At 43.7% G+C, this 72,089-nt stretch overlaps 1 protein-coding gene across 1 annotated transcript; it reads left to right on the forward strand.

Moving 5' to 3' along the window:
* The first annotated feature begins 1,220 nt into the window (after positions 1–1,220).
* LOC124043263 (polypeptide N-acetylgalactosaminyltransferase 12-like) lies at positions 1,221–33,326 on the forward strand. The gene is made up of 10 exons (XM_046361649.1): positions 1,221–2,036; positions 18,915–19,084; positions 19,763–19,952; positions 22,089–22,274; positions 22,477–22,594; positions 23,765–23,941; positions 27,372–27,503; positions 27,784–27,897; positions 30,234–30,392; positions 31,963–33,326. The coding sequence occupies exons 1-10, from the start codon at positions 1,681–1,683 to the stop codon at positions 32,101–32,103; spliced, it is 1,743 nt and encodes a 580-aa protein (XP_046217605.1). The 5' UTR covers positions 1,221–1,680; the 3' UTR covers positions 32,104–33,326.
* Positions 33,327–72,089: the final 38,763 nt, after the last annotated feature.

A 72,089-nucleotide genomic window follows, 5' to 3' on the forward strand; every position in this document is an offset into this window, starting at 1 on the left:
CTTCTGCATGGCAAGTGGTACCGGTGCATTAAGTCTGATACCAACAGGCCCCTGAACAGCTTCTATCCCCAAGCCATAAGATCTCCAAATAGCTAACAGAATCTGAGTTGACCCTTGTAATTCTTATTATTTTTGCACTGTTTCTATGCACACTCACAGGACTCTACACACTCACAGGACTCTACACACTCACAGGACTCTACACACTCACAGGACTCTACACACCCACAGGACTCTACACACTCACAGGACTCTACACACTCACAGGACTCTACACACTCACAGGACTCTACACACTCACACACACTGACTCTCCAACACAAAAATAACACGCACACATACTGACTCTACACACACAAATATAAAATGTTAATTTATGCTGCTGCTACTCTGTTTATCATATATCCTGATGCCTAGTCACTTTACACCTCAACATATACTTTACTACCTCCATCACTCCAGTATCCCTACACATTGTAAATATTGTATTGGAACTGACCCTGTATATAGCGTCTTACTTTCTCATGTTCTTACTTCTTATTTTTGTTCTACCTTATGTTGTTTTTAGTACTACATATTGATTACTTCATTGTTGGGTTTACTGTGCACATAACATTAAAACTTAAAACAAATGTTTATTTTATTTGTATAATTATGTAAGGGGAATCGAAACGAAACTGCTGTAAGAACTGCTGTTTATTTTGCAGTTCTGTACAACTCATGACACTTGAGAAAGATTACAGTGACTATATCGACTTGAATAATTGTGTGCAGCTTGATCGGAAACACAGTTGTCAGTGGAGGCTGGTGGGATGAGCTATAGGAGTACGGGATCATTGTAATGGTTGGAATGGAATAAATGCAACAGTATCAAACCCATCAAACATATGGAAACCACACGTTTCGACTCTGTTCCTTTTAATTCCATTCCAGCCATTACAATGAGCCCACCCTCTTATGGCCACCAGCCTCCACTGGTGTGTGTGGATGTTGCAGGTAAAGCTATAACAATGTGATAACATTGTGTCTAATGCGACTGGTGCGAATAGAGGAGGGAGCGCGAAGTGGATTTGGAATAGTAGGCTGCTGGCGCCGAAGCGCTGGATAAGGCTCTTTGATTTTACCTGGATAATTTTCCCTGGGTGCTACTGCTAATACATCAAAATAGCTCATCTAATCGGGCAAATCCTTCTTTAACATCAGGTAGGTTAATGGAGAAGAGTTGTTTCAATAAACTTTGACCAAGGAAGCCAAGTGCTGGATCTCTGGATAACGGAAAAGCGCGTTGGGAAATGTGACACTTGTTTGATTATTCAAATTCGGTCAACACAGTTGCCTAGCGTGTTTGATATAAAAAGTTGATTCAATCAAAATAGGAGGAGGACTCTTACAATGAGCAAAGTTATCAGCACCACATTTTCTGTGTTTTTTTGTTGTTTTTGTTTCGTTGATCTGTGGCATATTCATTAAGACGATTGTGTTGCAAAACGTTCTCAAACGGAAGCAAAATGAATATAAAGGGGCGGGACAAACATGAATTTGTCCAATAGAAACTATCGATTTCGTTGCTAAACCCAATTTTTTGGACTAATATTTTACACGCCTGGTTTGGTCATGCACTTGCATTGTGCTGTTGTAGCCCACGGGGCATGAAAACTTCGCGTGAGGAAGGGAGACACGATGGCACGTTGCATGGGAAGGAATCGGTCAGAGTTGATCGTTTGCCTGTTCGGGGCTTCTATAGTGGGATATTATATTTTTAACAGGCATAATAATCCAGGTGACATAGGTGGAACAAGTCTAAGAGAAGTTCCCATTGAGCAAGATATTGAAAATGAATTGCTTAAAAAGCCTGTTTATGACAAACCGCCGTTGGATTTAAATGCCTTAGGAGAACTGGGCAGAGCTGTCAAATTGAACCTCGTTGGAGAGGAGAAGAAAAAAGAAGAGGAAAGTATTAAGAAGCACCAGATTAATACCTATGTGAGTGATATGATATCTCTCCACCGCAGCCTACCTGAAAGATGGAATCCTCTGTAAGTTGACAGTGAGTTTCAGTGTGTTGTTTATGATATTTTTCCAGCATTCGTCTTGTGATGTAAGAGTGTTATAAAGCTTTTCAAAAATATGACTGACTAAATAAGTGTTGTACATGTAACAGTATAACTTTAGACCGTCCCCTCGCCCATACTCGGGCGCGAAACGCTATTTAGCGCGCACTACCGCTAACTAAGCTAGCCGTTTCACATCCGTTACACTCACCCCCCTTTTGACCTTCCTCCTTTTCCGCAGCAACCAGTGATCCGGTTCACGGCACCAATGTAACAGTATAACTTTAGACCGTCCCTCCGCCCATACCCGGGCGCGAACCAGGGACCCTCTGTACACATCAACAACAGTCACCCTCGAAGCATCGTTACCCATCGCTCCACAAAAGTCACGGCCCTTGCAGAGCAAAGGGAACTACTACTTCAAGGTCTCAGAGCGATGGGTAACCGCTAACTAAGCTAGCCGTTTCACATCCGTTACATACAGGCCTACCCTCAGGGGCAACATGCACTCCAAAAATCTGAGGGGAAAAATCTGAGGGGGGCGGTCTCGAGAGAAGCTAGAATTTTCATTTATCAAACATCCGAAACAGATTTTTTTCAGCAATCTAGACATAATCATTGTCGTTAAATCTGTGAAACATATCCAAGCATACCTGTGCATTCATGGATGCCAAGGGAAGCCACCCACCCCCCCCCACACACCAAAAAACATATACAATTATTTATCTTTTGTCTTTTCATAATTTTCCTTCAATTCATAGCATTGAATGCAGGGGAAGCCAGCAAACATTTGGCCTCCCATGTTAAAAAAAGTATAAAATAATAGCTAATCAGTGTTGAGCTAAACTGAGTGAGCTCATCTGTGAATGGTCCTGGCACACCAAAAAAAAGTGTAAAGGGAAGCCAGTTTGGATTTGGCTTCACTCCTATCGCATCGCATCGAGATAAATACATCATTGACAGAAAAAACCTGAATTATTGCAACTCATTGTGTTGTTGTCCACCCTTGGCTAGTTAGTTAGCTAAAATCGTCCTTTTCCTAAATTAGCCATGGATGGAGTTAGGGATTTGGACTTTTACTTAGTTCTCCGTACTGGCCAATGACAATAACAGCGATTCTGATCCAAACATAAATTCATACATTGTTGTGCCCCTGGACTGAGAGGATGGAAGTTCAATATCTAGCTAGATGTAGAAGGCTAATGTTAACCAGCTAAAGTTGCCCATGAAAGGAAGTTAGGCTAGCAAGCCAGCATTTTAGCCAGATAGCCAAGGACAAAAAAAATAAAAGCGTGTACTGTATGACAGTCATAGACCGTTTCGTCAACATGAAAGAGGATGATGTCATTGGCATTTCTCTACTACTATGGTGAGTCAACATGTTTTTTCTACCTGTTGCACACACACGCATAAATTAGAACCATGGACAGCCACATCATATTTAGCTTACATTGATTGGACTAAATAGTTTTTTATACCTTTTTGTTGTCATTGTATTAGACTAAGTATAGGTGATTTGTTGAGATGTTGAAATGGGGCTGGAAGAGTGGAGGCAGCTCCTGTTTTCTTTGTGACTTGCGGTAACTCTCCATGGTTCTAAATCAATAGTTGTTTAGTAGTCAAAAATGTTGGAAACTATAACTTGCTTGACCATGCTGCAGGTAATGTAACCGTTCCGGTGCTCGACGTCGCCGGTCTACTAATCACCGCCCCCCGACAACCATCATTATGCACACCTGCTCCCCATCGTTATGCACACCTGCTCCCCATCGTTATGCACACCTGCTCCCCATCGTTATGCACACCTGCTCCCCATCGTTATGCACACCTGCTCCCCATTGTTATGCACACCTGCTCCCCATCGTTACGCACACCTGTTCCCCATCGTTACGCACAACTGCTCCCCATCGTTACGCACACCTGCTCCCCATCGTTACGCACACCTGCTCCCCATCGTTACGCACACCTGCTCCCCATTGTTACGCACACCTGCTCCCCATCGTTATGCACACCTGCTCCCCATTGTTATGCACACCTGCTCCCCATCACTATGCACACCTGCTCCCCATCGTTATGCACACCTGCTCCCCATCGTTATGCACACCTGCTTCCCATCGTTATGCACACCTGCTCCCCATCGTTACGCACACCTGCTCCCCATCGTTGTGCACACCTGCTCCCCATCGTTGTGCACACCTGCTCCCCATCGTTATGCACACCTGCTCCCCATCGTTATGCACACCTGCTCCCCATCGTTATGCACACCTGCTCCCCATCGTTATGCACACCTGCTCCCCATCGTTATGCACACCTGCTCCCCATCGTTACGCACAACTGGACCTCATCATAGAATAGAATAAAATAGAATAGAATAAAACTTTATTGTCCATCCAGGATGGAAATGTTTCTTTGGCATCACGTTCCATTAAAAGGATCACAAACACATACATTCTCACATCAGACACATTTAAACCAGTCAGTCCATCATGTTGCATCCACTACCAACATAGAGGACATTAATACATTCACTCACAACTGATCACTGTGCCAACTGCACTAGATAGATCAGTACATATACCGATACAATTTACTTTGCATTTAGTAGTCCAACAGCACAAGGAACGAATGAATGTTTGAACACGTTCTGCTTGACCGTGGGCCTTCTGAAGCGCCGGCCAGAGGGAAGCCTCTTGAACTGAGGGTGGGAGGGGTCGCCAACGACAGCCCGTGCCTTCTTTTTGGTTGCCTTGTGGAACAGAATGCTCAAATGTGCCTATGGTCGACCAATTACTTTTCTGGCTGTGTTTGCTATTCTGGTCAGTTTGCTTTTGCTCATCACACTCAGATTACCATACCAGACTGTTACATTGAACGTGAGGATGCTCTCCACCAGCTCAGATTACCATACCAGACTGTCACATTGAACGTGAGGATGCTCTCCACCAGCTCAGATTACCATACCAGACTGTCACATTGAACGTGAGGATGCTCTCCACCAGCTCAGATTACCATACCAGACTGTCACATTGAACGTGAGGATGCTCTCCACCAGCTCACATTACCATACCAGACTGTCATATTGAACGTGAGGATGCTCTCTACCAGCTCAGATTACCATACCAGACTGTCACATTGAACGCGAGGATGCTCTCCAGCAGCTCAGATTACCATACCAGACCGTCACATTGAACGTGAGGATGCTCTCCACCAGCTCAGATTACCATACCAGACTGTCCCCATCTGACGTAGCATCTTTTTTTAAATAGTCCTACCAGATCCATGTCATCCGCGTACTTGAAAAGGCTCACATTGTTTCCTTGGGTCTTCATTTCATTAGTGTAGATAGAGAACAACAACGGTGAAAGTACACACCCCTGGGGCGCCCCTGTGTTCAGGGTCAGTTCATCAGAGAGGGCCCCATTCATGAAGTCCTTGATCCAACCTGCAAGGCCTCCGTTGACATTCAGGTCCAGTAGTCGTTTCAGCAGTGTGTGTATTTGCATGGTCTTTAAAGCTGAACTAAAATAAGTAAATAAAATGTGTGCATATGATTTTGCATGTTGAAGGTGACTTGCCACCATTTTCACTAAGGTCAGTGTAGCATCTTCAGTCCCCCTCTATGCCTTAGAGGCAAATTGTAATGGGTCCAGTTGATCTGCTATGGACAGGGTAAGGTGCTTACTAACAACCCTTTCCATGCATTGGGCCAGAAGGGGTGTGAGGGCCATAGGTTAAAAGTAATTTGGTGATTTGGCTCCTGACTTCTTAGGCACCGGTACAATGGTCGACACCTTCCAGGAGTTTGGCACTGTTCATGTGCTCAGCAGGAGTTGAAACAGCCGTGTGAAAACTCCCTTCAGTTGGTCGGCGCAGACCTTCAGTACTTTGCCCCGTAGTCCTCCTGGGCCCGGTGCTTTGTGTGGCTTAATATTTGACAAGCAAGAGGCCCCCTCGTTCTTTGTTATCTGGACAGGAGAGGATTTGGGGATGCCGTCACATATTTGTTTACATTCGTCTTTAATGCTTGTTTTGGATTGCCTGTACAGAACCTCTGCTCCACTTTATCCTTGACGTCCTTTTTTGGTTTCCACATTTTTGCCCTGAATTCATTTTCTTTCTCCTTTACAGCATCAGTATCCCTTTTCAGGAATGCAAACTTCCTTTCACTGAGGCACATTTTCAAGTCCTTAGACACCCAGGGCTTGTTGTTGGAAAATACTCTGACAGTTTTTGTGTTAATGACAGTATCCTCACAGAACTGGATGTATGATGTAATACAATACTGTATGTCAACTCATGGGGATCCCTGCACGAGTCAAAGAACACAATCCTTGATCTCCTCCCTACTCTCCTCTGTCCATACATGAATGGATTTCTTATCAGGTTTTTCGCATTTCATCTGCTGCCTGTATCTCGGTAGAAGATGGATAACGTTATGGTCTGATTTCCCGATGGGTACTGTGCACACTGCATTGTATGCGTTCTCTACGTTGCCATAACACTGGTCCAGGATGAGAGTTGAGCAAGTTGGTCAGGTGACATACTGTTGCAGAGTGGGGAGATGTGCAGAAAAGGGAGAGTGTGTAGTAAAATCCCCAAGCACAAATACTGGCTGGTCAGTTGATCGTGAAAGCACAGCACAGCACTGAAACAGTGTGTTATCCTGTCAGCAGCTTCCTTATTGTTAGGTCCACATAGACCAGAATAATGGTAATTTGTCCAAACTCGTGTGGTAGATAGAATGGCCTGAATGATACAACGAGAATCTCATAGTCTCTTGTAAACACTTGTTCAATCACATTACACTGCGTGGCCCAAGTATTATCTACAAAGATACATAGCCCCCCGCCTATTGATACATAGCCCCCCGCCTATTGATACATAGCCCCCGCCTATTGATACATAGCCCCCGCCTATTGATACATAGCCCCCGCCTATTGATACATAGCCCCCGCCTATTGATACATAGCCCCCGCCTATTGATATATAGCCCCCGCCTATTGATACATAGCCCCCTGCCTATTGATACATAGCCCCCGCCTATTGATACATAGCCCCCGCCTATTGATACATAGCCCCCGCCTATTGATACATAGCCCCCGCCTATTGATATATAGCCCCCGCCTATTGATACATAGCCTCCTGCCTATTGATACATAGCCCCCGCCTATTGATACATAGCCCCCGCCTATTGATATATAGCCCCCTGCCTATTGATACATAGCCCCTGCCTATTGATACATAGCCCCCGCCTATTGATACATAGCCCCCTGCCTATTGATACATAGCCCCCGCCTATTGATATATAGCCCCCTGCCTATTGATACATAGCCCCCGCCTATTGATATATAGCCCCTGCCTATTGATACATAGCCCCCTGCCTATTGATATATAGCCCCCTGCCTATTGATATATAGCCCCCTGCCTATTGATACATAGCCCCCTGCCTATTGATATATAGCCCCCTGCCTATTGATACATAGCCCCCTGCCTATTGATACATAGCCCCCTGCCTATTGATACATAGCCCCCTGCCTATTGATACATAGCCCCCGCCTATTGATACATAGCCCCCGCCTATTGATATATAGCCCCCTGCCTATTGATACATAGCCCCCTGCCTATTGATACATAGCCCCCTGCCTATTGATACATAGCCCCCTGCCTATTGATACATAGCCCCCGCCTATTGATATATAGCCCCCTGCCTATTGATACATAGCCCCCTGCCTATTGATACATAGCCCCCTGCCTATTGATACATAGCCCCCTGCCTATTGATACATAGCCCCCTGCCTATTGATACATAGCCCCCGCCTATTGATATATAGCCCCCTGCCTATTGATACATAGCCCCCTGCCTATTGATACATAGCCCCCTGCCTATTGATACATAGCCCCCGCCTATTGATACATAGCCCCCTGCCTATTGATATATAGCCCCCTGCCTATTGATACATAGCCCCCTGCCTATTGATACATAGCCCCCTGCCTATTGATACATAGCCCCCGCCTATTGATACATAGCCCCCGCCTATTGATATATAGCCCCCTGCCTATTGATACATAGCCCCCTGCCTATTGATACATAGCCCCCTGCCTATTGATATATAGCCCCCTGCCTATTGATATATAGCCCCCTGCCTATTGATATATAGCCCCCTGCCTATTGATATATAGCCCCTGCCTATTGATATATAGCCCCTGCCTATTGATACATAGCCCCCTGCCTATTGATATATAGCCCCCTGCCTATTGATATATAGCCCCCTGCCTATTGATACATAGCCCCCTGCCTATTGATACATAGCCCCCTGCCTATTGATACATAGCCCCCGCCTATTGATACATAGCCCCCTGCCTATTGATACATAGCCCCCTGCCTATTGATATATAGCCCCCTGCCTATTGATATATAGCCCCCTGCCTATTGATATATAGCCCCCTGCCTATTGATATATAGCCCCCTGCCTATTGATACATAGCCCCCGCCTATTGATACATAGCCCCCCTGCCTATTGATACATAGCCCCCTGCCTATTGATATATAGCCCCCTGCCTATTGATATATAGCCCCCCTGCCTATTGATACATAGCCCCCTGCCTATTGATATATAGCCCCCTGCCTATTGATATATAGCCCCCTGCCTATTGATACATAGCCCCCCTGCCTATTGATACATAGCCCCCTGCCTATTGATATATAGCCCCCTGCCTATTGATATATAGTCCCCCGCCTATTGATACATAGCCTCCCCCCTTTTGATTTATGTGACGCTGTTTTGTCTCCATCTGCTCTAATAACAGTGTATCCATTAACGTTCACATAAACATTGTCCTGCTTGAGCCACATTTCTGTAAAGCAGATTAAATGACTTCTCCTAAAGTCCTCTTCAAATGTAGCCCTTGCCGTTAACTCTCCCGGTTTGTTATTTAATGACCGCACATTTGACAGGGTGGTCACCGGGAGCAGGTGATGGCTTCCGTAGTCTGTTCCTGACGCCACCTTTTGAACCTCGCTTCTTCTTAGTTTTCCTTTTGAACCTCGCTTCTTCTTAGTTTTCCTTTTGAACCTCGCTTCTTCTTAGTTTTCCTTTTGAACCTCGCTTCTTCTTAGTTTTCCTTTTGAACCTCGCTTCTTCTTAGTTTTCCTTTTGAACCTCGCTTCTTCTTAGTTTTCCTTTTGAACCTCGCTTCTTCTTAGTTTTCCTTTTGAACCTCGCTTCTTCTTAGTTTTCCTTTTGAACCTCGCTTCTTCTTAGTTTTCCTTTTGAACCTCGCTTCTTCTTAGTTTTCCTTTTGAACCTCGCTTCTTCTTAGTTTTCCTTTTGAACCTCGCTTCTTCTTAGTTTTCCTTTTGAACCTCGCTTCTTCTTAGTTTTCCTTTTGAACCTCGCTTCTTCTTAGTTTTCCTTTTGAACCTCGCTTCTTCTTAGTTTTCCTTTTGAACCTCGCTTCTTCTTAGTTTTCCTTTTGAACCTCGCTTCTTCTTAGTTTTCCTTTTGAACCTCGCTTCTTCTTAGTTTTCCTTTTGAACCTCGCTTCTTCTTAGTTTTCCCTTTGAACCTCGCTTCTTCTTAGTTTTCCTTTTGAACCTCACTTCTTCTTAGTTTTCCTTTTGAACCTCGCTTCTTCTTAGTTTTCCTTTTGAACCTCGCTTCTTCTTAGTTTTCCTTTTGAACCTCGCTTCTTCTTAGTTTTCCTTTTGAACCTCGCTTCTTCTTAGTTTTCCTTTTGAACCTCGCTTCTTCTTAGTTTTCCTTTTGAACCTCGCTTCTTCTTAGTTTTCCCTTTGAACTTTGCAGAACAACCATCAGGCAAGGCAATGCTGTTTTGGATAGTGTGATCTTTATCTGGGAAAGAGAGCAGAAACTCACGGGAGTAGGTGATGGTGGTTGATTTACTCACTGAATCCATTCAACCTCCGGTAGTGATTGTAAAGTTTTCCGCATATTACAGCGATTAGGATTAAGATCGTTACACATGGTACATACAATCCACTTTCAAACTTGCGACGTACTTGGATTTAGACTAAACAAAACGATATTGAACGATATAACTAGAAACAAAAAAACAATGAATTCAGGTGAGCTCAGGGTCTGGCAGCAGTACCGCAACCCTTTCATCGCCTTGATTACTCGCCCTTTATTTAGTCCTCTGTCATCAGGATGGTTTGTGGTCATGTTCAGTACGCTTCTCCTGTTTTGATTATCTGCCTTGTTATTTTATTAAACTCACCTGCCTCCCTGTATCCATTAAATCAAATCAAATTTTATTTACATTTACATTACATCATTTACATTTAAGTCATTTAGCAGACGCTCTTATTTGTCACATACACATGGTTAGCAGATGTTAATGCGAGTGTAGCGAAATGCTTGTGCTTCTAGTTCCGACAATGCAGTGATAACCAACAAGTAATCTAACTAACAATTCCAAAACTACTGTCTTATACACACAAGTGTAAGGGGAAAAAGAATATGTACATAAAGATATATGAATGAGTGATGGTACAGAGCGGCATAGGCAAGATGCAGTAGATGGTATCGAGTACAGTATATACATATGAGATGAGTATGTAAACAAAGTGGCATAGTTAAAGTGGCTAGTGATACATGTATTACATAAAGATGCAGTAGATGATATAGAGTACAGAATATACGTATACATATGAGATGAATAATGTAGGGTATGTAAACATTATATTAGGTAGCATTGTTTAAAGTGGCTAGTGATATATTTTACATCAATTCCCATTATTAAAGTGGCTGGAGTTGAGTCAGTGTGTTGGCAGCAACCACTCAATGTTAGTGGTGGCTGTTTAACTGTCTGATGGCCTTGAGATAGAAGCTGTTTTTCAGTCTCTCGGTCCCAGCTTTGATGCACCTGTACTGACCATTACAGATTTATAGCCTGAAATGGCTTCCTTGTAGCTAGTTAGGGAAAATATCTTGGAAAGCTAAAGCCCCCCCCCCCCCATAAAATAAATGTAACTGGACAAACCTGAGGGGGCATGTGCCCCCTGTGACCCCTATGGGCATGACGCCTCTGTCTACACTCCAATAACCCATAGTGGCTAACGCTTCACTCCTCAGCTCAAGATGATTTGTTGATTTTATGCCACATTGAAACAGCTCAAGATGATTTTATGCCCCCTTGCCCAGTTCTAAATGCCGAAATCGGACAAGATAAAGCTATATTTTGTCATGTTCGATAAAGTCACTGACAAAGCTCGTACAGCTGTTCCTTTTGAGTTTCCTATAGGGCAAGAAATTAAGTCTCAAATGACTTAGTGCCATTTTAGCCATGCACAAACAATAAAGTCTTGCCGCCATATCTGACACAGCCAAGCACAATGGTAACCAACAACAGTAACCAACAACAGTAACCAACAACAGTAACCAACAACAAATAACTGATTTCCTTTCTTCTTCTCCAGTTGTAAGGACCTGGGCCTACAGTGTATTCAGACCCCTTGACTTGTTCCACATTTTGTTACGTTACAGCCTTATTCTAAAATGGATTTTTAAAAATGTCCCCTCATCAATTTACACACAATACCCCATAATGACAAAGCGGAAACAGGTTTTTAGATATTTTGCAAATGCATTAAAAATACAAAAACCGAAATACCTTATTTACATTTTAAATATTCAGACCCTTTACTATGAGACTCGACATTGAGCTCAGTTGCGTCCTGTTTCCCATTGATCACCCTTGAGAAGTTTCTACAACATCATTGGAGTCCACCTGTGGTAAATTAAATTGATTGGACATGATTTGGAAGTCATACACCTGTCTATATAAGGTCCCACAGTTGACAGTGCCTGTCAGAGCAAAAACCAAGTCATGAGGTCGAAGGAATTGTCCGGAGAGCTCAGAGAAAGGATTGTGTCGAGGGGCAGATCTGGGGATCGGTACCAACAAATATCTGCAGCATTGAAGGTCCCCAAGAACACAGTGGCCTCCATCATTCTTAAATGGAAGAAGTTTGGAACCAGCAAAACTCTTCCTAGAGCTGGTCGCCCGGCCAAACTCCGCAATTGGGGGAGAAGGGACTTAGTCAGGGAGGTGACCAAGAACCCGATAGTCACTGACAGAGATCCAGAGTTCTTCTGTGGAGATGGGAGAAACTTCCAGAAGGACAACGACCTCTGCAGCACTCCACCAATCAGGCCATTATGGTAGAGTGGCCAGACTGAAGCCACTCCTCAGTAAAAGGCATATGACAGCCCGATTGGAGTTGCCAAAAGGCAAATCAAATCAAATCAAATTTTATTTGTCACATACACATGGTTAGCAGATGTTAATGCGAGTGTAGCGAAATGCTTGTGCTTCTAGTTCCGACAATGCAGTGATAACCAACAAGTAATCTAACTAACAATTCCAAAACTACTGTCTTATACACAGTGTAAGGGGATAAGGAACATGTACATAAGGATATATGAATGAGTGATGGTACAGAGCAGCATACAGTAGATGGTATTGAGTACAGTATATACATATGAGATGAGTGTGTAGACAAAGTAAACAAAGTGGCATAGTTAAAGTGGCTAGTGATACATGTGTTACATAAGGATGCAGTCGATGATGTAGAGTACAGTATATACATATGCATATGAGATTAATAATGTAGGGTAAGTAACATTATATAAGGTAGCATTGTTTAAAGTGGCTAGTGATATATTTACATCATTTCCCATCAATTCCCATTATTAAAATGGCTGGAGTTGGGTCAGTGTCAATGACAGTGTGTTGGCAGCAGCCACTCAGTGTTAGTGGTGGCTGTTTAACAATCAAATGTAGACCTAAAGACTCTCAGACCAGAAACAAGATTCTCTGGTCTGATGAATCCAAATATTCTTAAACTCTTTGGCCTGAATGCCAAGCGTCACGTCTGGAGGAAAGCTGGCACCATCCCTACGGTGAAGCAGGGTGGTGGCAGCATCATGCTGTGGGGATATTTTTCATTGGCAGGGACTGTGAGACTAGTCAGGATCGAGGGAGAGATAAACGGAGCAAAGTACAGAGAGATCCTTGATGAAAACCTGCTCCAGAGCTCTCAGAACCTCAGACTGGAGTGAAGGTTCACCTTCCAATAGGACAACGACCCTAAGCACACTGCCAAGACAATGCAGGAGTGGCTTCGGGACAAGTTTGAATGTCCTTGAGTGGCCGAACTTGAACCCAATTAAACATCTCTGCGGAGACCCGGAAATAGCTGTGCAGCGACGCTCCTCATCCAACCTGACTGAGCTTAAGAGTATTTGCAGAGAAGAATGGGAGAAACTCCCCAAATACAGGTGTTTTTTAAATGTATTTTACCTAGGAGGCTGATGTCTCCTGAGGGGAAAAGGTGTTGTTGTGACCTTTTCGCAACTGTCTTGGAGTTTTTGGACCATGATAGTTTGTTGGTGATGTGGATACCAAGGAACTTGAATCCCTCGACCTGCTTCACTACAGCATCGTTGATGTGATTGGCGGCCTGTTCAGCCCTCCAAATTCTAATTTTCAGTGACGGCCTAGGAACAGTGGGTTAACTGCCTGTTCAGAGGCAGAACAACAGATTTGTACCTTGTCAGCTCAGGGGTTTGAACTTGCAACCTTCCGGTTACTAGTCCAACTCTCTAACCACTAGGCTACCCTGCCTCCCCGCCAAGCTTGTAGCATCATACCCAAGAAATCGCTGCCTAAGGTGCTTTAACAAAGTACTGAGTAAATGGTCTGAATAATTATGTAAATGTGATATTTCAGTTTAAAGAAATTTTGGTCTTTTGACCAATAAGATCAGCTCTGAAAACGATCTGATGTGAAAAGATCAGAATTGAGTTGTCTGTCTAATTTCAGCTTTAAACACTTTGAATACTGGCCCAGATCTATTATCTTTGGTACCAGCCCTGTTTGTGCTCTAATTCCACTCCTTGTCATGCCAATGACAATCAAATTAAATTGTATTTGTCACATGCGCCGAATACAATAGGTGTAGACCTTACTGTGAAATGCTTACTTACGAGCCCTTAACCAACAATGCAGTTCAAGAAAGAGTTAAGAGAATATTTACTAAATAAACTAAAGTTAAAAAATTAATAAAAAGTAACACAATAAAATAACAATAACGAGGCTGTATACAGCGAGTACCGGTACAGAGTCAATGTGCAGGGGTACAGGTTAGTCTAGGTAATTTGTACATCTAGGTAGGGGTAAAGTGACTATGCATAGATAATAAACAGCGAGACGCAGCAGTGTAGAACAAAGGGGGAGGTGTCAATGTAAATAGTCCGGGTGGCCATTTGATTAATTAATTGTTCAGCAGTCTTATGGCTTGGGGGTAGAAGCTGTTAATGAGCCTTTTGGACCTAGACTTGGCACTCCAGGACCGCTTGCCGTGCGGTAGCAGAGAGAACAGTCTATGACTAGGGTGACTGGAGTCTTTGACAATTCTTTGGGCCTTACTCTGCCACTGCCTAGTATAGAGGTCCTGCATGGCAGGAAGCTTGGCCCCAGTGTTGTACTGAGCCGTACGCACTAACCTCTATAGCGCCTTACGGTCGGATGCCTAGCAGTTGCCGCAGTTGCCATACCAGACGGTGATGCAACCGGTCAGTATGCCCTCAGGGGTTCAGCTGTATAACGTTTTGAGGATCTGGGGACCCATGCCAAATCTTTTCAGTCTCCTGACAGGAAAAGGTGTTGTCGTGACCTCTTTGCGACTGCCTTGGAGTGTTTGGACCATGATAGTTTGTTGGTGATGTGGATACCAAGGAACTTGAATCTCTCGACCTGCTCCACTACAGCCTTGTCGATGTGAATGGGGGCGTGTTCAGCCCTCCTTTTCTTGTAGTCCACGATCAGCTCATTTGACTTGCTCACGTTGAGGTAAAGGTTGTTGTCATGGCACCACACTGCCAGGTCTCTGAACTTTTCCCTATATGTTGTCTCATCGTTGTCGGTGATCAAGCCTACCACTTTTGTGTCGTCAGCAAACTTAATGATGGTGTTGGAGTTGTGCTTGGCCAAGCAGTCATGGGTGAACAGGGTAAACTGGAGGGACTAAGCACGCACCCCTGAGGGGCCCCCATGTTGAGGATCAGTGTGGCAGATGTGTTGTTGCCTACCCTTACTGCCTGGGGTGGCCCGTCAGGAAGTCTAGGATCCAGTTGCAGGGGGAGGTGTTTAGTCCCAGGGTCCTTAGCGTAGTGATGAGCTTTGTTGGCACTATGGTGTTGAACACTGTGCTGTAGTCAATGAACAGCATTCTCACATAGGTGTTCCTTTTGTCCAGTTGGGAAAGGGCAGTGTGGAGTGCGAGTGAGATTGCGTCGTCTGTGGATCTGTTGGTGCGGTATGCGAATTGGAGTGGGTCTAGGGTTTCCAGCATAATGGTGTTGATGTGAGCCATGACCAGCCTTTCAAAGCACTTCATGGCTACTGATGTGAGTGCTACGGGGTGGTAGTTATTTAGGCAGGTTACTCACTTTCTTGAGTGCAGGGACTATGGTGGTATGCTTGAAACATGTAGGTATTTCAGACTTGGTCAGGGAGAGGTTGAAGACTCTTCCCAGTTGGTCCGCGCATGCTATGAGTACATGTCCTGGTAATCTGTATTCTATATGATTCAATTTTAGTCCTGTATTGAAGCTTTACCTGTTTGATGGTTCGTCTGAGGGCATAGCGGGATTTCTTGTAAGCGTCCGGATTAGTGTCCGACCCCTTGAAAGCGGCAGCTCTAGCCTTTAGCTCGGTGCGGATGTTGCCTGTAATCCATGGCTTCTGGTTGAGATACAGTGCCTTGCGAAAGTATTCGGCCCCCTTGAACTTTGCGACCTTTTGCCACCTTTTGCCATTTCAGGCTTCAAACATAAAGATATAAAACTGTATTTTTTGTGAAGAATCAACAAGTAGGACACAATCATGAAGTGGAACGACATTTATTGGATATTTCAAACTTTTTTAACAAATCAAAAACTGAAAAATTGGGCGTGCAAAATTATTCAGCCCCTTTACTTTCAGTGCAGCAAACTCTCTCCAGAAGTTCAGTGAGGATCTCTGAATGATCAAATGTTGACCTAAATGACTAATGATGATAAATACAATCCACCTGTGTGTAATCAAGTCTCCGTATAAATGCACCTGCACTGTGATAGTCTCAGAGGTCCGTTAAAAGCGCAGAGAGCATCATGAAGAACAAGGAACACACCAGGCAGGTCCGAGATACTATTGTGAAGAAGTTTAAAGCCGGATTTGGATACAAAAAGATTTCCCAAGCTTTAAACATCCCAAGGAGCACTGTGCAAGCGATAATATTGAAATGGAAGGAGTATCAGACCACTGCAAATCTACCAAGACCTGGCCGTCCCTCTAAACTTTCAGCTCATACAAGGAGAAGACTGATCAGAGATGCAGCCAAGAGGCCCATGATCACTCTGGATGAACTGCAGAGATCTACAGCTGAGGTGGGACACTCTGTCCATAGGACAACAATCAGTCGTATATTGCACAAATCTGGCCTTTATTGAAGTGGCAAGAAGAAAGCCATTTCTTAAAGATATCCATAAAAAGTGTTGTTTAAAGTTTGCTACAAGCCACCCGGGAGACACACCAAACATGTGGAAGAAGGTGCTCTGGTCAGATGAAACCAAAATTGAACTTTTTGGCAACAATGCAAAACGTTATGTTTGGCGTAAAAGCAACACAGCGCATCACCCTGCACACACCATCCCCACTGTCAAACATGGTGGTGGCAGCATCATGGTTCGGGCCTGCTTTTCTTCAGCAGGGACAGGGAAGATGGTTAGAATTGATGGGAAGATGGATGGAGCCAAATACAGGACCATTCTGGAAGAAACCCTGATGGAGTCTGCAAAAGACCTGAGACTGGGACGGAGATTTGTCTTCCAACAAGACAATGATCCAAAACATAAAGCAAAATCTACAATGGAATGGTTCAAAAATAAACATATCCAGGTGTTAGAATGGCCAAGTCAAAGTCCAGACCTGAATCCAATCGAGAATCTGTGGAAAGAACTGAAAACTGCTGTTCACAAATGCTCTCCATCCAACCTCACTGAGCTCGAGCTGTTTCGCAAGGAGGAATGGGAAAAAAATTCAGTCTCTCGGTGTGCAAAACTGATAGAGACATACCCCAAGCGACATACAGCTGTAATCGCAGAAAAAGGTGGCGCTACAAAGTATTAACTTAAGGGGGCTGAATAATTTTGTACGCCCAATTTTTCAGTTTTTGATTTGTTAAAAAAGTTTGAAATATCCAATAAATGTCGTTCCACTTCAGGATTGTGTCCCACTTGTTGTTGATTCTTCACAAAAAAATACAGTTTTATATCTTTGTTTGAAGCCTGAAATGTGGCAAAAGGTCGCAAAGTTCAAGGGGGCCGAATACTTTCGCAAGGCACTGTATGTATATACTGTCACGCCTTTGTCTTAGTATTTTGTGTTTTCTTTAATTATTTGTTCAGGCCAGGGTGTGACATGGGGTTATTGTATTGTCGTATTGGTTTTTTTGTAGGCATTGGGATTGTGGTTGATTAAGGGTGTGTCTAGTATAGGCTTGGCTGCCTGAGGCGGTTCTCAATCAGTCAGGTGATTCTTGTTGTCTCTGATGGGGAACCGTATTTAGGTAGCCTGGGTTTCACTTTGTATTTCGTGGGTGATTGTTCCTGTCTCTGTGTAGTGTTCACCAGATAGGCTGTATTAGGTTTTTCGTTCCGTTTGTTGTTTTTGTATTTACTTAGTTATTTCATGTATCGTCATTCTCTTCATTAAAGAACATGAGTAACAACCACGCTGCATTTCGGTCCGACTCTCTTTCGACAAACGAAGAACGCCTTTACATATAAGGTCCATGTGGGACGACATCATCGATGAAACTTATTGATGAAGCCGGTGACTGAGGTGGTATACTCCTCAATGCCATTGGAACATATTGCAGTCTGTGCTAGCAAAACAGTCCTGTAGCGTAGCATCTGCGTCTTCTGACCACTTCCGTATTGAGCGAGTCACTGGTACTTCCTGCTTTAGTAGTTTTTTTCCACTTGTAAGCAGGAATCAGGAGGATAGAATTATGGTCAGATTTGCTAAATGGAGGGCGAGGGAGAGCTTTTTATGTGTCTCTGTGTGTGGAGTAAAGGTGGTCTAGAGTTTTTTCCTTTTGGTTGCGCACGTGGCATGCTGGTAGAAATGAGGTAAAACTGATTTAAGTTTGCCTGTATTAAAGTCCCCGGCCACTAGGCACGCCACTTCTGGATGTTTGCTTATGGCCTCATACAACTTGTTGAGTGCGGTCTTAGTGCCAGCATTGGTTTATGATGGTAAATAGACGGTTACTAAAAATATAAATGAAAACCCTCTTTGTAGATAGTGTGGTCTACAGCTTATCATGAGGTACTCTACCTCAGGCGAGCAATACCTCGAGACTTCCTTACTATTAGACTCCGTGCACCAGCTATTATTGACAAAGAAACACACCCCACGCCTCATCTTACCAGACGTAGATGTTCTGTCGGGCCGATTAACGGAAAACCCAGCCAACTGTACATTATCCATGTTGTCGTTCAGCCGCAATTTGGTGAAACATAAGATATTACAGTTTTTAATGCCCCGTTGGCAGGATATTCTCGAACGAAGATCATCCAGTTTATTTTCCAGTGATTTCAAGTTAGCCAGTAGAAATGGATGTTAGAGGTGGGTTACTACCGTAGCACAGTTGGTTGGGAGCCCATAAAACGGCAGCCATCCCCTCCAGTGCCATTCTCAACCATTGAGTGCCAATGAGTGGCATGATGGCACAAACGGGTCTGGGATCAGGCTACAGATCGATAACAAGTGATATGTTTCTCTCTTCTCCAGTTGTAAGGACCTGAAGTATGACTACAGGAGGTTGCCATCTACCTCAGTGGTGATTGCCTTCTACAATGAGGCATGGTCCACGCTGCTACGCACTGTCCACAGTGTCCTGGAGACATCACCTAACTTACTGCTACGAGAGGTGGTGCTGGTGGACGACTATAGTGACAGAGGTACAATCATAGACATACATGGCATGCATGTGCTGATCCCGGATCAGGTCCTCCCTGTCCATGCAATTTGTGTTAATTGTGATTTCAAAAGCCAAAATCTTAGATCAGCACTCCTACTCTGAGACCCTGATGGACAGACAGGCTTGGCTAGAGTAGACATGATATGCCATTCTGCCTGTCAAAGCAAATGAGAGACAATATCTGATGAATATGACATTCAATATGTTAAGGTCACAGGTTTAGTGCACAGTTTTTGCTCTGTACTGAAAGTGCTCTTTCTTGAAAATTTGACTTCTGACAGGCAACGTTTTTTGTAGACTAATGAACAAAATACAAAATACAGTTTTTGAGTGAACTATCCCATTGAATACATTTCAATCATTTTGAATGCCAGTTGGTAAACATGCAGCCTTGCCCATCGGTCACTATTTAACCCTCTCATGACGAAGTATTGGCCAAGTGAGTCACTGGAAATATTTTATAAGATTTCTGTCAAGCAGTTGGTTGTATTATTTAATTAATTACCAATTAACCACAAAGTTCAGGCACACCTATTAGCTGAACCACGCTGTGGTAACATAACACATACCTACATTTCTTTGTCAGTCGAGGAAATGTACAATCTTGCTTTCCATCAATCATGAAATGTAAACAGCAGCCCTTTTTGTTCCACCGCAGCTCATTTGAAGGAGCCGTTGGAAAACTACATCTCCAGCTTGAAGAAGGTGCGTCTGATCCGGGCCAGGAAGAGGGAGGGCCTGGTACGGGCCAGGCTCCTGGGGGCCTCCATTGCCACGGGTGACGTGCTGACCTTCCTGGACTGCCACTGTGAATGTCACGAGGGCTGGCTGGAGCCCCTGCTCCACAGGTGAGAAACCCCATAGCAGGCCAGGTGAGGACTGCTCTTCTTCAGTCTAATTGTGGGACTGTAGTACAGTAGTGCCTCCCTCCATTCATTCTACCTTGCAGTTGTACGCATCATGCTGCTGTGGATATGTATAGCTACATGAACTATTTTCCCCACTAATCCTCTTTTTCACCAATCCCAAACCTGTAATCTTGCCTATTTAAATAAAGGTTAAATATTTTTTTCATTTTTATAATCTTGTTATACTGCAACCCCCTGACGCCTGCCGCCAAGCCTGTTATAACCCTGTTATAACCCTGTTATACTGCAACCCCCTGCAACCTGTCGCCAAGCCTGTTATAACCCTGTTATAACCCTATTATACTGCTGCAACCTGCCGCCAAGCCTGTTATAACCCTGTTATAACCCTGTTATAACCCTGTTATACTGCAACCCCTTGCTACCTGCAGCCAACCCTCTTATAACCCTGTTACACTGCAACCCCCTGCTACCTGCCGCCAACCCTGTTATAACCCTGTTATAACCCTGTTATATTGCAACTCCCTGCTACCTGCCACCAACCCTGTTTAAATCCTGTTATAGGGTGACCCTCTTCTACCTGCCACCCAACCTTGTTATAACCCTGTTACACTGCAACCCCCTGCTACCTGCAGCCAACCCTGTTATAACCCTGTTATAACCCTGTTATACTGCTGCAACTAGCCGCCAAGCCTGTTATAACCCTGTTATAACCCTGTTATACTGCAACCCCCTGCTACCTGTCGACAAGCCTGTTATAACCCTGTTATAACCCTGTTATACTGCTGCAACCTGCCGCCAAGCCTGTTATAACCCTGTTACACTGCAACCCCCTGCTACCTGTCGCCAAGCCTGTTATAACCCTGTTATAACCCTGTTATACTGCTACAACCTACCGCCAAGCCTGTTATAACCCTGTTATAACCCTGTTATACTGCAACCCCTTGCTACCTGCAGCCAACCCTCTTATAACCCTGTTACACTGCAACCCCCTGCTACCTGCCGCCAACCCTGTTATAACCCTGTTATAACCCTGTTATAACCCTGTTATATTGCAACTCCCTGCTACCTGCCACCAACCCTGTTTAAATCCTGTTATAGGGTGACCCTCTTCTACCTGCCACCCAACCTTGTTATAACCCTGTTACACTGCAACCCCCTGCTACCTGTCGCCAACCCTGTTATAACCCTGTTATAACCCTGTTATAACCCTGTTATAGGGTGAACCCCTGCTACCTGCTGCCCAACCCTGTTATTATCCTGTTATAACCCTGTTATAGGGTGAACCCCTGCTACCTGCCGCCAACCCTGTTATAACCCTGTTATAGGGTGAACCCCTAATACCTGCTGCCCAACCCTGTTATTATCCTGTTATAACCCTGTTATACTGCAACCCCTTGCTACCTGCAGCCAACCCTGTTATAACCCTGTTATACTGCAACCCCCTGCTACCTGCAGCCAACCCTGTTATAACCCTGTTATACTGCAACCCCCTGCTACCTGTCACCAACCCTGTTATAACCCTGTTATAGGGTGACCCCCTGCTACCTGTCACCAACCCTGTTATAACCCTGTTATACTGCAACCCCCTGCTACCAGTCACCAACCCTGTTATAACCCTGTTATAGGGTGACCCCCTACCTGTCACCAAACCCTGTTATTATAAACCCTGTTATAACCCTGTTATAGGGTGACCCCCTGCTACCTGTCACCAACCCTGTTATAACCCTGTTATAGGGTGACCCCCTGCTTCCTGTCACCAACCCTGTTATAATCCTGTTATAACCCTTTTATAGGGAGACCCCCTGCTACCTGTCACCAACCCTGTTATAACACTGTTACACTGCAACCCCCTGCTACCAGTCGCCAACCCTGTTATAACCCTGTTATATGGTGAACCCCTGCTACCTGCTGCCCAACCCTGTTATAACCCTGTTATAACCCTGTTATAGGGTGAACCCCTGCTGCCTGCTGCCCAACCCTGTTATAACCCTGTTATAGGGTGAACCCCTGCTACCTGTCACCAACCCTGTTATAACCCTGTTATAACCCTGTTATAACCCTGTTACACTGCAACCTCCCATGTTTACTTCTGCATTCTTCTCCTTTTCCTCCCAGGATAAAGGAGAAGCCATCGGCTGTGGTCTGTCCCGTCATCGATGTCATTGACTGGAACACTTTTCAGTATCTAGGCAACTCTAGGGAACCCCATATCGGAGGATTTGATTGGCGGCTGGTCTTCACCTGGCACCTGGTGCCAGAGTACGAGCAGAAACACAGACGCTCTGCCATCGATGTCATCAGGTCTGTGGTACCCTAAAATCCCCAGTGTATCGGAGTGAGAAATAGTCCAATCCTAAACAAACTATCAAGATGTACTTTAAAATGACATGCATATTATTAGAGATCAACAATTGTTAAAGACACCATATACTGTATAATTGATGATAATTATGGAACACGTTTTGAAGATCTGCTCTGTAAGCTGTGTGTGTTTTGATCTCAGGTCTCCTACGATGGCTGGAGGGCTGTTTGCTGTCAGTAAGAACTATTTCCATTACCTGGGAACGTATGACACAGGCATGGAGGTGTGGGGAGGAGAGAACCTAGAGTTCTCATTCAGGGTGAGTGTGTGTGAGAGAGAGAGAGAGTTTGTGAGCATAGTGTCTGAGCAACAAAGTGTGTGTGTGTGTGTGTGTGTGTGTGTGTGTGTGTGTGTGTGTGTGTGTGTGTGTGTGTGTGTGTGTGTGTGTGTGTGTGTGTGTGTGTGTGTGTGTGTGTGTGTGTGTGTGTGTGTGTGTGTGTAGGTAAGAGTGTGTGTGAGCGACAGTGTGTGTGAGATTGTGTGTACTTTGTGTGATCTGTGTGTACTTTGTGTGATCTTTGTGTGATACGTGTGTACTTTGTGTGATCTGTGTGTACTTTGTGTGATCTGTGTGTACTTTGTGTGATCTGTGTGTACTTTGTGTGATCTGTGTGTACTTTGTGTGATCTGTGTGTACTTTGTGTGATCTGTGTGTACTTTGTGTGATCTGTGTGTACTTTGTGTGATATGTGTGTACTTTGTGTGATCTGTGTGTACTTTGTGTGATATGTGTGTGTTTGCAGGACTCTATGCTGTTTATCCATGGCTTCTTTCTGACATTGCTGTCATAAGTTAAAAACTCACTGGAATCCTGTAACGGATGGTCACCATATCGTTGTGAAATATGTGTGGTGATTCACTATACACTGAGTTTTACAAAACATTAAGAACACCTTCCTAATATTGAGTTGCACAGGGATGCTGGCCCATGCTGACTTCAATGCTTCCCAAAGTTGTGTCAAGTTGGCTGGATGTCCTCTGGGTGGTGGACCATTCTTGATACACACAGGAAACTGTTGAGTGGAAAAAGACATACACACAATCCATATCCCAATTGACTCAAGACTTAAAAATCCTTCTTTAATCTGTTTCCTCCCTTTCATCCACACTGATTGAAGTGAATTTACAAGTGACATCAATCAGGGATCATAGCTTTCACCTGGATTCACCTAATCAAAATCACGTTAAAGAACTCTGGACCAAACTTTCTCACAGTCAATAAAGTTTCCCATTTTGAAGAATTGAAACCAGCATCGAGCTCATGTTTTTCTTGATAATGTTACTTCCTGTGAGATAGAAAACAAAACCGCCACAACAGAACTCCCTCCCATTTTAAAAAGACACAAGGCTGTTCATTGTGCTGCCTGATTGAATCATGGTGTGTAGCTAATAATGTTCTCGTGTTGCTCCTGCTGTTGTTGTTCTTTAGATCTGGCAGTGTGGGGGCAGCCTGGAGATCCACCCCTGCTCCCACGTGGGCCACGTCTTCCCCAAGAAGGCCCCCTACACGCGGAGCAAGGCCCTGGCCAACAGCGTGCGTGCTGCCGAGGTCTGGATGGACGAGTACAAGGAGTTGTACTACCACCGTAACCCCCACGCTCGCCTGGTAGGCCAGCCCTGAACAGGGAATAGAAAAATGTGTGACTGCAGAGTTTGAAAGTTTATGGTGCTGAGATTGTTGGTTAGGATCTGTAGGGGAGGTGGTAATATTGTGCAGGCACAGCTTTAAAAGTATTGATCAAATGCCCTCATGCCTTTCCCTGACTGTAGACTAGAGGCCTATCAGAATGATTGATTAATCACATCTTTTCACCTCTGAGGACACACACCGCTCCCCGCGGGCTGCTCTGTAAATGCTCTCCTGATTGAGTGACACTTGTGATGCATTAGGACGTAAGGGACACCCGAGGGGACACTCCGTAAGGTGTGAGATTACCATCGAGAGGCACAGCTCAGTGAGTCAGAGACGCTCCGTCCTGGGAAAACCCAAGTGCCAGGTTGCCAACAGGTTCAAATAAAAGAACATGTTTCCATATAAGCTCAATCAGGCACAGCTGAGGTGTCACAATGAAACCAACAAAATAGTTGCAAAAGTGCAAAGGCCGCTCATCTGGCACTTGAAGGAGGCTAAAGCAAACCCTAAAAGGGTTTGAACCGAGGCCTGCCAGGGTACCATGTGTCATTAAAGGGAATGGCCTTCTGGACTGAACACAGATCAGATGGCACTCATCTCTCTGAGAGGAGGTGGATGTGCTAACTGCCAAGTGAGAAGTGCAAGGCAGAACACTATCCGCTGCACAAACACCCATTCTCACTCACTCACTCACTCACTCACTCACTCACTCACTCACTCACTCACTCACTCACTCACTCACTCACTCAGTCTCTCTCTCTCTCTCTCTCTCTCTCTCTCACTCACTCACTCACTCACTCACTCACTCACTCACTCACTCACTCACTCACTCACTCACTCACTCTCACTCTCACTCACTCACTCACTCACTCACTCAGTCTCTTGTTTCCTCTGTCTTTTTCTGACCCACTATCACTTTGTCTTTCTCTTCCTCTGCCACATCTCTCTTTCTTACATTTACATACATTTAACTCATTTAGCAGACGCTCTTATCCAGAGCGACTTACAACTTTCTCTAGCTCTTTCGCTCTCTTTCTTTCTCTCTCCTCTCTCTTTCTCTAGCTCTTTCTTTCTCTCCTCTTGTTCTCTTTCACTGTCTCTCTCTCCAATATTCTTCTCTCTTTCTCTCTCTGCTCTGTTTGTTGGAGGTTTACTAACAGAAGTCAAATGTATTAGACTTTGATTTCTGCCTGTTATTCAGAAGGGGAATATGCCATTCTGCCAATTTTCAGTAGTACACAATATGAGACAATTGCTCTCAAGAATCTAGTGACTCGTGTTGATAAAGCTTTTGTCAAGCAATGTGATGTTTTCTAATATCTCTCAGTATGTACTTGTTGTTTCCTGTTCAACTTTTAATTCACACCAGTTGAAACCTGCCTATCACTACTTGTAGCAGAAGTGAGTAGGGTTGCAAAATTTCCCTACATTACCAAAATTCCTTGGTTTTCCAGAAATGTGCTTATTCCCCTCATGCTAATTCCACCCCTCCCCCGTCTCCCCATGACTGATCACTTCCTTCTCTTGGGTCTAAATAAATTGATGAGCAACCAATTAGAGCTGTGTTCAGGCGTGCTGCTCGCATCCATCATCCTGAGGCATTGCTCACCCCCCTCCAACAGGGGCTTGACTCCAAACAGATGTTCCTCTGTGGACCATAGCTCACACCTAACAACCCCTCTGGAGTGGTAAAACACAGTAAACCACCATGCAGAAATTAGAAATGCTAATGATGATATTAGAATTCTGTGGATGGTGCTGTGGACTGTAACATTTATTTGTGTTAACTGCTCTAGGGTAGGGGGCAGCATTTGGAACTTTGTATGAAAAGCATGCCCAAATTAAATGGCCTGCTACTCGGGCAGATTTGGATAGAAAACCATCTCAAGTTTCCAAAACTGTTAAAATAGTGTATGTGAGTATAACATAACTGATTTGGCAGGTGAAAAGTAGTTTTGTAGTTTTCTATTCTATGCCATTTCAGTATCCATTGACTTAGGACTCAAATTGCAGTTCCCATGCCTTCCACTAGATGTCAACAGTCTTTAGAAATTGTTTCAGGCTTGTAATTTGATAAATGAGGGAGTAAGACCAGTCTGAATGAATGGAACCGACCGTGTCACAGAGCTTTTTCATGCACAATCCCAAGAGAGTGCCTTTCTTATTTACCTTTGATATTGACAACATTATTGCTTCTACACCTGCATTGCTTGCTGTTTGGTGTTTTAGGCTGGGTTTCTGTACAGCACTTTGAGATATCAGCTGATGTATTAAGGGCGATATAAATAAATTTGTTTTGATTTGATTTAGGCTATAAAAAAACCTGAGGATTGAATATAAACATCGTTTGACATGTTTCTATGAACTTTACGGATACGATTTGTTTGTTTTTTGACTGCGTTTGAGCCTGTGGATTACTGAAGAAAACATGCGAACAAAACTGAGGTTTTTGGATATAAAGAGACTTTATCGAACAAAAGGAACATTTATTGAGTAAATGAGTGTCTTCTGAGTGCAAACATATGAAGATCATCAACGGTAAAGGATTAATTTTATCTCTATTTCTGACTAATCGTAAGGTATGCTTTCGCCGTAAAGCTTTTTTTGAAATCTGACACCGTGGTTGGGATTCACAAGAAGTTAATCTAAACCTATGTAAATATGTTTTGTTTTCTGAATTTCTATAATGAGTATTTCTGCAATCTCACTTGATGTTGGCCAGGTGGGATGCCAGCGTCCCACATACCCTAGAGAGGTTGCTTAAAGGGATCAATCACACACAAATTGTAGCATTTTGTTTATTAGTCCACTGTTAATACAATCCCCCAAAATGTTGCATGTCAAGTTTTCAAGATACAGAGCAGTAGAGAGCACACACTGATGATTATGCATGTTTTAAGTGAACTCTCCTTTAATAGTGACCAGGATGCAGGATGCAGTGGTTCACAGGCAGGTGGAAGTGATTATGTGTGATTTGGGGTTGTGTGCAACAGAAGAGGAGTGTGAGAGAGAGAGAGATGTAAACATTTTGAAAAACCATATATGGTGCTGTTGTCTGTCATTGCACACAATATACCCAGAGACTCAAACAGACAGGAAGTCGGTTTCACATTTGATTTCTGAACTCATATCAGCATTGGCTCAAAATAAATACCCTTTTATGATGCACAATCCTTCTAATAAGATGTTTACATTTCAGGTAAAGAATAAGTTCTGTCTTAGCCTGAAATCCAGAAGCTGTTTTTCTAACATTCTACTCTGTGTCATGTTTAGCATGGCAAGGAGTGGAATGATAACTGGTACCCAGGCTAGTCCTGTCTATGCTTATAGAAGACTCTAGTTCATAAATTGGAAAGAAATGTGTAACTAAAGGTTCTTGTGCTGTTGTTGTTGTTGTTGTCAGGAGGCCTTTGGGGATGTGACAGACAGGAGGAAGCTCAGGACCCAGTTAGGATGTAAGGACTTCAAGTGGTACCTGGAGAACATCTATCCTGATATCCACGTTCCTGAGGACAGGCCTGGGACGTTTGGAATGGTGAGGAGAATGCTGCCATTTTGTCTCCAGGGACAAATTCATTTGGCAAATGGAAACAGACTGAAACTATCTGAACTTGTCCTGTAAGAAAAGCTTGTTATCGTTTACCTATACTACGGTGTGCCTTAATGAACCTCACATTGGCACCACATGAACCTTTTTTATTAAAGGGATAGTGCACTCAAATGTCAGTTATCATAGACAATGTTGAACTTTCTCTTGACTCCCCATACTCATATCTGTACTATACCAATGGCATCTGCATGTTGTTTCCCTCTAGCTGAAGAACAGAGGCATGTCCAGCTACTGCTTTGACTACAATCCTCCTGACGACCATAACCTGGTGGGCCACCGAATCATCCTCTACCCCTGTCATGGCATGGGACAAAACCAGGTAACTACAGTATAGCTCCATCTTTACTCTCCATGTCCTTCATTTAAAACCAGGTACAGTTGAAGTCGGAAGTTTACATACACCTTAGCCAAATACATTTAAACTCAGTTTTTCACAATTCCTGACATTTAATCCAAGTAAAAATTCCCTGTCTTAGGTCAGTTAGGATCACCACTTTATTTTAAGAATGTGAAATGTCAGAATAACAGTCGAGTGATTTATTTCAGCTTTTATTTCTTTCATCACATTCCCAGTGGGTCAGAATTTGACATACTCTCAATTAGTATTTGGTAGCATTGCTTTTAAATTGTTTAACTGGGGTCAAACGTTTCAGGTAGCCTTCCACAAGCTTCCCACAAGTTGGGTGAATTTTGGCCCATTCCTCCTGACAGAGCTGGTGTAACTGAGCCAGGTTTTTAGGCCTCCTTGCTCGCACACGCTTTTTCAGTTCTGCCCACAAATTTTCTATAGGATTGAGGTCAGGGCTTTGTGATGGCGACTCCAATACCTTGACTTTGTGGTCCTTAAGCCATTTTGCCACAACTTTGGAAGTATGCTTGGGGTCATTGTCCATTTGGAAAACCCATGTGCGTCCAAGCTTTAACTTCCTGACTGATGTCTTGAGATGTTGCGTCAATATGTCCACATAATTTTCTAGCCTCATGATGCCATCTATTTTGTGAAGTGCACCAGTCCTTCCTGCATCAAAGAACCCCCACAACATGATGCTGCCACCCCCGTGCTTCACGGTTAGGATGGTGATCTTCAGATTGCAGGCCTCCCCCTTTTTCCTCCAAACATAACAATGGTCATTATGGCCAAAAAGTTCTATTTTTGTTTCATCAGACCAGAGGACATTTCTCCAAAAATTATGATATTCGTCCCCATGTGCAGTTGCAAACCGTAGTCTGGCTTTTTTATGGCAGTTTTGGAGCAGTGGCTTCTTCCTTGCTGAGCGGCCTTTCAGGTTATGTAATATAAGACTCGTTTTACTGTGGATATAGATACTTTTGTCCCTGTTCCCTCCAGCACAAGGTCCTTTGCTGTTTTTCTGGGATTGATTTGCACTTTTCGCACCAAAGTACATTCATCTCTGAGACAGGACGCGTCTCCTTCCTGAGCGGTATGACGGCTGTGTGGTCCCATGGTGTGTATAATTGCATTTGGAAATTGTTCCCAAGGATAAACCAGACTTGTGGAGGTATACCATTTGTATCTGGGGTCTTGGCTGATTTCTTTTGATTTTCCCATGATGTCAAGCGAAGAGGCACTGGGTTTGAAGGTAGGCCTTCAAATACATCCACAGGTACACCATCAATTGACTCAAATGATGTCAATTAGCTTATCAGAAGCTTCTAAAGCCATGACATAATTTTCTGGAATTTTCCAAGCTGTTTGTAAACTTTGTAAACTTAGCTATAACTTAGCAACTGTAGCTATAACTCCATGTTTACTCTCCTTGTCCTTCATTTAAAACCAGGTTGTTATAACTCCATCTTTACTCTCCATGTCCAACATTAAGTAGTGGTCCATACACTGGTGTGCTAGCTTACAGCTGTCATGGTAAACAATGCTCACAGGGCTTTCATGGCCAATAGCCTTTTCATGGCTTAGTGGTTATTTGGCTTTTGCCTGGGCCTGGCAGACAGCATGTGGATAGTGGAAAGAGTGTTTGTCTCATGGCTTCAGATGATAATGTACGTTGACAAGTTTAAAATTGCTTTGTGAATTTGGACTGAAAGGATAGTGATGAAAGCAGTAACCATCACGCTCAACCTTAAACTTAAATAGTCTTTGTTTGGTACGTTGAACCAATAAAACATCATTTTTGCACCCAAAGAATAAAGAGAGGTATTGTACAAAAGTGATATCCAGTGTGGGCTACATTGAGCCCCTTACAAGTTGGCATTGTTATTTCAGCACCCCTCTGTGTATCCACTGTGGTGCCTTACTTTGTACTGGCAACTGAAATGGACACAACAAAACTCACACTACACTGCCCAGATTGCCCACACTGTGCTGGTCTCACCCTGCGTCTCACCCTGCGTCTCACTCTGCTGGTCTCACTCTGCTGGTCTCACTCTGCTGGTCTCACTCTGCTGGTCTCACTCTGCTGGTCTCACCCTGCGTCTCACCCTACGTCTCACCCTGCGTCTCACTCTGCTGGTCTCACCCTGCGTCTCACCCTACGCCTCACCCTGCATCTCACTCTGCTGGTCTCACTCTGCTGGTCTCACCCTGCGTCTCACCCTGCGTCTCACCCTCTGCTGGTCTCACCCTGCGTCTCACCCTACGTCTCACTCTGCTGGTCTCACCCTACGTCTCTCCTGCTGCAGTTCTTTGAGTACTCCAGTAAGAGAAGTGAGATCCGCTATAACACCAGGGAGCCAGCAGGGTGCGCTGTGGGGGACGCCGTCTCCACCTACCTGACTGTGCACCTGTGCAAGAATCCCCAGCAGCCTGTGCCACAGGACCAGAAATTTGTCCTCAGAGAGGTGAGTGGGAAAGGGACTATGCATCCTAAATGGTAACCTATTCCCTATATATGAGAGCCCTGGTCAAAATGGCACCCTATTTTCTACACTGTTTAGACAATAGGGTATCATTTGGGATGGAGCCAAGAGCTTGTCTTCAAGTGAATGGGTAGGATGGGATGGAGGTGAGGAGGGGAAGTATGGTCATTTTTGAGGGAAATGCAGACTTTAACGACAAGGAACTGGGACAGGAAAACAGGGAGCAGAGGAAGTGGTTTGGGGGAGGGTTGGGAATAGGGGAGGTTTTGGTAACAGAAAGAAGGTGAGGGATAGTGTGGGCCAGAGAGAAAAAGGGTGGCTTAGAAAGGACAGTGGTGGCTCGTAGGCTTTAGATATACGAGGACAGGCTCATTGTAATGGAATTAATGTAAGGGTATCAAACACAAGGAAACCATATGTTTAATACCATTCAGCCATTACAATGAACCAGTCCCCCTATATCTCCGCCCACCACCCTCCTCTGAAGAGGGTGGAGAAAAGAGAGTGGAGTGCGTTGTGGAACACCCAGAGGAACACACATGGACCTATACAGGAAGTGTGTAGCTAAATGTTGGTTTTCACTAATCACTCGTGTTCTGTGTGTGTGACGTTGAGTTTCTTGTCGGAGCGGCCTCGATGCCTTCAGAGCATGCTCACAGGAAATCTTTGACAAACACTGACATTAAGCCCTCAGCTCTCGTCTCTCTCGTTCTCTCTCAGTGATATCTCTCTCTCCTTCACAGTTCTCAAATTTTCACACTGTCAGTGCTCTCTCTCTCTCTCAGCATCCTCATAAAATGTCTCTCCTTCTCACCCACCCACCATTGCCTTAGCCTCCACAGACTCCAACTCCCCTCAGATACAGAATCAACCGGGTGTCACTTTAGTAAATCAAATCCCCATAGTCTTTCTATGGAGTAGTAGAGGTCACATAATCTAATAATGTCTTTCGGATAGCTTTGATGTAGCAGTTCGTACACAATGGATCATAGAACATTGAGGTAGCCTATTGTCTGGGTGTGCATACTTGGTTGTTTATGTGTTCAGTGTAGCCATCTATATAGCTGGAGCTAAAGCATTCTATCTAAATGGAGAGGGCGAGGAAGAGAGGTTGGGAGAGAGAGCAAGCAACAGAAGGCAGGGGGACAATTTCTTGGCCCTCTCTCTCCATATTCAAACATGATTATTTCAATGTACTGTGATATTACTGTTTTCACACTGCACTGCTCCCCTCTCTGTAATGTCTGTAGTCTCTGGTGTTCCTGCATGTAGTCTACACACCAGTGGTTTACAAGTCCACTCCTCCAGGGCTGTATGCAGTCCTACTGCTGTTAATATCCCTTTGGTGCTCATTTATCATTGAGTCCACACACTTGGTTGCTCAGGTAGATATTAGCTGGTTGGAAGGCAAGGATGAAGACCAGCATTAGGTAACAGGCCTGAAGGGCTATTCTATACTAGTGGTCCATTTGGTCTGTTTTGTAAAAGAGATTGTATTTCAATAACCTGTATGAATAAAGGTGACATGTTCTAAATCCCTCTTCTCCAATAGGACGGCACCCTTTACCACATGATGACCCAGAAGTGTGTCCAGGCCGTGGACGGGTCGGACAACGGCAGCCGTGCCCCCGCCCTGCGGCCCTGCTCGGACCACGCCAACCAGAAGTGGTTCTTTGAGGAGAGGGGGGAATAGTGGAGCGAGCCAGACAAAATCTCTTAACACTGGGGTGGAGGGACAACCAAACCCATATCCTGTAGTTGAGGGAGAGGGATGGAGGCCCCAAGACCCATACTCAGGTCCAGTGTCCCTATGCTGTGGAGATAGCCTGGGTCGTTTTCACTAGGAACTAAACAGAAAAAAAACTTGCTGAAACGGGGAGGTGCTAATTGAATTAGTGCAATTGGAATCACTTGTTTTTGTTTTCTGTTGCACACTGTTTTGAATCGTTGTGCCCTAATGAATATTACCCAAGTCAGGTGAAGCAGGAACCGCTATCTTACCTCCTGTATCTATGCACAACCTTGTGCTTGCTCGACAACGCTTGATATTTGATATTAACACATACCACATATCTGCTTCTCCAATCTTTCTATTTTTTTTAACATTGTTTGGGTTTTCAAACACAGTTTTACATCCAGGGATTTAATGACAACTGTTGCAATTGTTCATGCTGTTATTTACATTTACATTTAAGTAATTTTAAGTAATCTTCTTATCCAAAGTGATTTACAGTACACTAAGTTATTTTTTTCTTGTTTTTCAATGGTTAAGGGCTGTGTCCACTCACTTCAATGGGGTAACACCCATAGAGAATGATAGAGGCCCCAAAAGGTCGTATTTACATGGGCAACACCATTGAGAGCTTCCACCAATTTAATGTCGTCAACTGGGTGGGACTTCCAACTTCATTGACTGTTCCCTCCTCGTGACCCTGTTGGATTCATGTCATCAGAAGGGAACAGCAAATAGTTTAGAAGGAAATGTACTACTTCAAAATGGAGATTGCCTTAATGCCTCCCCTCTCTCACTTTCATTGTTTTCCATCTCTCCTTCTCTTGAACCCAGGACCACTTTGCCCCTGGTAGTGGATGTTTTTGGCATTGCAGTGTTCTTGACAGAGTGACAGTATGTACTTGCATTACATTGCAGCTGGATAGCTCAGACTCAACCTCTAGAGGGCGCCAAAGATTCCATCTTGTGTGCTGATCTTTTTCCCCACTCCAACCAATATGCTCTCAGCTCAGTGACGTGTGTGCATGGTTCATTTTTATTAGTGATGCATTTACGTCTGTCCCTCATTGTAAGGTCAACCCTGTTTTGTGAACATAACTCTTGTTTTAATATGGTGAAACCATTACCTTTTTTTTGATCATCTAATTGTCAAATCATAGAGTTAAAAAGCTGGTTCTACTCTTTCTGGCCATTTCTCTAGTGTTTTGTGGTGGAAAACTGAGTGGGTAGATTATAGAACGTCAACCCTGTTGCCCATAGATCTTCATTTTTAATTTTTAAGACTTGCATTCAATTGTCACCCCCTGTTGCACAGAACAAGCTTTCATTCCCCCTGTCACAACAGGATTGATGGTGATTTAAGAAGAAATCGTTAACCTGGTTACTGTCAACCCTGTTACTTTATTTACACTTACTATATTCATTTTTTTATTTAACCTCTTAAGATGGGAAAACGTGTGTTTTATGAAGTTGAACATGTGCTCTTTAGGTGAAATCAAAAGGTGCCGAATTGGTGGAATGACCCAAAACTAAACATATCTATATATATCTATATATATATATATAAATACTGTGTCTGTTCATTTCATTACATTCATGTTTATTTCAAATTAGATATTTACTCAGTTTGTTTCCACTTGACTCTATTTCCTGCAACAATAAATAGGACATCGATTGTTGGCATTGAATAAGAAACATTAATTTAGGCCATCAATTGGGTGATTTTACCCCGAATAACTCCCTTACCTGATGCAAAAATAGATATCAAAAAAGATTTAAAGACAAAATATAGCACTTATTCCCTACAGTTATAGTGCACAAGGTGTCAAAAGATATAGCCTATGTGTATGAAAGATTGATATCTTAGGCAAGGAGGTTATGACCAATTGTGGATGTATTGATCCCTATTTAGCCTAGAAGTGTGGATGTGTGTGGTCACATAGTCATTGCATTTTTGGTGGATGTTGGGTACACAGCGGTGACACACCCACACACAAACAGTATCTTTCTGACAGGTCATAGAATAGGGTGGGGCTTCTCTATCATTGTACATCATAAAGTGGGATGTTCTGCAAGCTGTCCAGATGTTCTCTGTCTGTATGGGACACAGTACTCTGGATGCCTCCCACATGACTCCCTATTCCCTATGTTGTACACTACTTTTGATCAGGGCCCATAGGGGACACAACCTCTGTTAAGTAACTTCTTCCACTTTCACATACTATATATGCACTATGCAATTCTGTTTTGTTTCTCTTCACAGTGTTCTATGACATGTACAGTACCAGTCAAAAGTTTGGCCACACCTACTCATTCAAGTGTTTTTCTTTTATATTTAATATTTTCTACATTGTAGAATAATATGGAAGACATCAAAACTATGAAATAACACATATGGAATCATGTAGTAAGCAAAAAAGTGTTAAACAAATCAAAGTATATTTTATTTTTTTTTTTTTCAACATAGCCACCCTTTGCCTTGATGACAGCTTTGCACACTCTTGGCATTCTCTCAACCAGCTTCATGAGGTAGTCACCTGGAATGTTTTTCCAACTGTCTTGAAGGAGTTCCCACATATGCTGAGCACTTGTTGACGGCTTTTCCTTCACTCTGAGGCCCAACTCATCCCAAACCATCTTAATTGGGTTGAGGTTGGGTGATTGTGGAGGCCAGGTTATCTGATGCAGGACTCCATCACTCTCCTTCTTGGTCAAATAGCCCTTACACAGCCTGCAGGTGTGTTGGGTCATTGTGCTGGTGAAAAATATATAATAATAATAATAATATATGCCATTTAGCAGACGCTTTTATCCAAAGCGACTTACAGTCATGTGTGCATACATTCTACGTATGGGTGGTCCCGGGGATTGAACCCACTACCCTGGCGTTACAAGCGCCATGCTCTACCAACTGAGCTACAGATGTAGCCCCACTGTAGCCCCACTAAGGGCAAACCAGATGGCATGGGGTATCACGGCAGAATGCTGTGGTAGCCATGCTGGTTACGTTTACCTTGAATTCTTAATAAATCTCAGACAGTGTCACCAGCAAAGCAACCCCACAACATCACACCTCCTTTTCCATGCTTCACGTTGGGAACCACACATGCAGAGATCATCCATTCACCCACCTCTGGACAGATTTCCACCAGTCTAATGTCCATTGCTCATGTTTCTTGGCCCAAGAAATTCTCTTCTTCTTATTGGTGGCTTTAGTAGTGATTTATTTACAGGTATTCAACCATGTTGAGATGTGTCTGTTACTTGAACTCTGTGAAGCATTTATTTGAGCTGGAAACTGAGGTGCAGTTAACGCTAATGAACTTATCCAGCAGAGGTAACTCCTTTCCTGTGGCGGTCCACAGGTAAGCAAGTTTTATCATAGGACTTGATGGTTTTTCTGACTGCACTTGAAGATACTTTCACAAAGTTCTTGACATTTTCCGTATTGACTGACCTTCATGTCTTAAAGTAACGATGGACTTGTCGTTTCTCTTTGCTTATTTGATCTGTTCTTGCCATAATATGGACTTGGTATTTTACCAAATAGTGCTATCTTCTGTATACCAGCCCTACCTTGTCACAACACAACTGATTCCGGCGCCGACAGAGATGGCCGCCTCGCTTCGTGTTCCTAGGAAACTATGCAGTTTTTTTTTTTACGTGTTATATCTTACATTATTACCACAGGTCATCTTAGGTTTCTTTACATACAGTCGAGAAGAACTACTGAATATAAGATCAGCGTCAACTCACCATCAGTACGACCAAGAATATGACTTTCACGAAGCGGACCCTGTGTTCTGCCTTTCAACCAGGACAACGGAATGGATGCCATTCGGCGACCCAAAAAAACGACTCCGTAAAAGTTGGAAACGAGGCGGTCTTCTGGTCAGACTCCAGAGACGGGCACGTCGTGCACCACTCCCCAGCATTCTTCTCGCCAATGTCCAGTCTCTTGACAACAAGGTTGATGAAATCCGAGCAAGGGTAGCATTCCAGAGGGACATCAGAGACTGTAACGTTCTTTGCTTCACGGAAACATGACTCACTGGAGAGACGCTATCGGAGGCGGTGCAGCCAGCGGGTTTCTCCACGCATCGCGCTGACAGAAACAAACATCTTTCTGGTAAGAAGAGGGGCGGGGGCGTATGCCTTATGGCTAACGAGACGTGGTGTGATGACAGAAACATACAGGAACTCAAATCCATCTGTTCACCTGATTTAGAATTCCTCACAATCAAATGTAGACCGCATTATCTACCAAGAGAATTATCTTTGATTATAATCACAGCCGTATATATTCCCCCCCAAGCAGACACATCGATGGCTCTGAACTAACTTTATTTGACTCTTTGCAAACTGGAATCCATTTATCCGGAGGCTGCATTCATTGTAGCTGGGGATTTTAACAAGGCTAATCTGAAAACAAGACTCCCTAAATTGTATCAGCATATCGACTGTGCAACCAGGGAGGGAAAAACCTTTGATCATTGTTACTCTAACTTCCGCGACGCATATAAGGCCCTGCCTCGCCCTCCTTTCGGAAAAGCTGACCACGACTCCATTTAGTTGATCCCTGCCTACAAACAGAAGCTAAAACAAGAAGCTCCTACGCTGAGGTCTGTCCAACGCTGGTCCGACCAAGCTGATTCCACACTCCAAGACTGCTTCCATCACGTGGACTGGGATATGTTTCGTATTGCATCAGACAGCAACATTGAAGAATACGCTGATTCGGTGTGCGAGTTCATTAGAACGTGCGTTGAAGATGTCGTTCCCATAGCAACGATTAAAACATTCCCTAACCAGAAACCGTGGATTGATTGCAGCATTCGCGTGAAACTGAAAGCGCGAACCACTGCTTTTAATCAGGGCAAGGTGACTGGTAACATGACTGAATACAAACAGTGCATTTATTCCCTCCGCAAGGCTATCAAACAAGCTAAGCGTCAGTATAGAGACAAAGTAGAATCTCAATTCAACGGCTCAGACACGAGGTATGTGGCAGGGTCTACAGCCAATTACGGACTACAGGAAGAAAACCAGCCCAGTCACGGACCAGGATGTCTGGCTCCCAGGCAGACTAACTTTTTTGCCCGCTTTGAGGACAATACGGTGCCACTGACACGGCCTGCAACGAAAACATGCGGCCTCTCCTTCACTGCAGCCGAGGTGAGTAAAACATTTCAACGTGTTAACCCTAGAAAGGCTGCAGGCCCAGACTGCATCCCCAGCCGCGCCCTCAGAGCATGCGCAGACCAGCTGGCTGGTGTGTTTACAGACATATTCAATCAATCCCTATACCAGTCTGCTGTTCCCACATGCTTCAAGAGGGCCACCATTGTTCCTGTTCCCAAGAAAGCTAAGGTAACTGAGCTAAACGACTACCGCCCCGTAGCACTCACTTCCGTCATCATGAAGTGCTTTGAGAGACTAGTCAAGGACCATATCACCTCCACCCTACCTGACACCCTAGACCCACTCCAATTTGCTTACCGCAAAAAAAGGGCCACAGATGATGCAATCTCAACCACACTGCACACTGCCCTAACCCACCTGGACAAGAGGAATACCTATGTGAGAATGCTGTTCATCGACTACAGCTCGGCATTTAACACCATAGTACCCTCCAAGTTCGTCATCAAGCTCGCGACCCTGGGTCTCGACCCCGCCCTGTGCAACTGGGTACTGGACTTCCTGACGGGCCGCCCCCAGGTGGTGAGGATAGGCAACAACATCTCCACCCCGCTGATCCTCAACACTGGGGCCCCACAAGGGTGCGTTCTGAGCCCTCTCCTGTACTCCCTGTTCACCCACGACTGCGTGGCCACGCACGCCTCCAACTCAATCATCAAGTTTGCAGACGACACAACAGTGGTAGGCTTGATTACCAACAACGACGAGACGGCCTACAGGGAGGAGGTGAGGGCCCTCGGAGTGTGGTGTCAGGAAAATAACCTCACACTCAACGTCAACAAAACTAAGGAGATGATTGTGGACTTCAGGAAACAGCAGAGGGAACACCCCCCTATCCACATCGATGGAACAGTAGTGGAGAGGGTAGTAAGTTTTAAGTTCCTCGGCATACACATCACAGACAAACTGAATTGGTCCACTCACACAGACAGCATCGTGAAGAAGACCTCAGGAGGCTGAAGAAATTCGGCTTGTCACCAAAAGCACTCACAAACTTCTACAGATGCACAATCGAGAGCATCCTGGCGGGCTGTATCACCGCCTGGTACGGCAACTGCTCCGCCCACAACCGTAAGGCTCTCCAGAGGGTAGTGAGGTCTGCACAACGCATCACCGGGGGCAAACTACCTGCCCTCCAGGACACCTACACCACCCGATGTTACAGGAAGGCCATAAAGATCATCAAGGACAACAACCACCCGAGCCACTGCCTGTTCACTCCGCTATCATCCAGAAGGCGAGGTCAGTACAGGTGCATCAAAGCTGGGACACAGAGACTGAAAAACAGCTTCTATCTCAAGGCCATCAGACTGTTAAACAGCAACCACTAACACTGAGTGGCCGCTGCCAACACACTGACTCAACTCCAGCCACTTTAATAATGGGAATTGATGGGAAATGATGTAAAATATATCACTAGCCACTTTAAACAATGCTACCTAATATAATGTTTACATACCCTACATTATTCATCTCATATGAATATGTATATACTGTACTCTATATCATCTAATCTACTGCATCCTTATGTAATACATGTATCACTAGCCACTTTAACTATGCCACTTTGTTTACATACTCATCTCATATGTATATACTGTACTCGATACCATCTACTGTATCTTGCCTATGCTACTCTGTACCTTCACTCATTCATATATCTTTATGTACATATTCTTATCCCCTTACACTGTGCATAAGACAGTAGTTTTGGAATTGTTAGTTAGATTACTTGTTGGTTATTACTGCATTGTCGGAACTAGAAGCACAAGCATTTCGCTACACTCGCATTAACATCTGCTAACCATGTGTATGTGACAAATACATTTGATTTAATTTTGATCTGATTTGATTGGCTCAAATGCATTAGAAGGAAAGAAATTCCACAAATGAACTTTTAACAAGGCACACCTGTTAATTGAAATGCATTCCAGGTGACTACCTCATGAAGCTGGTTGAGAGAATGCAAAGCTGTCATCAAGGCAAAGGGTGGCTACTTTAAAGAATCTCAAATTATATTTTGATTTGTTTAACACATTTTTGTTTACTGCATGATTCCACATGTGTTATCATACTTTTGATGTCTTCACTATTATTTTACAATGTAGAAAATAGTAAAAAATAAAGGAAAACCCTTGAATGAGAAGCTCTGTCCAAGCATTTGACTGGTAGTGTATATTTACTTGATTTTCGCATTTTAAGATTGTTAAGATTTTGTCCCAATCCAAGTTGAAAGAATAATGGGAAATACTTCACTGTAAAGGGATTGGTCAATCAATATGCTGGATCCAATTCCATGTCACATGTCTTTTTTATGCTGTTCATCATTCCAAGTGGCCTTAACCATCATCAGAAAATGACGGATTCATTTATTTATTTATATTTTGTTTGGAACTGTTTAACTGGAGTAGATTTGATGACACTCAGAGTTGGTGTTCATAGTAAGGTACCATTTTCTATTCCTTAACTCAAATGTGTAATGTCTGTATAATAATACAAGGTCCAACTTTTAGGTAATGTATTCTTGGTTGGTATGTCTTCACTTCAAAGCACATACATCAAACACCTGAAGTCTTTCCCCATACCAAACCAGTACAGTATTGTACTCTGCTGTGGGCCGACGCACATGCAGGTATTCTCTAGTACACTACCTTTCAAAAACATCTCCATAAAAAAACACTTAATATTTCATTTTAGTAACTACACATATCATTTATATTTTTCATGTTTGTTCCCTTTGCCATGTATGACTCATGCGCCCCAGTGATAGTAATATAGACTGATGCTGGTGGATCCATTTCTGTCATCCTCTTTCTGAGATGGAGTGAGAATAAGTGAGAGTTCTGTTCGTTCTGTTCAAACCATATCTGATTGGTTTTAACACCAGCTGCTGTGTGAGAAGGCAAAATGTCAAGCTCACGCCAAGTCCCTCTGTTCCCCCTGTGCCTCAGCAATGCCCTGCAGTCTTCCTCAATTACTCATTCATGAAGCTCCGCTGTTTGATATTTCATAGGGTGCCTGCGTGGGCCTCCTTTGTGTGGTGTCATCTGCCTAGGCTGGCTCTCTGGGGCGGTGAGCGGAAAGGAAAGGGTTTAGAACCTTAGAGCTGCGTTCCCTGTCTCTCCTCTCACAGAAACACTGAAGGAAACTACCTACACATATTTAGCAGATGTTATTGCGGGTGTAGTGAAATGCTTGATCTAAAAGTAAAAGAATGCAATTAAGAAATATATAAATATTAGATTGAGCAATGTTGGAGTGGCATTGACTAAAATACAGTATATACATATGAGATGAGTAAAGCGGTATGTAAACATTATAAAAGTTCCTAGTGTTACAATATTGAAGTGGCCAGTGATTCCAAGTCTATGGATATAGGGCAGCAGCCTCTAAGGTGCAGGGTTATGTAACCAGGTGGAAGCCAGCTAGTGATGGCTATTTAACAGTCTGAAGGCCTTGAGATAGAAGCTGTTTTTCAGTCTCTCAGTCTCAGCTTTGATGCACCTGTACTGACCTCACCTTCTGGATGATAGTGGAGTGAACAGGCCGTGACTCGGGTAGTTGATGTCCTTGATGATCTTTTTGTCCTTCCTGTGAAGGTGTCCTGGAGGGCAGGTTGTTTGACCCTGGTGATGCATTGGGCAGACCGCACCACCCTCTGGAGAGCCCTGCAGTTGCAGGCTGTGCAGTTCAAATCAAATCTAATCAAACTTTATTTGTCACATGTGCCGAGTACAACAAGTGTAGACTTTACAGTGAAATGCTTACTTACAAGCCCTTAACTAACAGTGCAGTTCAAGAAGAAAATATTTACCAAGTAGACTAAAATAAAAAGTAATAATAAAAAGTAACACAATAAGAATAACATAACGAGACTATATACAGGGGGCACCGGTACCAAGTCAGTGTGCAGGGGTACAGGTTAGTCGAGGTAATCTGTACATGTAGGTGGGGGCGAAGTGACTATGTATTGGTAACAAACAAACAGCGAGTAGCAGCAGTGTGCAAAAGGGGGGGTGTCAATGTAAATTGACCGGTGGTGATTTTATGAATTGTTCGGCAGTCTTATGGCTTGGGGGTAAGAAGCGGTTAAGGAGCCTTTTGGTCCTAGACTTGGTGCTCCGGTACCACTTGCCGTGCGGTATCAGAGAAAACAGTCTATAACTTGGGTGACTGGAGTCTGACAATTTTATGGGCTTTCCTCTGACATGGCAGGAATCGTGGTCCCAGTGATGTACTGGGCCGTTCGCACTACCCTCTGTAGTGCCTTACAGTCAGATGCCGAGCAGTTGCCATACCAGGCGGTGATGCAACCAGTCAGGATGCTCTCGCTGGTGCAGCTGTAGAACCTTTTGAGAATCTGGGGACCCATGCCAAATCTTTTCAGTCTCCTGAGGGGGAAAAGGTTTTGTCGTGCCCTCTTCACAACTGTCTTGGTGTGTTTGGACCATGATATTGTGTTGGTGATGTGGACACCAAGGAACTTGAAACTCAACCCGCTCCACTACAGCCCAGTCGATGTGAATGGGGGCCTGTTCGGCCCGCCTTTCCCTGTAGTCCACGATCAGCTCCTTTGTCTTGCTCACATTGAGGGAGAGGTTGTTGTCCTGGCACGACACTGCCAGTTCTCTGACCTCCCTATAGGCTGTCTCATTGTTGTCGGTGATCAGGCCTACCACTTTTGTGTCATCAGCAAACTTAATGATGGTGTTGGAGTCATGTTTGGCCACGCAGTTGTGGGTGAACAGGGAATACAGGAGGGGACTAAGTACACAGAGGTTCTACTGTTGAGTTGTCTGCAAACTTGATGATTGAGTTGGAGGCGTGCGTGGCCAGGCAGTAATGGGTAAACAGGGAGTACAACGGGGCTGAGCACGCACCTTTGTGGGGCCCCTTTGTTGAGCATCAGCAAAGTGGAGGTGTTGTTTCCTACCTTCACCAACTAGATGCGGCCCGTCAGGAAGTCCAGGACCCAGTTGCAAAGGGCGGGGTTCAGACCCAGGGCCCGAGCTTATCGATGAGCTTGTAGGGTAAGGAAATTGAAGTAGGTCTAGGGTGTCAGGTAAGGTAGAGGTGATATGATCCTTAACTAGCCTCTCAAAGCACTTCATGATGACTGAAGTGAGTGCTATGGGGCGATGGTCAGTTAGTTCAGTTACCTTTGCTTTCGTGGGTACCGGAACAATTGTGGACATCTTGAAGCAAGTGGGGACAGCAGACTGTGATAGGGAGAGATTGAATATGTCCGTGAAACGGCTGGTCTGTGCATGCTTTGAAGACGTGGATAGGGATACCGTCTGTACTGGCATCCTTGCAAGGGTTGACACATTTAAATGTCTTACTCAAGTTGGCCATGGAGGAGAGCCCACAGTCCTTGGTAGAGGGACGCGTCGGTGGCACTGTGTTATCCTCAAAGCGGGGGAAGAAGGTGTTTAGCTTGCCCGGAAACAAGACATCGGTGTCCGTGATGTGGCTGGTTTTGCCTTTGTTGTCCGTGATTGTCTGTAGACCCTGGCACATACGTCTCAATTCTGAGCCATTGAATTGCGTCTTCACTTTCTCTGTACTGACGTTTTGCCTGTTTGATTGCCTTACGGCGGGAATAACTACACTGTTTGTGTTTGGCCATATTCCCAGTCACCTTGTCACGGTTAAATGCTGTTGTTCGTGCTTTCAGTTTTGTGCGAATGCTGCCATCTATCCACAGTTTCTGGTTTGGGTAGGTTTTAATAATCACAGTGGGTACAACATCTCCTATGCACTTCCTGATGAACTCAGTCACCGTATCCGTGTATTCGTCAATGTTATTCTCAGAGGCTACCCGAAATATATCCTAGCATGATCAAAACAATCTTGAACCATGGATTCCGATTGGTTAGACCAGTGTTGAGTAGACCTTAGCACGGGTACTTCCTGTATGAGTTTCTGCCTATAGGAAGGGATATCATTGAGTTGTGATCAGATTTTCCGAATGGAAGGCGGGGGAGGGTCTTGTAGGCATGTCTAAAAGTTGAGTAGCAGTGGTCCAATGTTTTCCCAGCGCGAGTACTACAGTCAATGTGTTGGTAGAACTTCAGTAGCCTTTTCCTCAGGTTAGTGGGTTTTTGTCATCCCCAGCTACAATAAATGCATCCTCAGTATATGTGGTTTCCAGTTTGCATAAAGTCCAGTGTAGTTCTTTGAGGGCTGTCGTAGTATCGGCTTGAGGGGGAGTATACTTGGCTGTGACTATAACTGAAGAGAATTCTCTTGGGAGGTAATACGGTGGGCATTTCATTATGAGGTATTCTTGGTCGGGTGAACAAAAGGACTTGAGTTTCTGTATGTTATCACACAATGTGTAGTTAATCATGAAACATACACCCCCGCATTTCTTCTTCACAGAGAGTTCTTTATTCCTATCTGCGCGATGTACTGAGATCCCAGCTGGCTGTATGGACAGGGACAGTATATCCCGAGAGAGCCATGTTTCCGTGAAACGGAATATGTTACAATCCCTGATGCCTCTCTGGAAGGAGATCCACGCCCTAAGCTCGTCTACTTTATTACCCAGAGACTGAACATTAGCCAGTAATATACTCAGAAGCGGTGGATGGAGTGCACGCCTCCTGAGTCGGACTAGAAGTCCTCTCCGCATACCTCTTCTCTGCCAGTGGTGTTTTGGAGCAGCCTCTGGAATGGGGTTAAATTACCCTTGGGGGTACAAACAAAGGTTCCAATTTGGGAAAGTCATATTCCTGGTCGTAATGCTGGTGAGTCACCACTGCTCTGATATCCAAAAAGGTATTTCCGGCTGTGTGTAATAACACAACAAATCTGGGCTAATAATGTAAGAGCTGCCATATCTGTCAACGCCATCTTACTACTGTCCAATGGCTGTTTCCTCGTCGCCGCTGCCACTTGCCTCCGCCTCGCTTTTCTTTCATTTAATTTCAGCTCACCAGGTTTGGGTCTGACCAGGAATTAATTTCAAATTCTGCTTCTGATGAGAACTCTAAACTGCAATTCGGGTCTCGTGTGCAGTCCGGCAATGTCAATTATGCGTTTGGTATGAATTTACGGCAACTTTGTGTGAAGTAAATACGCTAGGCTAAAGGCTACTATGGGACCACCAGTTTGTATCATGTGTTATACTTTTTTTTGCCAATCTACTGCTGCGCATGTTGTGTATTTCTTAGAATTGGGTTAAAATGTCATCATTTCCCAGGTCTTTTTATTTAAAAAATGTGGGAAATGTGAATAGTGGTCCCGGGACAGTCCCGGATCCCGGTTACCGATATTAATCCCTAATTTGTATCTCTTCTCTGAATAGAACCCTCTGATCTCATATAATTCTGGTTTCCCCGGGAACAAGGAAACAATGAAACAAAGTATTTGAAGCATGCAACATTTTACTACTTCAAGAACTCTAAACAGAATTGTACACTAAATTATAGACGGGGGAAATCCAATGGACTTTCTTGTGAAGAAGATTCAAGGTACATTTGCAGTCATGAATCTGATAGCTGAGTGGGATGTTTTGTTTATGAAAACATTTATGGGTACAATGAACTCTTGCTGATAAAATCAAATTACTATCGGAGCTAATGTTAGTTTGCTATTTATCTGGCCCTGAATACACAAATTGCTCTCAATTTGCCCTCAATACTCCCCCATCTCTCAATATAAGATTTTAAATAATGTCTCTCTTTATTGTTTGTTTTAATATGTAGCCTTACTTATTTAAATGTAGTACGTGCACTTACATGTATTTTATCATGGCCACTGAGTGTTTCAGTCATGTATTTGCATCCTTCTCTGTCTGACTAGAGTTGGATATCTCCAGGTATCATATGAGGGGACACTATAGGAAACTTGACTCTCCAAAGAATGATACCACAGATGACTTTGCTGATAACACTAGGGCTGCAGAGAGAGGTAAATTATATTGGCATTGTACCCACAACAGATGTAGCCTACATATTGTAGCTACTGTAATTATTGTGATAGATAAATTCCGTCTGGAAAAAAATAATGCTTGTTCTGATACTCAATATTACTCTCATTTTAGCTGGTTTATCAAAAATGTTCATCACAGTGAAATGTTCAGTCAGAGTTCCCTTTGTGACGTCACTGTTCTGGCCTGTGATGATACATGATGGTCACTCAGAGAACAGAGAAAACCACAGGGTGTTATCTGCTCAACGTAGCTGCTGAAACACTGTAGGTATCCACACTGTGGTCATACGCATGGATGCTCTGAGAAGGACTAAGGAAAGAAAGACAAATATTGTAGAAGAAACATCCGGTATGTTAACTTTTTATGCCACTAGTTATGTGACATGATGAAATGTCAACATATAAAAGTGTTTATCAGATGATAGGATGACCTTGATGACATTTATAAAGGGAAGCTGGTGATTGAGCAGAATCAATCTTGGTAAAAGTACAGATCGACTCAAAGGATTTATCCATTAGATGCTGTTGGCTTGATGAAGGCCATCATATCTTAGTGAACTGTAGTGCATCAAACGCATTTCCCACCTCTAGCTGTGGAACAAAGTAGTGACATTTTTCACTCACTTCCACCCCTCAAAACACTCAATTTATTTCCATTTAGACTTTTTAGTGGCCGTGCAGTCATGTTTTTTATTTTCACTGAGTACATCACTGAGTACATTTTAGACCCATAATGAAACCTTGGAATTGAAAACTGCATGCTGTCTGTACAGGTTGTGATAGTCTCACAGACTGCCTGAAGGTACAGTCAAAGACCATAGAGACTACCCCCTTCAGACCTAACCCCAGCATCTCAGACCTCCTGTCCAGGCTGGGCACCACCAGCTCGGGCCACGGCCAGCACCCCGCCAGCAGACCCTCCGACCACCACCTCCACTACGACTCAATGGTCCACAGCTACTCCCTCAACCCAGCCACTCCAACCCCGGTAGGGTCTAACAACTCGACTGGCACCGACCCTCATCCCTTACCGCCGCAGACCATGTACTGCCACCACACCTCCGACTCCCAGAGATCACTGTATGGCGAGCTGGATCCTCTCTTCATCCGCAAGGTCACGGCTGCAGAACTAGTCTGTGGGGAGAGTAAGTACAAGTGCTCAGGCTGCCTGAGGTACTACGATCACCTGGGGACCCTGCTGGGTCATATCGACCAGGGCTGGAGAGAGGGCTTCAGCTGCAGGGTGTTCTACAGGAAGCTGAAGAGCATGCAGGACCGCAGGCCCATGGTCATGATGAGTTGCCAGAGCAGGGAGTCTCTTGCCATGGATAACGACCCTAAGCCCTCCAGCTCCTCCACCACATACCTGGGGTCGGCCTCGCTGGTTCTGGCACCCCATCCCACCGACAGCGTCGGGAGGAAGGGTCTTGAGACAAGCGATAAGAAGGGAGACATGATCCAAAAGTGGCTGCAGAAGACAGAAGTGACAGCATCACTTCACTGAGGCAGTTTTGTATGAGTTGGTTGGAGAATGTGTGTACTGTAGTATTGTTGCTGGGTTGTCTAGAACTGACAGGGTGTTAACTTGTCAAAAATAAATACGAAAAAAATACACAAACATAATGTACTGTAGGTTACTTCTTCTTTAAATGTGTTTTACTCAGAAATGAGGAAATCTGAAATTATCTTAATTTAAGAGATGAAAAGAGGTTTTCATTCACCAAGGTTCAAAATCACCATGCCCATCTTCCATGTCACTGTCTTACATCAGATGCAACAATCCCGTCTGCACTGATGATTGAGGAATGATGCCACCTGTCGGATGACAATGCTTCCATGTAGATGGCACTGCTTGTATGACGTTTATGACGTCACACATGTATTTATTTTGGTGATGGAGAGATGAGAACAGTCCGAACACAGATCACACTTGCTCACCAAACTTTAGAGTCTGCTGATCTTCTTACCTCAAAGCCAATGGACACGACAAAGCCAATCAAATGAAGTATGTTTGATTCCCAAAGCAGATGACAAGTATTGACAAGCCTGTGTCATAGATTTACATTTATTCAAATCTTTTGGCAAAAAATAGGGAGACACTCAAATGTGATTACTTCATTAACATTACATGCAGTGCCTTAGGATTTTATTCATACCTCTGAGAAATGTGTGAGCATACAAGACTAGAATATAAAACCCCCCAAAATATGAACAAGTCCAATGATCCAGTTCCATGTGCTAAACATTTAACATGAAAGGTTGGTGTGTAGAGAAACTGCTGTAGTTTGTGAATTTGGAGTCTCCTCCGACAGAACAACATTGACAACATTATTTTCTTCAGCCAGGTTAGAGCACTTCTTCTGTGTCTTCAAAATGCTAGATGTTTTCAATGGCCTGCTTTCTTGAGTTTAGCCTACCTCTCAAATGCTGCACTGAATAGAAATCTGAAAACTAGAATGGCCAGTCAGCGGCATTGATTTGTGTTCACCTAGCAATGTTTTTATAGATCAAGGTTCTTTATACATACATTCTCCTCAATTCTTGTTTTCTGTCTGACTCCATGAGACAGCCAACCTCCCTCCCAGGTTTTGTGGACAGCAAAGCCACCAGTACGACAGACCACTGTTCACCTTCCTTGCATCCCCCTGAAGCACACCCCACCCAGGCCTCAGGGACAGGGACATCCACCATATCCAACTCATTCTTCAGCCAAGGAGTGGTTCAAGTCAGTAGAACCCAGACACGAGGCTACCAACCTGGACTTCAACTTCCTGGGCTTGGCCTCTACCAGGAAACAGGTGGATGGGGAGCTCCAGTACCAGTGTGCTGGATGCCTGTGGCTCTACCCCAGCCTGACTGTGCTGCAGAACCACATCAACCTCAGCTGGATGGAAGGCTTCAGCTGCTGCGTCTTCTACAGGAAGCTGAGGGAGGTTTGCCTCAGGAACGACACCAGGAAGCTCCACGAGAGGGTGCTAGTGAGTAGTGGTGCCAAGAAACAGCTGAGTACCCCACATGCAGGGCAGACCTGGGCCTTGCTAGAGGGGGTAGTAGTTGAGATGGAATGGGACCAGAAATCAGCTCTGGTTTTTCGGACAAACCAGATTTTCTTTCCCCTTGGGGCCCCCAAACTGTCCCTTTTTCTTATCCCTCGAGGCACACTAGCCCATTATCCAGATAATTATCATTTTTTGCAAAAAACATTAGTTAGGCAGGCCCACTAGAATACAAATGAACCAGCCCATCTTGCATTTGCCCGAAATGCCAGAGGCCAGTCCGCCCCGGGTAGGAGTGGAGGGCAGACAAGTTAGAAGCAGGGGGATCAGGCTCCTGGAGCTGGAGGGAGGAAGGAAGGAGGAAGGGACAACACCCAGCCAGAGGTTGACTCAGGAGTTGGTGCAGACAACAAGAAGGAACAGCTCCTTTCACAAGTGGCTGAATGAGATTGACGGTTACCCCATCCCTGATGTCACCCTGTTGCCAGAGAGAGCTGTGGTCCTTCTGTAGCTCAGTTGGTAGAGCATGGCGCTTGTAACGCCAGGGTAGTGGGCTCGATTCCTGGGACCACCCATACGTAGAATGTATGCACACATGACTGTAAGTCGCTTTGGATAAAAGCGTCTGCTAAATGGCATATTTTTTAAAAGCATCCATCTTTTTGATTCCTCAGTTTCACTGAATGAGAAAGATTATTGGCATTGAATTTGTCGGCGGCAAGGTGTAATTGCTGTCCTGGAGGATTTGCTCTGGGACAGTGGGACTTGTATGTTGTTTTTTTCACAAGAAGATCAGTTGAAGTCTGTGTGAATTCAAATCCCATCACTGCTGACCAGAGCTAAATAGTACAGTTCTGGCCTCGTGAGCATGTACCCTCCTCATACCAGACCCTGGCCAACACTTTATTATTTTCCCCATCTGTTTCACATTCTGCCCAATTGAATGTATGAGTCACTCAATTGAACAACATTAACATATTTGGACTTACAGGATTTGAAAAGTGTTTTAGAAAATAATTTGCCCACTGCGGAATGAATGATTCTAGTCTATTAATCTTATCTACTGTAGAGGAGGCAGAGTGGATAAGGAGCTGTGGAATCAACCAAGCTCAAAGCCCAGGCATCCAAGGAGAGGAGCTTCAGATAATGTTCATTTAAGAGAGCACAACGTTCATTTTCCTCAGATATGAAATGTAGGCCTATCCAGCTGTAGGAAGAGTTTTCATGCATAATTCATCACTGACAAAATTTAATGATTGGTTTATAAAATGACAAACAACTGTTTGTTTAAGCAGCTATGCATTACATTGCTGATGGTGGCAACTTTAGAATATTTTTCCTTTTACTGGGTGTTAAAAGGCAATGTTGCTATCATATTTCATGGGTACATTACACACAATATCCTCTAGCCACTTGGAAAAATATGTTGTACCAAGTCTGCATCTGAGCCTGCAGTGTATTCCTACAACATCCTGTAAAATGGTCAATGTGGCACCACAGAGACACACATCCAATGGGGTTTTAAAAGCACAGTGAGTGGTCACAGACTACAGCCGAGGTACCTGTCACACAGAGAGGGAGAGGGAGAGAGAGAGAGGGGGGGGGGGGGGGAATAACAATATCCTCAGTGCAGTAGGTAGGGGGTGTTGATGAGCATGGGGTTGGGTGGGTGTGGGCAGGGGGTCCCGGTGCCCAGCCAGTAGCCAAGGTATCAACCTTTTCCAAAGGAGGTGATCGATAAGGCTCATCGCTGGGGGACACCGGAACATTCTCAGCTGAGGGGGAGAGGAGGAAGGCAGGAAGCTCACACAAACAGTCAGAGATGAGGAAGTGCTAATTGCCTGTGGATGCTAAGAAGGGATTCCCGCTGGGCCTGTCCTGGTGGTATGACCCAGGGCTTATTGAGTTCTGGGGGGGGTCAGACAGAATGGTTCTGAAGGTGGTATTTATTTACAGGGGCAGAAGATGAAGCTGGCTCAAAGGACATTTACAAGATGCTGACAAACACTAACATAGATAGCAGACTTAGAAGATAACGAACAATAATCTAAATGGCCAATTAATGAAGCCTTTAAACTAGGCAGAGCACCTTTAAACTAGGCAGAGCACCTTTAAACTGGGCAGAGAACCTATAACACTGAGTTTAGATAAATCCTCACACAGCTGAGTTTAAGAGAGCCCTGGGACAACATGTCCCTCCAGCCTAAGTTCTCCTCAAAGTGAGCAACCTGAACAGGTTAGAAGTCCAAACAAGTATTTCATCAAACAACATTAACATGTCACTCTATAATCAATATTTTGAACAGACATAATATCACATAAACAAATATAGATATTAGGTGGGAAAAATGACATAGATAAAATGTTCTAGTTACTGAGCACATGCACCTGCTGGATAACTAAATCTGAGGCCTGCACCAGACCCTAACCTGCTAATATAGAAAATGCGCTGTAGGCTAAAGTCAGAGCGAAAACAGGGAGTGCAGGCCATTTTTTTGTTGCCTGATTTAGATATGCATCTGCTTTTAATTTCTGACATTTTGGACTATTTGTTAGTAAACTTGGCTATAATTAGATGCATATGCAGCTTCTCTTCTGTCATTATATGTTGCCCTGGGAGACTAAAGAAACCCTTGCTCACCAGAATGTCATAAATGAATGCTTCAATCTAGTTGACATCGGTAAGGTTCTCTCTGTCATCTCTGGTTCTTTCACATAGAAAAGATGTTTAGGGGCTGAAGTAAAATGTTAAAATGTAACAACCAAAAAAGGAAAGATTTGCTGTGCAAAATGACATCAGTTTGACCTGTTGTAAGGAAATAGAAAACTGTAAAAATGACCCAACATGTTTCTGTTCGATTTCAGTTCTGCTTGGATGCATATTTTATGTGATCCTGTGTAGCTCAGTTGGTAGAGCATGGCGCTTGTAACGCCAGGGTAGTGGGTTCGATCCCCGGGACCACCCATACGTAGAATGTATGCACACACAACTGTAAGTCGCTTTGGATAAAAGCGTCTGCTAAATGGCATATATTATTATATTATTATTATTAGATTATAAATACTATCAGCTTTTATGATGCTGATAAAGATCACGCCACTACAGACAGTATCTAACGACCATTTGCATTGTCTCAAAATGCAGAAAGAAAAAATATCATATTTCTTCTGTTCCCCAGCCAAAATTTAGCCTACATTTGGTGTATCATTGTACTGCAAGAAATGCTTAATTCTGCAGGAGTTAATCAAGGCTACCTGAGAGGTTACAGACCTACAGTCAGTGTCCAGATTTCAGTTTCCATTGAACCCATCTGAACAGTAGGCTACAGTTCCCTTGATGTGCCATAGGCCTATTTGAAGTCTCTGTCCTGTCACTGTGGAATTTGTATAGTGCCTCACAATCACACAGCCATCATCCTCTTTTACCACTTCACCAAACATGACTTTTCTGGCCCTCCTTTCTCTTTATTTCTAACTCTCCGTTTCGCTGCTTTTCTCTTGTTGAATTTAACTCCCACATTGTCCTTTTTGCCTCCATTGATGACCTTAACTTTTTCGGCCCGTTTCCAAAAGGATTAGTCGATTGGCATGTAGGCTATTTGGTGCTCGTACAGTAGGCTTACGCACTAATGCCACCCTCATTTCATGACTCTAAACCCACCCGCCCAGCGGATATCCAACCCGTGTATCACTATAAGGGTAAGGCTACTGTATAGGCTTAACACTATCTATCTTTTAGAAATACTCCTAACCTTAACCCACAATGCATACTAAACTGTCATTTGTTACATCAAATCAAATTTTATTTGTCACATACACATGGTTAGCAGATGTTAATGACTAGTCTCCTTCATTGAGTCAGCTCAACAAAAGGAAGCTTGTGCTTCTAGTTCTGACAATGCAGTGATAACCAACAAGATCTAAAACTAACTAACAATTCATTAGCACAAAACTACTGTCTTATACAATCATCTTTAATGGATTGCATTATGTATAATTGTTAAACATGTACATAAGGATATATGAATGAGTGATGGTCCACAGAGCAGCATTATCCAGTAGATGGTATCACCAGTACAGTATTATACACCAGAGATGAGTGTATAGACAAAGTAAACAAAGTGGCATAGTTAAAGTGGCTAAGGAAACTTGAAAGCGCCCTAGCACTCAGTGGGTATTGCTATTGCTATGGAAATTATGCATGTACTATAGAATCTCCTTCATTGAGTCAGCTCAGTACAAAAGGACTTTGGCTGTTTGAAAAAGTGGCCGCTAGTTTGTTCTCCTTTCATCAGCCTGAAGTGTAAGGCCATTATGGTGTCCAAGATCTGTAAACTAACAGACAACGTTATTCATTAGCACACCCTGAGATTGATGCATGTCTTGCCCGGCTTCCTTAACCCCCACATCTGAATCAACATCTTTAATGGATTGCATTATGTACCACTCCATTGTTAATTATTCACCAGACAGATATTATCCACCAGACAGGACTTATCCACCAGACAGGACTTATCCACCAGACAGGACTTATCCACCAGACAGGACTTATCCACCAGACAGGACTTATCCACCAGACAGGACTCATTCACCAGACAGGTCTCATTCACCAGACAGGTCTCATTCACCAGACAGGTCTCATTCACCAGACAGGTCTCATTCACCAGACAGGTCTCATTCACCAGACAGGTCTCATTCACCAGACAGGTCTCATTCACCAGACAGATTTAATCCACCAGACAGATTTAATCCACCAGACAGATTTAATCCACCAGACAGGTCTTATCCACCAGACAGGTCTTATCCACCAGACAGGTCTTATCCATGTCACGAACCGGCTCAAAGCCCGTAACAAAAGGGAGACAACGTGGAGATAAGGATTAGCAAAATATATATTTATTAACTAAAGCAACTAAGTATAATATACAATGATGTGTGTAATCATTAATCAGTAGTGTAAGTGAGTATTTTGCATGCATGAATGTGATAATGCAGGGTGTTGAAAGGTGCCAACGCAAACAAACAAAAGGCCACCAAGAACCACAACACAATCTACAAAAGTGTCTGCATGGAGAGAGTCTCTTCCATGAATGTGGAAGAGGTCTATTTATCCTGGGAGACACCTGGCCCAGGTGTTTCCCATGTAGCTGACGACCCTCTCAACTCCGCCCACCGGCATCCTAATAAGGAAACAAGAACAAAGACAGAATATGGCAGACAGAGTGGGAGGGTCCCGTCCCAAATTGACCCCCCATAAAACCGGGGACCAACAAGGACTCCGGATCAACAAATTGACACAGGCCTCCCCCAAATTGCATCCCAAATTGACACAGGCCCCAAATTGACACAGGCGTCCCAAATTGACACAGGCGTCCCAAATTGACACAGGCCTCCCGCGTCCCAAATTGACACAGGCCTCCCGCACAGGCCTCCCAAATTGACACAGGCCTCCCGCGTCCCAAATTGACACAGGCCTCCCGCGCCCAAATTGTCCCAAATTGACACAGGCCTCCCGCGTCCCAAATTGACACAGGCCTCCCAAATTGACACAGGCCTCCCAAATTGGTGAGGGGTTATGTGTTCACACCTCCACCTGCCCCAACCAACCTCCTCCTCCTCAGACCTCAGCAACCTTTGCGCATAGGAAGCAATATTTAAGAGGAAAGAAGAACACAAGACCAGGAGGGAACAGACAGGAAAGATAGAACATGACAAAAAAGACCAACAGCTACAAACTCCAACGAAAAGAACATCAGGTTCCTTCTTAATTTTTACAACTCCCAACGATTCATAGTCACTTCCAACGATTCATAGTCACTTCCAACGATTCATAGTCACTTCCAACGATTCATAGTCACTTCCAACGATTCATAGTCACTTCCAACGATTCATAGTCACTTCCAACGATTCATAGTCACTTCCAACGATTCATAGTCACTTCCAACGATTCATAGTCACTTCATAGTCACTTCCAACGATTCATAGTCACTTCCAACGATTCATAGTCACTTCCAACGATTCATAGTCACTTCCAACGATTCATAGTCACTTCCAACGATTCATAGTCACTTCCAACGATTCATAGTCACTTCCAACGAAACAGAATTTCACTAATTTCAAATCATTTAAGCTTGTAGTGTTCAGCGATCTTCAACAGCTGTTCTTAAGTACATAATTCTAACAGGTCCTCTGATGGAAAGCGAATGAACTTGTATACATGAGACACCATAGTCATAAGTAAGTAATCTTGCTCAACCCCTCTGCTGAGCACATCAGACCACAACCAGAGAAATGACAATCACCCTGAGCACCACAGAAGAGAGATGAGATACGGAGCTTCCCCAAAACCTACAATAACTCAACCCTAGTCTTCGTGCAGATTTGCGGTGGGTAACACACTGTAGCCCGCTGGCAAGGAAATAGAACTCCCCAGCATGCTGGCAAATTCCACCAAGCCACGGACGTGCCCCCGAGACAACTGCTCAGTCCACAGACACCACACAAAAATAACAAACATTTAACCATGCCCAACATGTCCAAAATTGAAACACGTCGCTAAGCCTATCGGGAAAAAGGCTATAGCTCCGGGTAGCAAGTTCCACTACCCTACACAAATCTCCTACCGAGGTACACAGCCGATTTACTCACCTCCTCAGACTGACTTCCCAACAGAGAGTAGAACAAGTTCAGGCTAGGCAAGGCCTGGAAACTAACCATTATACTCTCTCCAACGCAGCACACAAACCAAACAAAGGCAACCAATACTGGGCCGATCACACTCAAACACAATATTCAAACCAAACACGTACCTCCACGGTCTCCCAAACCAATAGTTCAAATATCCCGGATGAGCCCCCACTTGTCACGAACCGGCTCAAAGCCCGTAACAAAGGGAGACAACGTGGAGATAAGGATTAGCAAAATATATATTTATTAACTAAAGCAACTAAGTATAATATACAATGATGTGTGTAATCATTAATCAGTAGTGTAAGTGAGTGTTTTGCATGCATGAATGTGATAATGCAGGGTGTTGAAAGGTCCCAACGCAAACAAACAAAAGGCCACCAAGAACCACAACACAATCTACAAAAGTGTCTGCATGGAGAGATCTCTTCCATGAATGTGGAAGAGGTCTATTTATCCTGGGAGACACCTGGCCCAGGTGTTTCCCATGTAGCTGACGACCCTCTCAACTCCGCCCACCGGCATCCTAATAAGGAAACAAGAACAAAGACAGAATACGGCAGACAGAGTGGGAGGGTCGTCACATCCACCAGACAGATCTTATCCACCAGACAGGTCTTATCCACCAGACAGATCTTATCCACCAAACAGGTCTTATCCACCAGACAGTTATTATCCACCAGACAGCTCTTATCCACCAGACAGGTTTATTCACCAGACAGCTCTTATCCACCAGACAGTTATTATCCACCAAACAGATCTTGTCCACCAGACAGATCTTATCCACCAGACAGATATTATCCACCAGACAGGTCTTATCCACCAGACAGATATTATCCACCAGACAGATATTATCCACCAGACAGCTCTTATCCACCAGACAGGTATTATTCACCAGACAGCTCTTATCCACCAGACAGGTCTTATCCACCAGACAGGTCTTATCCACCAGACAGATATTATCCACCAGACAGATATTATCCACCAGACAGATATTATTCACCAGACAGGTCTTATCCACCAGACAGATATTATCCACCAGACAGGTATTATTCACCAGACAGGTCTTATCCACCAGACATGTCTTATCCACCAGACAGATATTATCCACCAGACAGATATTATCCACCAGACAGGTATTATTCACCAGACGGCTCTTATTCACCACCACCAGACAAATGTGATGTAACATGTTGTTTTCCCCCAAAAATGATCTTTTACCAACTTTGTTGAATGAGTCATCCTGTTTTTCCTCCACTCTTCCATCTCTTTCTCTCTCCTTATGTTTTCTTTTTGTTCTCTCACTTTCTCAATCACTCTTTCTGCACCCGTCTGTCCACCTTGATAAGTCTTTCAGAGTATTCGTGTGTGAGTGTGTGTGTGTAAGAAAGGTATAGCGAGAGATACAGAGAAAGGGTGGGTGACAGTGCTCCATCTCCCTGTGTGCCAGAGCAGCAGAGTGGCAGGTTGCCTAGCCGTGGGGCCTCTAATGAAGAGAGTCTGTGTGCTTTATCGATTGACTCAGTCACCTGATGCGTGGCTGGGCCCGTTAATGGCCTAATGGGGTGACACACTGAGAGAGGAAATACCAAGGGGAGCACCAGGTGTGTGTGTGTACTGTGTGTGTATAGTGTGTGTTTGTGTGTACTGTAAGAGTGTGTTTGTGTGGGTATAGGCATATTTGTGCATGATTGTGAATCTGTATGTCATCACTGCCTCTACGTAAAAAAAGAGGCAGGGTTTAATTGGTGTTACAGTGAAGTATTTGGAGCCACACTATTGGCCACTGTGTTAGAGCTGATATCAGCAGCATATTGCAGGTACTTTCATCCACACACCTCATTATGTCTCTCCTCCTCTGTCCGTAGGTTGTTGGTTTTGGGTGCGTAATACATCTTAAGCCTGCCCATTAAATATGAATGAACGACTGATTTTCTCATCCATCTTTCATGACTTTCATTTGTTGAGCTATTTGCCTCCAAAAAATATTGTGTTGGATGTTCTTTTCGCAATTTCTGAATCAGCGTTTTCTCACAGCACCTTGTTCAGTCTACTGAAAAAAATAAATGTACTGTGACTTGTTTTTCTACCGCTGTCATGCACTGGGCTCTAGCCCGTGAGCCCAAATGATGTTCTTGTTAATGGTACATGATAGAGTCACCCTAGATTCTGATCACATGACCCTCATGTCATGTCTACGTGTGCATATCTGAGGGTCTTTGTGTGTATAAGTCTGAGTGTATATGTGTGTGGTGGTCATAGCCAGTGATCTAGGCAGCAGTATGTCTTCTGTTGCTCCAATTTATACTGACATTATTAACATGTTACAAAATGGAATAATAACATCATAAAAAAGGCTTTTTAGAGTATATGCCATATGAGGATATTCATGTCGGTATAGAGTACATACAGTAGCCTACATATGAACGTCCCAACTGTGTTAGCCCGTTGAGCGAAAGCCTAGGCATTGGCTCTGGCTCTCACTTCACCAAAAGACCCCTTGACTTTTGCCACATTTTGTAATGTTACAGCCTTATTCTAAAATGGATAAAATCTAACATTTTCCCTCATCAATCTACACACAATACCCCATAATGACAAAGTGAATACAGGTTTTGTAATTTGTAAAACAAACAAACAGCAGAAATGCCTTATTTACATACGTTTTCAGACCCTATGAGACTAAATTGAGCTCAGGTGCATCCTGTTTCCATTGATCATCCTTGAGATGTTTCTACAAGTAGATTGGAGTCCACCTGTGGTAAATTCAATTGATTGGACATGATTTGGAAAGTCACACACCTGTCTATATAAGGTCCCACAGTTGACAGTGCATGTCAGAGCAAAAACCAAGCAATGAGGTCGAAGGAATTGACGGTGGAGCTCCGAGACAGGACTGTGTTGAGGCACAGATCTGGGGAAGGGTTCCCAAAAATGCCAAGATTGAACTCTTTGGCCTCAATGCCAAGCGTCAAGTCTGGAGGAAACCTGGCACCATCCCTACGGTGAAGCATGGTGGTGGCAGCATCATGCTGTGGGGATGTTTTTCAGCGGCAGGGACTGAGAGACTAGCCAGGATAGAGGGAAAGATGAATGGAACAAAGTAGAGAGCGATCCTTGATTAAAACCTGTCTCAGAGTACTCAAGACCTCAGACTGGGCGAAGGTTCACCAAATACAGGTGTGCCAAGCCTGTAGCATCATACCCAAGAAGACTTGAAGCTGTAATCACTGCCAAAGGTGCTTCAACAAAGTACTGAGTAAAGGGTCTGAATACTTATGTGAATGTGACATTTCAGTTTTTTATTGGTAATAAACTTGCAAAACTTTGTGGGTATTGTGTGTAGATTGATGAAGAAAAAAAATCATAAATTCTAGAATATGGCTGTAACGTAACAAAATGTGGAAAAAGTCAAGGGGTCTGAATACTTTCAGAATGCACTGTACGCATTAGGGTCCTAGTGATCTGTGTCCCAAATAGCACCATATTCCCTAGTGCACTACATTTGACCAGAGCCCAATGGGTGAGTGAGTGCATGTGTACGTGACTCCACAGACAGATGTCGGTGTGATGGGAAGTTTTGTAAGCCTCCTGGCCAACAGCATTCCCAAGCTACCCCATCAGTTATTGATGCAGCTGATCGCCTTGCGTGGAAGAGAACATCTCAATCCACCATTAGCCTAATCAGTGGAGAAAAAAAGCAATCATGATCTTGTTACCATGAGCCTCACGGTCTCTCTCTCAATTGAAATCTAAGTGGTTTTATTGGCATGGGAAACATTGCCAAAGCATGTGAAAAAACTAAAACAAACCAATCATCACAATAACCAACAAAGCGAATTAAACAAAACTAAATAAAAAAAACAATCAACAACAACAGTAAACATTAGACACTCAAGAGAATAACACTGTTTAAGATATTATATTATTAGCGGTTAAAACATTTTGTAATACATTCATAAGACTGATATGGGGGTGCATACAAAGATAAATATAGGTTATAGTTACATTGGTGCTTCTGACCCACTGGTTCACCTTTACTTGCTCTACCAGGTCACATATTGTGCTTCTGGGATTGCACACTGCGGTATTTTGCTTGACAGATATGGGAGTTTGTCAACATTTTATTTGTGTTCTAATTCTTTGTGGGTTTCTTTAGTTTTAGGGAAATGTGTCTCTTATATTGTTGTACATTTGGCAGGAGATTAGAAACTGAAGCTCAGTTTCCACCTCATTTTGTGGGCAATGGCCACACGTCCTGTCTTCTCTTGAGAGCCAGTTCTGTCTATGGCGACCTCTCTCGAAAGTAATAGTCAAGGCTTTTCTTACTGTAGTTTTGGGTCAGTCACAGCGGTTTAGGGTCAGATACTATTCCAATTTGCTATGTCTTTTGGTTGATTGTTTCCATTACGTCAAATAGTTATCTTTTTGCTTTCTCACAATTTGGTTGGGTCTAAATGTGATTCTGTCCTTGGGCTCTTTGGGGTATTTTTGCATTTGTGAACAGATCCCCAGAACCAGCTGGCTGTGAGGGGGCTGTTCTCTAGGTTTATCTCCTTGCAGGTTAGGGCTTTATGATGGAAGGTTTGGGCATTACTTTCCTTTAAGTTGTGGAATTTAACATCTATTTTCTGGATTTTTATCATGAGTGGGTATTGCCCTAATCCTGCTCTGCATGCATTATTTGGGGGTTTTGCGTTGTACTCTGAAGATATTTTTGCAGAATCCTGCATGCAGTCTCAAATGGGTGTTGGTCCCATTTAGTGAATTCAAACCTGCACATTCAGACAAACAAAGAGGTGTAATGGTTCTCTCTCAAAAAAATGTTTCATAAAGCTTACTTCATTATTCAATGTTTCAAATGTTTTTACTGCATCAGGTATAGCGTACACAGACGTTTCAGCTTTACAGCCTTCCTCAGTGTGTATGTACACTTTCCATGAATTCAAAACAGCATTTGTAAAGAACAACAGGTGAGCAGCAGGTGCTTCTAATCACGGTTGACCGTCATCAGCCAATCAGGGATGAGGCTTTTCTGGTCTACCTGTATACAAATGAGTCACAAAAAGATACAGAATTATAGGGCATGAAGGGCAACTCACAAATCAATTGCCCCAAGTGTTAGCTCACCTAAATACAGTTGAAGTCAGAAGTTTACATACACTTTGGTTGGAGTCATTAAAACTTGTTTTTCAATCACTCAACAAATTTCTTGTTAACAAACTATAGTTTTGGCAAGTTGGTTAGGACATCTATTCTGTGCATGACACAAGTGATTTTTCAAACAATTGTTTACAGATAGATAATTTCACTTATAATTCACTGTATCACAATTCCAGTGGGTCAGAAATGTACATACACTAAGTTGACTGTGCCTTTAAACAGCTTGGAAAATTCCATAAAATTATGTCATGGCTTTAGAAGCTTCTGTTAGGCTAATTGACATAATTTGAGTCAATTGGATGTGTACCTGTGGATGTATTTCAAGGCCTGACTATAAAAACCAGTCAAGACCTCAGAAAATAAATTGTAGTCCTCCACAAGTCTGGTTCATCCTTGGAAGCAATTTCCAAATGCCTGAAGGTACCACGTTCATCTGTACAAACAATAGTACGCAAGTATAAACACCATGGGACCACGCAGCCATCATACCGCTCAGGAAGGAGACGCATTCTGTCTCCTAGAGATGAACGTACTTTGGTGCGAAAAGTGCAAATCAATCCCAGAACAACAGCAAAGGACATTGTGAAGATGCTGGAGGAAACAGGTACAAAGTATCTATATCCATAGTAGAACGAATCCTATATCAACATAACCTGAAAGGCCGCTCAGCAAGGAAGAAGCCACTGCTCCAAAACCGCCATAAAAAACAACTATGGTTTGCAACTGCACATGGGGACAAAGATCATACTTTTTGGAGAAATGTCCTCTGGTCTGATGAAACAAAAATAGAACTGTTTCGCCATAATGACCATCGTTATGTTTGGAGGAAAAAGAGGGAGGCTTGCAAGCCGAAGAACACCATCCCAACCGTGAAGCACGGGGGTGGCAGCATCATGTTGTGGGGTGCTTTATTGCAGGAGGAACTGGTGCACTTCACAAAATAGAATGCTTCATGAGGATGGAAAATGTTGTGGATATATTGAATCAACATCTCAAGACATCAGTCAGGAAGTTAAAGCTTGGTTGGAAATGGGTCTTCCAAATGGACAATGACCCCAAGCATACTGCCAAATTTGTGGCAAAATGGCTTAAGGACAACAAAGTCAAGGTATTGGAGTGGCCATCACAAAGCCCTGACCTCAGTCCTATAGAAAATTTGTGGACAGAACTGGAAAAGCGTGTGCAAGCATGGAGGCCTACAAACCTGACTCAGTTACACCAGCTCTGTCAGGAGGAATGGGCCAAAATTCACCCAACTATTGTGGGAAGCTTGTGGAAGGCTACCTGAAATACTTGACCCAAAAGTTAAACAATTTACAGGCAATGCTACCAAATGCTAATGGAGTGAATATAAACTTCTGACCCACTAGGAATGTGATGAAATAAATAAATGCTGAAATAAATCATTCTCTCGACTGCTATTCTGCTATTCTGACATTTCACATTCCTAAAATAAAGTGGTGATCCTAACTGACCTAAGACAGGGAATTTTTTAATGTATTTGGCTAAGGTGTATGTAAACTTCCTGTAAGGAATGACGCTGGAGAATAGAAGCAGGTACGGGGAGTTGACATTTAATTAGGAACGGACATGCAACAGGACAGGAACAGTCTCAGAACTGGGAAACACAAAGGCAGACGACAAACAATGCAGCAGTGGGGAACAGAGCAGGGAACGTCCAAATATAGGGGAGGTAATAAACAGGTGGTTGAGTGAGTCCAAGTGAGTCCAATATCGCTGAAAAGCGTGACGAGGGAAGGCAGGTGTGCGTAAATGATGGTGGCAGGAGTGCGTAATGCAGGGCAGCCTGGCGCCCTCGAGCTCCAGAGGGAAAGAGCGGGAGCAGGCGTGACACTTCCGACTTCAACTATACTTCACACCAATTCATGGGATAGTCTGGCAACATGACTGAATACAAACAGTGCAGCTATTCCCTCCGTAAGGCTATCAAACAAGCTAAGCGTCAGTACAGAGACAAAGTGGAATCTCAATTCAATGGCTCAGACACAAGAGGCATGTGGCAGGGTCTACAGTCAATCACGGACTACAAGATGAAATCCAGCCCAGTCACGGACCAGGATGTCTTGCTCCCAGGCAGACTAAATAACTTTTTTGCCCGCTTTGAGGACAATACAGTGCCACTGACACGGCCTGCAACGGAAACATGCAGTCTCTCCTTCACTGCAGCCGAGGTGAGTAAGACATTTAAACGTGTTAACCCTCGCAAGGCTGCAGGCCCAGACGGCATCCCCAGCCGCGCCCTCCGAGCATGCGCAGACCAGCTGGCCGGTGTGTTTACGGACATATTCAATCAATCCCTATACCAGTCTGCTGTTCCCACATGCTTCAAGAGGGCCACCATTGTTCCTGTTCCCAAGAAAGCTAAGGTAACTGAGCTAAACGACTACCGCCCCGTAGCACTCACTTCCGTCATCATGAAGTGCTTTGAGAGACTAGTCAAGGACCATATCACCTCCACCCTACCTGACACCCTAGACCCACTCCAATTTGCTTACCGCCCAAATAGGTCCACAGACGATGCAATCTCAACCACACTGCACACTGCCCTAACCCACCTGGACAAGAGGAATACCTATGTGAGAATGCTGTTCATCGACTACAGCTCGGCATTCAACACCATAGTACCCTCCAAGCTCGTCATCAAGCTCGAGACCCTGGGTCTCGACCCCGCCCTGTGCAACTGGGTACTGGACTTCCTGACGGGCCGCCCCCAGGTGGTGAGGGTAGGCAACAACATCTCCTCCCCGCTGATCCTCAACACGGGGCCCCACAAGGTGCGTTCTGAGCCCTCTCCTGTACTCCCTGTTCACCCACGACTGCGTGGCCACGCACGCCTCCAACTCAATCATCAAGTTTGCGGACGACACAACAGTGGTAGGCTTGATTACCAACAACGACGAGACGGCCTACAGGGAGAAGGTGAGGGCCCTTGGAGTGTGGTGTCAGGAAAATAACCTCACACTCAACGTCAACAAAACTAAGGAGATGATTGTGGACTTCAGGAAACAGCAGAGGGAACACCCCCTATCCACATCGATGGAACAGTAGTGGAGAGGGTAGCTAGTTTTAAGTTCCTCGGCATACACATCACAGACAAACTGAATTGGTCCACTCACACTGACAGCGTCGTGAAGAAGGCGCAGCAGCGCCTATTCAACCTCAGGAGGCTGAAAAAATTTGGCTTGTCACCAAAAGCACTCACAAACTTCTACAGATGCACAATCGAGAGCATCCTGGCGGGCTGTATCACCGCCTGGTACGGCAACTGCTCTGCCCTCAACCGTAAGGCTCTCCAGAGGGTAGTGAGGACTGCACAACGCATCACCGGGGGCAAACTACCTGCCCTCCAGGACACCTACACCACCCGTTGTTACAGGAAGGCCATAAAGATCATCAAGGACATCAACCACCCGAACCACTGCCTGTTCACCCCGCTATCATCCAGAAGGCGAGGTCAGTACAGGTGCATCAAAGCTGGGACCGAGAGACTGAAAAACAGCTTCTATCTCAAGGCCATCAGACTGTTAAATAGCCACCACTAACATTGAGTGGCTGCTGCCAACACACTGTCATTGACACTGACCCAACTCCAGCCATTTTAATAATGGGAATTGATGGAAATGATGTAAATATATATATATATATATATATCACTAGCCACTTTAAACAATGCTACCTTATATAATGTTACTTACCCTACATTATTCATCTCATATGCATATGTATATACTGTACTCTACAACATCGACTGCATCCTTATGTAACACATGTATCACTAGCCACTTTAACTATGCCACTTTGTTTACTTTGTCTACACACTCATCTCATATGTATATACTGTACTCGATACCATCTACTGTATGCTGCTCTGTACCATCACTCATTCATATATCCTTATGTACATGTTCCTTATCCCCTTACACTGTGTATAATACAGTAGTTTTTTTTTTTTTTTTGGAATTGTTAGTTAGATTACTTGTTGGTTATCACTGCATTGTCGGAACTAGAAGCACAAGCATTTCGCTACACTCGCATTAACATCTGCTAACCATGTGTATGTGACAAATAAAATTTGATTTGATTTGATTTGATTTAGCCCACCGCAAAGGACATCAGGCAAAGCCCATTAATAAATATGTGGGGCCAACTCATAAACAATATGCAAAATCTGATATGGACACTGTTCTTGTATTATTGGCTAAATGTGGCTTCTCAAACGTATTGGTGAAGTCAGATGTGGTCAGAGAGAGAAAAGAGGCCTGAAAGGGTGCTTCACCTGTAGATGTTGTACCTCTTGAAGCACCACAACGAAACGTTCTAGCTTTGTATGACCTCAGACTTCTAGGATCTATGAGATAAAGTCATATTTAACTTGCACTACTAAAGGAATTATTTATATGTTACAGTGTTGTAATAAGATTTATATTGGAAAAACATCCCACACCTTGAAAGTACTTCTTACAGAACATAAATCCACTATTAGGTGTCAAGATATCACCTCACCAGTTGAGAGACACTTTATAGAACAAAGTCATTATATTGATGAATTGCGTTGCATCGTGATCACATTTTGTTTTATCCGCGATGTAGAGAAGGTGTCTATGAAAACAAATTATTCCAAAGAGAAGCCATGTGGTTATATAAATTAAATTCTGTATCTCCACACAGTTTACAAAGATTTCAATTTCACCTCCACATATCAGATTTTGCATATTGTTTATGAGTTGGCCCCACACATTTATGAACGGCTTTGCCTGATGTCCTTTGTGGAGGGCTATCTCATGAATTGGTGTGATATATTTAGGTGAGCGAACACCTGCGGAAAATGATTTGTGAGTTGCCCTTCGTGCCCACTCCCATGCACCACTCCCATGCACCACTCCCATGCACCACTCCCATGCACCACTCCCATGCCCTGTGACTCATTTGTATACAGGTAGACCAGAAAAGCCTCATCCCTGATTGGCCAATGAGGGTCAACCCTGATTAGAAGCACCTGCTGCTCATCTGTTGTTCTTTACAAATGCTGTTTTGAATTCATGGAAAGTGTACATACACGCTGAGGAAGGCTGTAAAGCTGAAACGTCTGTGTACGCTATACCTGATGCAGTAAAAACATTTTCAACATTGAATAATGAAGTAAGCTTTATGAAACATATTTTTGAGTACAAATCCATTACACCCCATAGTAAAGGCGTATGTTCTGGTTTTCTGGCTCTCTGTGTTTTTGGTTTCTCAATTTCTTTCTCCGGCTTTACACCTTCACTATTGCAGCGAAACATTTTGTACAGGAAGTTGTCTTGGAGGAATTGAATTTGTTTTTGGCCAATTGTTCTATGGTAGGTTTCTACACTATCTTCCTTCCATCTATAGTGTTTCTTAATGGCATGCAGTTTGTTGGGCTTTGATGCCTCGGGGTTGAATATAGCTTTGTTCAAGTAGGCTGAGATTTTGCTGTGGTCTGATAGGGGTGTCAGTGGGCTGACTGTGAACGCTCTGAGAGACTCTGGGTTGAGGTCTGTGATAAAGTAGTCTCCAATGCTGCTGCTAAGGGATGAGCTGTAGGTCTACTTACAGTAGAAGAATATAAATGTATATAATATATCAAATATATTTTGATGTTTAACACTTTTTTGGTTACTACATGATTCCATATGTGTTATTTCATAGTTTTGATGTCTTCACTATTATTCTACAATGTAGAAAATGTTAAAAATAATGAAAAACCTGTGAATGAGTAGGCGTGTCCAAACTTTTGACTGGTACTGTATCTTCCTGGCATATTAAATAATTATGCAGCATACAATACATTTTTGGACTCACCTTGTTGTGCTGTGTTCACTTGAACAGGAAAGTGGCGCGACGGTCCTTTGTGGGCAAACGTTGTCATCAAAGTCTGGCATTCTCTGCATTTACGGTGTTTTCAAGACAACAAGCTTTAGAAAAAGGCCAGAGTTCCCGACTTGCAATTCCGAGTTGGATGACCATTCAAAACGTATTTTCCCAGTCGGAGCTCGTTTTCTTTCAGAGTTCCCAGTTGTCTTGAACTCACAGAAGTCTGAGATTTCCCACTTCTGAGTGACCAGTTGCTTTGAGTGAAGCAGAAGTCATGCTGGATTGACAGCATAGCCAATGTTGAATGTTTATCCTTTTAAGCTTGGAAAAGACACCCTTAAAACCAGAATTGGACCACACACCCACTCCACTGAATAGCAGGCTAGTGATTGCTTTGCAATGCTTGGAGTTAGCCACTGATTCCTTCCAAACCACTCGTGGTTGAATTTGCTATTTCCTACTTGTTGTGTAATGTTTATGTCCGATGGCCGATGGCCGATGAGCACCAATACGTTTTCATCTATAATTTATCTTCATGTGACAAGGTTTGAATAGGATTTGCCAGTAGATTGTCGACTTGATGACTGCTAGCTTGATAGCTAAGATTTTGAAAGTACGATGTTGACATGATCAGTCCAATCAAAGCTACTGCAGATATAATGTGATTTGACATAATTTCATCTGTGGCCAATGACCTTGAGCCTTCTTGGATGGGCACTTCTAAAGAAACTCTATGGCAGCACCCAAGGGGCTTGAATTTTCAAGCTCTACCTGTAGATTTTGCGGGGACTGAGCCAATCACGACTATTGCCACCACAGAGAGCACTGAGCTAGGATGAAACATCTGCCTTTTGGAGCTGCCTTACTCAAGAAAGCAAAAAACTGACCATGTTTGTATGCGGCTTAATTAACTCAATGATTGTTATTTTATTTTATTTTACATCGTTTGCAAACTGATATGTGACATGTTTTAATGCCAAAATAACATGCAACATTTTTTTTTTTTAGCTAAACAGGTGGGGCTCAAAACAGCTGGGGCTCTGCAGTCATCAACACATTTCTTTGGGATGTCCATGAGGAGCTCCTTTTTGTATTCTTTCTGTGCCTTGTAGTTTTTTAACATCCAAGGGGTACTGTATTGTGATGACCTCTGCACAGGGGGGAAGCCATGGACTAGGGGGGCAAAGAGGCCTCTGCATTTGGGTGGGGAGGCTGTGAAACTCTGCTGCCATTGTTGTGATCAAGGGCTTTCACACCTCTCACTTCACACCTCGGTGTCAATTGAAGTTGCAGCCAGGTCTGTTCTGTCCTAACAAGCTTGGTAGCCGTAATTTAGCATTCAGTTCTTATAAAGTAAAATATCTAGATATTGTTGTAATGTATTAAAAACATTTGAGGGAGAGTGCAGAACAAAAAAATTGCCTGGGTTGAAGATGTCTATATCAGTCCACTAAAATGACTAGTAAAGGCCTAGTGAACTACTTTTGTGAAAAAATGGAAACTAAATGTCTGAGCATTTACCAGCATTTGTAACTTGAGTCTGATAATTATCTGTACAAAAAGTTCATCTGATAATACTTGGATTGAAAAAATACTTGCTTGATATACAGTGCATTTGGAAAGTATTCAAACCCCTTCCCCTTTTCAACATTTTGTTGCGTTCCAGCCTTATTCTAAAATTGACGAGGAAACATTTATATTTAATCAATCTACACACAATACCCCATAATGACAAAGCGAAAACAGGTTTTTAGAAATTTTAGCAAATGTATTAATAATAAAAAACAGAAATACCTTATTTACATAATTATTCAGACTCTTTGCTATGACACTCGAAATTGAGCTGAGGTGCATCCTGTTTCCATTGATCCTCATTGAGATGTATCTACAACTTGATTGGAGTCCACCTGTGGTAAATTCAATTGACTGGACATGATTTGGAAAGGTACACACTTTCCTTAGGAGTGGCTGCCTGGATCTTTAATTTAAAGACCCTTGCTCCCTTCGGTCTCAGCATAGACTTTGATCTGAAGCCCTTCTTGTGATTATTGTGATTTTGCTATTCATTGTAAATGTTTGTAGGCTTATGTAGCCACATTGTATCTATGATTGTATGCTATCCATTCATGTTTTTATATGCTCTATTTATATTTCTAAATTAACCAATGATATCAATCAACACCCAGTCATGATTACAGACACCTGTGTGTGTCCTTTGAAACTATATAAACTAGTGACCTGCAGTGTTTGTCATTGTACCCTGATGAAGACAGCTTGTCTGTTAAAACATTGGTTATTGGATTATTAAATTGTGTTCTACTCCCCTAGCCAGCACCTCGCCTAAACAGGGGTGCGTTTCTTTCGCCAGCAAATTCAATTGATTGGACATGATTTGGAAAGGCACACATCTGTCTATACAAGTTACCACAGTTAACAGTGCATTCAGAGCAAAAACCAAGCCATGAGGTTGGAGGAATTGTCCGTAGAGCTCCGAGACAGGATTGTGTTGAGGAACAGATCTGGAGAAGGGTACCAAAAAATGTCTTTAGCATTGAAGGTCCCCAAGAACACAGTGGCCTCCATCATTCTTACATGGAAGAAGTTTGGAACCACCAAGACTCTTCCTAGAGCTGGCTACCAAACTGAGCAATCGGGGGAGAAGGGTTTTGGTCAGGGAGGTGACGAAGTACCCGATGGTCACTCTGACAGATCTCCAGAGTTCCTCTGTGGAGATGGGAGAACTTTCCAATAGGACAACCATCTTTGCAGCACCCCACCCATCAGGCATTCATGGTAGAGTGGCCAGACGGAAGCTACTCCTCAGTAAAAGACACAACAGCCCGCTTGGAGTTAAACTCCTAAAGGAGTCTCAGACCATGAGAAACAAGATTCTCTGGGCTGATGAAACCAACATTGAACTCTTTGGCCTCAATGCCAAGCGCCACGTTTACCTACGGATAAGCATGGTGGTGGCAGCATCATTCTGTGGGGATGTTTTTCAGTGGCAGGGACTCGGAGACTAGCCAGGATTGAGGGCAAGATGAATGGAGCAAAGTACAGAGGGTTCCATGATGAAAACCTGCTCAGAGTGCTCAGGACCTCAGACTGAGGCAAGCTTCACCTTCCAACAGGACAACAACCATAAGCACTCAGCCAAGACAACGCAGGAGGGGCTTTGTGACAAGTCTGTGAATGTCTTTGAGTGGCCCAGCCAGAGCCTGGACTTGAAAGTGATCGAACATCTCTGGAGAGACCTGAAAATAGCTGTGCAGCGACGCTTCCCATCCAACCTGACAGAGCTTGAGAGGATCTGCAGAGAAGAATGGGAGAAACTCCCCAAATACAGGTGTGCCAAGCTTGTAGCGTCATACCCATGAAGAATCGAGGCTGTAATTGCTGCCAAAGTTGATTCATCAAAGTACTGTGTAAAGGGTACGAATACTTATGTAAATGTCATATTTCAGTTGTTTTGTTGTTTTTTGAAGCAAAAATGTTAAAAAACTGTTTTTGCTTTGTCATTATCGGTATTGTGTGTAGATTAATGAGGGGAGAAAAAAACGGTTTAATACATTTTAGAATAAGGCCGTGACGTAGCCCTGTATGTTTTCCAGTTTCTTGAAATACACAACATGACTAAAAGTATGTGGACACCTGCTTGTTGAACATCTCATTCCAATATCATGGGCATTAATATGGAGTTGGTCCTCCTTTTGTTCCACTTCACAATAAAAGCACTTACAGTTGAAGAGGGCAACATTAGCAGGGCAGAAATGTGATGATCTGACTCGGTGCCACATTAAAAGTCATTGAGCTCTTCAGTGAAGCCATTCTACTGCCAATGAGAATGAATGGCTGTGTGTTCAATCTGTCTGTCTGTCTGTCTGTCTGTCTGTCTGTCTGTCTGTCTGTCTGTCTGTCTGTCTGTCTGTCTGTCTGTCTGTCTGTCTGTCTGTCTGTCTGTCTGTCTGTCTGTCTGTCTGTCTGTCTGTCTGTCTGTCTGTCTGTCTGTCTGTCTGTCTGTCTGTCTGTCTGTCTGTCATCGACTGGCTCTTAACCTTTCAGGAGCTAACTTTTATTTGTCTCGGGTGGATTGGATTTCCTCCATAATTAATGGTGCTGGCCAAGAGTCCTGGAGCGCCAGTACCCCTCTGAGATCAGTCAGCCACGTGGGCCGGACCGTCTGGGCCTCCCTCCTCTCCTCACTGACTGGCTGGCTGACTGGCTGGATGGGTGGCTGGCTTACTGTCGGGCTTTCTGGCTGACTAGCCAGCCAGAAGGTTGGCTGACAAGCTGACTGACTGACTGGCTGGCTGGCGAACTGTCTGGCTGACTAGCTGGCTGACTGACTGGCTGGATGGTTCTCATTAGTGAAGAGAGATTTTTCCTATATAGTGCACTACTTTGGACTAACGTAGTGCACTATTTAGGGAATAGAGTGCCATTTAGTACGCCAACAAAGACTGATAAGGTTTTGTAATGGAGGAGGAGGATCACTGCTGGATCTCTATCTATCCATCTGTCACGAATCCTGCCGAAGATGGTGCCTCTTCCTGTTCGGGCGGCGCTCGGCGGTCGTCGTCGCCTACTAGCTGCCACCGATCCCCTCTTCTGTTTCATTTAGTTTTGTCTGATTAGTTGCACCTGTTTCTTGTTTAGGTTTTGGTTTTGGGCTATTTAAACCCGGTAGGCCCGCCGGCTTTTGTGCGGGCCTGTTTTATGTTATTTGATGTGTGTGATTTCTGTGGAAGTATTTTGTTCTCGTACTGATTTCATCCTGTTGTTTTGGACTGGCTCTTATTGCGCCCGAGTGTGTGGCGTTGACCAACACTGGTTTTTGGGAATAAATATTCCACATATTACTACCCTGCTCTGAGTGCCTGACTCCTCTACCCACAACTTCTAGAAGTACATGACTCTATCTATCTATCTATCTATCTATCTATCTATCTATCTATCTATCTATCTATCTATCTATCTATCTATCTATCTATCTATCTATCTATCTATCTATCTATCTATCTATCGATCATCTCTTTCTATGGTCCCATCAGCCCCACACCCTGTACACACACATGTATAAGTCATCGACTGGCTCTTAACCTTTCAGGAGCTAACTTTTATTTGTCTCGGGTGGATTGGATTTCCTTCATAATTGACGGTGCTGGCCAAGAGTCCTGGAGCGCCAGTCCCCCTCTGAGATCAGTCAGGCAGTGTGTGTGTTTGTGGTTTTGCACTAGGGTTTTGCCTGTGCTTAGCTCCATTATGTTTAATAAAACTCCCCTAACGATACAAGCATACCCATAACGTGATGACGCCACCACTTTGTTTGTAATATGTTGAATTGGATTTGCCCCAAACATAACACTTTATATTCAAGAGAAAAAGTGAATTGCTTTGCCATATTTTTTTGCAGTATTAATTTAGTTCCTTGTTGCAAACAGGATGCATGTTTTGGAATATTTGTATTATGTACAGGCTGTGATACGAGAAAACGGAGGATGGATTAACAACATTGTAGTTACTCCACAATGCTAACTGAAATGACAGAGTGAAAGGAGTAACTACAATGTTGTTGATCCATCAGTTTTCTCCTATCACAGCCATTAAACTCTGTAACTGTTTTAAAGTCACCATTGGCCTCATGGTGAAATCCCTGAGCAGTTTCCTTCCCCTTCGACAACTGAGTGAGGAAGGACACCTGTATCTTTGTAGTGACTGGGTGTATTGATACACCATCCAAAGTGTAACTAATAACTTAATTATGCTCAAAGGGATATTCAATGTCTGCTTTTTTTTCACCCATCTACCAATAGGGGTCCTTCTTTGTGAGTCATTGGATAACCTCCCAGGTCTTTGTGGTTGAATCTGTGTTTGAAATTCACTGCTTGACTGAGGGACCTTGCAGATAATTGTATGAGATGAGGTAGTCATTAAAAAATCACAGTGAGCCCATCCAAGTTATTGTGAGTTGTTATGTAAATGTTTATTGATGAACTTATTTAAGCTTGCCATAAAAAAGGGTTTAAATACATATTGACTCAAGACATTTCAGTTTTTCATTTCTTTTTTTTTTGTAACAATGTCTAAAAACATAATTCCACTTTGATA

Source organism: Oncorhynchus gorbuscha, linkage group LG09 (genome assembly GCF_021184085.1).
Source record: "Oncorhynchus gorbuscha isolate QuinsamMale2020 ecotype Even-year linkage group LG09, OgorEven_v1.0, whole genome shotgun sequence".
NCBI classification, from domain to species: Eukaryota; Metazoa; Chordata; class Actinopteri; order Salmoniformes; family Salmonidae; genus Oncorhynchus; species Oncorhynchus gorbuscha.

Coding starts and splice junctions, on each gene's coding strand:
- LOC124043263 (XM_046361649.1), top strand. CDS start 1,681: ATGGCACGTTGCATGGGAAGGAATCGGTCAGAGTTGATCGTTTGCCTG. Junction 22,595..23,764: donor ACCTAGAGTTCTCATTCAGG/GTGAGTGTGTGT, acceptor GTTGTTCTTTAG/ATCTGGCAGTGTGGGGGCAG. Junction 23,942..27,371: donor GTAACCCCCACGCTCGCCTG/GTAGGCCAGCCC, acceptor TGTTGTTGTCAG/GAGGCCTTTGGGGATGTGAC.